At 51.4% G+C, this 71,302-nt stretch overlaps 3 protein-coding genes across 3 annotated transcripts in view; all 3 read left to right on the forward strand.

Annotated features, from left to right (window-relative positions):
- The window catches only part of LOC122927118 (protein NKG7-like), a 23,461-nt gene extending 22,139 nt beyond the window's left edge, over positions 1-1,322 (forward strand). The window contains exon 2 of the mRNA XM_044278699.1: positions 313-1,322. Within this exon, the coding sequence (XP_044134634.1) occupies positions 404-1,303 (900 nt within the window). The 5' untranslated portion in view covers positions 313-403 and the 3' untranslated portion in view covers positions 1,304-1,322. The remainder of the gene's footprint in view (positions 1-312) is intronic.
- A 3,564-nt stretch (positions 1,323-4,886) lies between these two features.
- Positions 4,887-35,919, forward strand: ETFB (electron transfer flavoprotein subunit beta). Its single transcript, XM_044282635.1, is given in 7 exon segments — positions 4,887-5,016; positions 21,339-21,497; positions 34,186-34,344; positions 34,647-34,709; positions 35,181-35,213; positions 35,215-35,340; positions 35,749-35,919. Coding segments are annotated over 7 exon segments (765 nt in total). The 5' UTR covers positions 4,887-4,962.
- Positions 35,920-52,165: 16,246 nt separating this feature from the next.
- LOC122927120 (carcinoembryonic antigen-related cell adhesion molecule 2-like) overlaps positions 52,166-71,302 on the forward strand; it is a 27,518-nt gene continuing 8,381 nt past the window's right edge. The window contains exons 1-4 of the mRNA XM_044278702.1: positions 52,166-52,256; positions 53,257-53,574; positions 69,671-69,946; positions 71,110-71,238. Coding sequence (XP_044134637.1) covers positions 52,208-52,256; positions 53,257-53,574; positions 69,671-69,946; positions 71,110-71,238 — 772 coding nt within the window. The 5' untranslated portion in view covers positions 52,166-52,207. The remainder of the gene's footprint in view (positions 52,257-53,256; positions 53,575-69,670; positions 69,947-71,109; positions 71,239-71,302) is intronic.

A 71,302-nucleotide genomic window follows, 5' to 3' on the forward strand; every position in this document is an offset into this window, starting at 1 on the left:
TAAAACTGTGAAGAAGGAAAACTGTCTTTGATGCCCACAGCAACCAATCAGAGCTCAGATTTCTGAAACGGCTCTGGTAAAATGAAAGCTGTGCTGTGATTGGTTGCTGTAGGTAACAGGTCTGCCCCATTGTTCTCCTCTATATGGACCCTACATTGTATGAGCTCTCGGTAGTGATGGCAAGATCTGCACAATATGTTGTACATGTTCCATGCGCCATATTTTCTCCATCACGCGCCGTTTTTGGTCGCAGATTATTAAATGATCCTCACTTACTAATAAATAATTATTCATCATTTGCTTAAATTTCAGATTTCCAAAACAGGATGTCCCTCAAAATAATGCCTCTCAATCAACACCACAGGGAGGGTCTCAAAACTCAGGAGCCACCGGTAACGCCCCAATGTCACTAGTGGATGTGCAACAGACGGCTCATCCCACCCCAGTGGTCACCACTAACACCTCAAGAGGACTCGAAAGTGTCCCTCAAAGAGCTTATACAACCTCCATGGTCGCCACCATTGTTTCGATGTCACCTATTACTTTGACACATACAGCCCGTCCAACCTCAGTGACCACCAATGCCCCAAGGTCACTTGAAAGGGTTCCACAGGGAGGACCTCCAACCACAGCGGCCCCAAACAATGCCCCAAGGGAGCTTGAAAATGCTCCAAAGACAGCTCAACTCTCCTCAGTGGCCGCCAACACTTTGTTAACACCTATGATTATTCCACGCAACATTTGTCCTTTAATGTCCACCATAGTCCCAAGTCCCCTTAAAAGAGTTCCATATACAGCTCGTCCAACCTCAGAGGCCACCAATGCCCAAAGCTCACTTGAAAGGGATCCACAGAGAGCACCTCCAACCCCAATGGCCACCACCAATGCTTCAGTACCACCTATGAAAGTTCCACGCGCCACTTATCCAACTTCAGTGGCCACCACAGACCCAAGACCTCTTGAAAGAGTTACACCTACAGCTCGTCCGACCTCAGTGGCCACCCATCGTGCCCTGATCCCGCAACTAGAAGAGGCTCTCAACAAGGAGGCCAAGACACCCAAGAAGGACACCCCAGGAATATCTATAAAGCCCATGCCTCCAGCAGCTTGTCCAAGTTCAGCGGTCACCATGAATGACCAGACGTGTTCTGTGAGGGTTCCTCCACGCGATGAGGCAAGTGACAGGGAAGTCAGACCAGCTAAAATACCAAAAACTCAGCTAAGGAAGCCAAAAAAGCTGGAAAAACAGGCGGGTCGCTATCCTGTGAGGGTGAGGCGTGCGCCGGAGCGGCTGTGCTACTAAAGTACTTACCTGAAGTCAATAAAAAGTGACAGAATCGGTGGCGTCTGAGTCGTTATATGTTATTAAAGGTTTACAAAATCAGCATTAACGGGGTATTCCGGTTATTTAAAGTTCATAGTATAGGGGCTAACTCTTAGACTGAACACGAGAAGTGGGGCCCTGTACTGCGTGGGGACCCCCAAAATGAAGGGTTCAGTATGTGCACTACCGCTCCATTCATCTCTGTGGGACTGTTGTACTCACCTATCTTCAGTAGAGATGAGCGAACTTCTGTTTTAAGTTCGGCGTCTAAAGTTCGGGTTTGGATTAGCGGAGAATCCCGATCTGGAACCGGATATGGATTCCGACTTCCGTTGTGGTCCGTGGTAGCGGAATCAATAATGGCCGATTATTGATTCCGCTACCACGGACCACAACGGAAGTCGGAATCCATATCCGGTTCCAGATCGGGATTCTCCGCTAATCCAAACCCGAACTTTAGACGCCGAACTTAAAACAGAAGTTCGCTCATCTCTAATCTTCAGCAATCCCATAGAGATGAATAGAGCAGGGCACATGCTTGACTGTTCATTTTGGGGGGTCTCCGCAGAGTATGGGCTCCCGTACTCGTGATTAATGGATCACTCTAATGTTATCTGCTATCCTTGTCACGCGGTATCACAATCTTGTTGCTGTTTGCCGTGACACATTTGCCGTGCATGCGGTTGCCAGGGGCTACGTGTCGTTTACTCTGCATGTGTGTGCACTTCCCCTTATATATTAGTTCCTTCCCTGTCTTGTTCTGGTGACTGAGTGTGGCCACCAGGTTTATTTAACCTGGGGCTTATAGGCTGGAGTTAGTTGTCCTCCAGCCTTTGTTGGTGCTGGAGCTTTGCTCATGTCTGGCTTTTTCCATCTGCCCAGTGCTTGAGGGCCACCTTGTGGAACATCAAGGTCTCAGCAATGTCTCACCTATGTCTTCCCGGTGTCTCATTCCCTTCTTTACACTACTTTATGTGTGGTGTCGTTTCTATGGGTAGGTGTTATGTCTGATTGTTGTTACATGTCTGGTGGTGTTTGTTGTCCAGCATGTTTGCTACACAACGTCCTGTCTATTGGTGTGTCCTCCGGAATGGGGTAACAGGGTTCCCCGGAGGGGGAACTACAAGTCTGCATGCAGCTCTGCCTGGGGCCACCATGCGTCTTGTTTGCATGGGGGTCCAGGCAGTAACTTGTGGGCTGGATACCTGGGGGTGGTGGTTTGTACTGTGTCCTGTATGGTGTGTGGGCACTAGTACTCATGCTCAGGTTCCAGTGGTTGTGGCTGCGGCAGGTAAGTGTGTTATTCTGTGTGCTTACCTGCCAATCCAGCAGCTGTATACGGTCTTTACTTTTTTCCTGGCATTTAGGCCGGTTGAGACTCCTGTGCTTCTGTGTATTTGAAGAACAGGTTGTCTCAGCCCTTTTCCTATTTTTTAGGGATTATCAGGGCGACTTAGGTTCCTAGGTATGAGCCATTCTACCATCCAGGTCCGTTCATATGGGTAGGAGTTAGGGCGAGGGTTAGGGAAGCAATAGGAGGTGACCTGCTCCCTTATCCCAGCCTCTGGCCTAGTTGCTTGTCCGTCTTCTCCACATTGTTTTCAGCCTTAGGGCCTCATGCACATGAACGTATTTTCTTTCCGTGTCTGTTCCGTCTTTTTGCGGACCATAGGCTTGAAAAAAAACGGAAGTTACTCCGTTTGCATTCTGTTTCCGTATGTCCGTTCAGCAAAAAAATAGAACATGTCCTATTATTGCCCGCATTACAGATAAGGATAGGACTGTTCTATTAGGAGCCAGCTGTTCCGTTCCGAGAAAATACGGAATGCACCTGGACGTCATCCGTATTTTTTGCGGATCCGTTTTTTGGGGACAGCAAAATACATACGGTCATGTGCATGAGGCCTTATATAGGATTATTCACGGCATGACAACTAATTCTGCCACTTTCTAATACACCTTGGACTTCATTAACACTGTCAAAATCTCTGCTTGCCGGCAGTGAATGAAATTTGGTTGTTTCCAGGCTAACCCCCTCTCCAGACCTACTCCCCTTCGTACAGCATGTGTTTGTTACAGTGTACAAGTCCCGATCCAGCTAGTAAGGACAATCCTCCCTGCAAAAACTGATGGCAGTGACCACGCACACAGGGGGACATTTACTAAGCACGTTGCACCAAAATTATGGCGTAAAATGCACCGAAGAGAAATTTCTACAGAATTTTCACCATAAAGAATGCATCACGCCAGAAATGAGTTATAAATGTCGAAGTGGGCGGGGCCATCACCTTTATCATCCTCTTATCGGTAGAAATGGCACAACAATAAGACCAGCTTATGTGATGTAAAAGTCGCAATTTGCCGGCGGAAATGTCACAAATACGTTTCAAAAGTCGCAAGTGCGGTCTGGTAGGGTTGTCTGAAATGGTGCATTTCTGCTTAAAAAAAGTTGCATTTTCGCGCTACTGGCCTTAATCAAGAGGAATAGGCGAATAATCAAGTTTATATTTAAAAAAGTAATGTTTTAATTAAAGGGGGTGAAACAAATCACCACTTTTTATTTGTAATGTTAGTATTTTTTGGCACAAATTACGCCGTTATTGATAAATGTCCCCCAATATCTTGCAATGACGGGCGTGGATCCGGTCGCCTGTACGGGCTTTAGACCGCACGACGCTCCTTCTTTTCTGTAGGTCTCAGTGACAGAAAGGTATAGAACAAAATGCACAGCACAGCGACATCTGGTGGACATTCAGTGCTATAGCGCACTGAGAGATTTTTTTTGTTGAAAAGTTGGGTGATTTTTTGCGACACCACAAAAGGTCAATTCTCGTTCTCTTCGCTCGTTTCTATTTTTGCTATCGTGCCTTAAAGCGGCCATATATGTGACCTGTCACTGCTGCTCTTCCGTGAAGTACAGCTGCACCGTCACGCAAATTCATATGAAAATCAGGCACCTATGTCTTACAGATGGGTGATATTTGGGCGATTGGGAAACAAAATGCTCAAGTGAGGTTTCTTAAAGTGACTCATTCTAATTAAAGGGAATGTCTACTTTTAGCAAATGCATCTGGAAATCCTGCTAGTGACTAATTTGAGGTCTATAGATGCAGAACACAAGACATTTTGAGCATCGCCTCATTGCAGCTTCTTTCCCTCACTAACAAACTTATGGAGAAGTTTTTTATAATTATTATTTTTTTGTCCACTGCAACCAATCAGGCAGCTGCTTACAATTTTCAAAAGGCCTCTGAAAAATGAGAGCTGGAATCTGATTGGTCGCTATCACTCATGCACTGTAATACGCTGGTGGTTCAGATTTCATTAGCAGACATTAATATTCTTCCTCCTCAGCCCTTCACACAGAGAAGGGGATCACCACAGGCCCGAATCAACCGAAAACACCTCGCTGCCCAAATCAAAGATGGCTGCCCCGCAGCAGTCCGCTTCGACCTCTAAGATACGTCAGGACGGGACGTCGTTGTCAGTGATTGGATGGCGCTGTAAGAGCACGTGGTGTCTTGTACAAGACTAGCCTCGTGATTGGCTGCAGCGTTTGACTCCGTGATTGGCGCTCGTGTCTGAGAGGGATTTGATTGGTTGGCTGCGCGGACCCTTCTATTCAGTCGGCAGGAAAGATGGCGCTGAGGGCTCTGGTCGGTGTCAAGCGGGTCATAGACTATGCAGTGAAGGTGAGACCTGCCGAGAGCTGCCTGTGAGGAGCTGGGCCGGGGTGTCAGGAGGAGGAGTGTTCCTGACATAGTATCAGGAGGAAGAGGAGGTAGTTTTGGTTGTCAGAAGGAGGAGAAGAGCTGTGTCTGGTTGTCAGAAGGAGGAGGAGAGCTGTGTCTGGTTGTCAGAAGGAGGGTAGCTGTGTCTGGTTGTCAGAAGGAGGAGGGGAGCAGTGTCTGGTTGTCAGAAGGAGGAGGGGAGCAGTGTCTGGTTGTCAGAAGGAGGAGGGGAGCAGTGTCTGGTTTTCAGAAGGAGGGTAGCTGTGTCTGGTTGTCAGAAGGAGGAGGGGAGCAGTGTCTGGTTGTCAGAAGGAGGAGGGGAGCAGTGTCTGGTTGTCAGAAGGAGGAGGGGAGCAGTGTCTGGTTGTCAGAAGGTGGAGGGGAGCTGTGTCTGGTTGTCAGAAGGAGGAGGAGAGCTGTGTCTGGTTGTCAGAAGGTGGAGGGGAGCAGTGTCTGGTTGTCAGAAGGAGGAGGGGAGCAGTGTCTGGTTGTCAGAAGGAGGAGGGGAGCAGTGTCTGGTTGTCAGAAGGAGGAGGGGAGCAGTGTCTGGTTGTCAGAAGGAGGAGGGGAGCAGTGTCTGGTTGTCAGAAGGAGGAGGGGAGCAGTGTCTGGTTGTCAGAAGGAGGAGGGGAGCAGTGTCTGGTTGTCAGAAGGTGGCGGGGAGCTGTGTCTGGTTGTCAGGAGGAGGAGGGGAGCTGTGTCTGGTTGTCGGAAGGAGGAGGAGAGCAGTGTCTGGTTGTCGGAAGGAGGAGGGGAGCAGTGTCTGGTTGTCGGAAGGAGGAGGGGAGCAGTGTCTGGTTGTCGGAAGGTGGCGGGGGGGGGCAGTGTCTGGTTGTCGGAAGGTGGCGGGGGGGGCCAGTGTCTGGTTGTCGGAAGGTGGCGGGGGGGGCCAGTGTCTGGTTGTCGGAAGGTGGCGGGGGGGCCAGTGTCTGGTTGTCGGAAGGTGGCGGGGGGGGAGCAGTGTCTGGTTGTCGGAAGGTGGCGGGGGGGGGGGCAGTGTCTGGTTGTCGGAAGGTGGCGGGGGGGGCAGTGTCTGGTTGTCGGAAGGTGGCGGGGGGGGGGCAGTGTCTGGTTGTCAGAAGGTGGCGGGGGGCAGTGTCTGGTTGTCAGAAGGTGGCGGGGGGCAGTGTCTGGTTGTCAGAAGGAGGCGGGGAGCAGTGTCTGGTTGTCAGGAGTGGTTAGGCATGTCTAGTAGTTGAGAGATAGTCGCGTCCCGCTGTCGGGAGAAGGAGTGGTCGCGTCCCGCTGATATTCGCTGTGCTTCTGCTGACCTGCTGTAGGATTGCGTCCCGCTGATATTCGCTGTGCTTCTGCTGACCTGCTGTAGGATTGCGTCCCGCTGATATTCGCTGTGCTTCTGCTGACCTGCTGTAGGATTGCGTCCAGTGACGTGCGGGGGAGGGGAGGGTGCCGGAGCAGTGATGGGTCCATGACCTTACTGAGTGGCTGCGGGGAGAGACGGTCCGGGTGCTGTGGAGACCTGGACCCTGCGGGGGAGATAGCGGAGGGCTGGCAGGGTGTGGCTGCAGGGTGCCACTGTGCGGGTGTCAGTGCCCGGTGTGTCCATGAGCCCCACAGGCAGACGTTCGGCATGTTTAGTGTGTGCTGGACACGGCCCCCCTCCGTCTGACCCTCTCCCCTGGGATTGTCCCCTAACTACCCGGAGGAGAGCCTGTTTTGGGGATCTGTGGGTAGTGGGGGGCTCGTTACCAGTCCGACCGTTTCCTCTTCTTCGTACGGATCTGAGATCTGATGCTGGTTTGTTCTGGGGGAGAACGGCAGCCCGGACCCTGGGGGTCCGCACCAGAGCTTTACCCCTCAGCCCAGCTTGTACCGCCCCCGCTGATCTGCACAGAGTGACAGACAGGTATTCCCTACCTGCAGGAAGTGAGATAAGCGTCTGCTGTGGCCCCGCTGATCACTAGAACGGGGGCCCTGTGTCCGGGTGATTGGAGCGGCAGTCTTGCATGTACACTGCTATTCTATGCAACTCTATGGCCCCCTGGAGCTAGCGGAGCCCCAGCAGTCGGGCACCCAGTCGCTTCTCCCCCATCCTGTGGATACGTGTTTGTCAAGGGTCGCCCCCGTGTACATGATCGCTGCGCGTGGTGCTGCTGCTGTGTTCCCTCCTGGAGAATTTGGTTCTAGTTGCCCCCCTTTCTTTACTGCCCTTGTCCCTCAGGTACTGATTTGAAGGGTGAGACCCGGGTGCAGGTGGCGACAGGACGGAGGGCGACCAGATAGGGGGGCATTGGGGTCGGTCAGGCTGATCATCCGCTCTTTGTGTTTTTCTGGGCAGCTCTTTCGGCTCTGTTCACATCTGTCATAAGCCGTCGCAGATTCTGTTATAAATCCAGGGCACCGCTGTGCGGCACGCTGCTCTGTACGGTGAAAGGCCAGGCTTTCTAACGAAAAACATTGACGGATCCCATTCTAGTCAGTGGGCTCCATCGGGCCGCTCCATTACTTTCGTTCCTGTGATGGATCTGAGCGGGGTCATGGCTTCCGTTACTCTGTCCCATCAGAGGAGCTGAAAAATGGGAAAAAGCGAAAAAAATGGATCCATTCCCCTTAAAGGGCATCTGTCAGCAGGTCCGTACCTGTGAAACTGAAGGCGTCTGTCAGCAGGTCCGTCCGTACCTGTGAAACTGAAGGCGTCTGTCAGCAGGTCCGTACCTGTGAAACTGAAGGCGTCTGTCAGCAGGTTCGTCCGTACCTGTGAAACTGAAGGCGTCTGTCAGCAGGTCCGTACCTGTGAAGCTGAAGGGCGCCTGTCAGCAGGTCCCTACCTGTGAAGCTGAAGGGCGCCTGTCAGCAGGCCCGTACCTGTGAAGCTGAAGGGCGCCTGTCAGCAGGCCCGTACCTGTGAAGCTGAAGGGCGCCTGTCAGCAGGCCCGTACCTGTGAAGCTGAAGGGCGCCTGTCAGCAGGCCCGTACCTGTGAAGCTGAAGGGCGCCTGTCAGCAGGCCCGTACCTGTGAAGCTGAAGGGCGCCTGTCAGCAGGCCCGTGCCTGTGAAGCTGAAGGGCGCCTGTCAGCAGGCCCGTGCCTGTGAAGCTGAAGGGCGCCTGTCAGCAGGCCCGTACCTGTGAAGCTGAAGGGCGCCTGTCAGCAGGCCCGTACCTGTGAAGCTGAAGGGCGCCTGTCAGCAGGCCCGTACCTGTGAAGCTGAAGGGCGCCTGTCAGCAGGCCCGTACCTGTGAAGCTGAAGGGCGCCTGTCAGCAGGCCCGTACCTGTGAAGCTGAAGGGCGCCTGTCAGCAGGCCCGTACCTGTGAAGCTGAAGGGCGCCTGTCAGCAGGCCCGTACCTGTGAAGCTGAAGGGCGCCTGTCAGCAGGCCCGTACCTGTGAAGCTGAAGGGCGCCTGTCAGCAGGCCCGTACCTGTGAAGCTGAAGGGCGCCTGTCAGCAGGCCCGTACCTGTTGAAGCTGAAGGGCGCCTGTCAGCAGGCCCGTACCTGTGAAGCTGAAGGGCGCCTGTCAGCAGGCCCGTACCTGTGAAGCTGAAGGGCGCCTGTCAGCAGGCCCGTACCTGTGAAGCTGAAGGGCGCCTGTCAGCAGGCCCGTACCTGTGAAGCTGAAGGGCGCCTGTCAGCAGGCCCGTACCTGTGAAGCTGAAGGGCGCCTGTCAGCAGGCCCGTACCTGTGAAGCTGAAGGGCGCCTGTCAGCAGGCCCGTACCTGTGAAGCTGAAGGGCGCCTGTCAGCAGGCCCGTACCTGTGAAGCTGAAGGGCGCCTGTCAGCAGGCCCGTACCTGTGAAGCTGAAGGGCGCCTGTCAGCAGGCCCGTACCTGTGAAGCTGAAGGGCGCCTGTCAGCAGGCCCGTACCTGTGAAGCTGAAGGGCGCCTGTCAGCAGGCCCGTACCTGTGAAGCTGAAGGGCGCCTGTCAGCAGGCCCGTACCTGTGAAGCTGAAGGGCGCCTGTCAGCAGGCCCGTACCTGTGAAGCTGAAGGCGTCTGTCAGCAGGCCCGTACCTGTGAAGCTGAAGGCCTCTGTCAGCAGGCCCGTACCTGTGAAGCTGAAGGCCTCTGTCAGCAGGCCCGTACCTGTGAAGCTGAAGGGCGCCTGTCAGCAGGCCCGTGCCTGTGAAGCTGAAGGGCGCCTGTCAGCAGGCCCGTGCCTGTGAAGCTGAAGGGCGCCTGTCAGCAGGCCCGTGCCTGTGAAGCTGAAGGGCGCCTGTCAGCAGGCCCGTGCCTGTGAAGCTGAAGGCGCCTGTCAGCAGGCCCGTGCCTGTGAAGCTGAAGGGCGCCTGTCAGCAGGCCCGTGCCTGTGAAGCTGAAGGGCGCCTGTCAGCAGGCCCGTGCCTGTGAAGCTGAAGGGCGCCTGTCAGCAGGCCCGTGCCTGTGAAGCTGAAGGGCGCCTGTCAGCAGGCCCGTGCCTGTGAAGCTGAAGGGCGCCTGTCAGCAGGCCCGTGCCTGTGAAGCTGAAGGGCGCCTGTCAGCAGGCCCGTGCCTGTGAAGCTGAAGGGCGCCTGTCAGCAGGCCCGTGCCTGTGAAGCTGAAGGGCGCCTGTCAGCAGGCCCGTGCCTGTGAAGCTGAAGGGCGCCTGTCAGCAGGCCCGTGCCTGTGAAGCTTGAAGGGCGCCTGTCAGCAGGCCCGTGCCTGTGAAGCTGAAGGGCGCCTGTCAGCAGGCCCGTGCCTGTGAAGCTGAAGGGCGCCTGTCAGCAGGCCCGTGCCTGTGAAGCTGAAGGGCGCCTGTCAGCAGGCCCGTGCCTGTGAAGCTGAAGGGCGCCTGTCAGCAGGCCCGTGCCTGTGAAGCTGAAGGGCGCCTGTCAGCAGGCCCGTGCCTGTGAAGCTGAAGGGCGCCTGTCAGCAGGCCCGTGCCTGTGAAGCTGAAGGGCGCCTGTCAGCAGGCCCGTGCCTGTGAAGCTGAAGGGCGCCTGTCAGCAGGCCCGTGCCTGTGAAGCTGAAGGGCGCCTGTCAGCAGGCCCGTGCCTGTGAAGCTGAAGGGCGCCTGTCAGCAGGCCCGTGCCTGTGAAGCTGAAGGGCGCCTGTCAGCAGGCCCGTGCCTGTGAAGCTGAAGGGCGCCTGTCAGCAGGCCCGTGCCTGTGAAGCTGAAGGGCGCCTGTCAGCAGGCCCGTGCCTGTGAAGCTGAAGGGCGCCTGTCAGCAGGCCCGTGCCTGTGAAGCTGAAGGGCGCCTGTCAGCAGGCCCGTGCCTGTGAAGCTGAAGGGCGCCTGTCAGCAGGCCCGTACCTGTGAACTGAAGGGCGCCTGTCAGCAGGCCCGTACCTGTGAAGCTGAAGGGCGCCTGTCAGCAGGCCCGTACCTGTGAAGCTGAAGGGCGCCTGTCAGCAGGCCCGTACCTGTGAAGCTGAAGGGCGCCTGTCAGCAGGCCCGTACCTGTGAAGCTGAAGGGCGCCTGTCAGCAGGCCCGTACCTGTGAAGCTGAAGGGCGCCTGTCAGCAGGCCCGTACCTGTGAAGCTGAAGGGCGCCTGTCAGCAGGCCCGTACCTGTGAAGCTGAAGGCGTCTGTCAGCAGGCCCGTACCTGTGAAGCTGAAGGCCTCTGTCAGCAGGCCCGTACCTGTGAAGCTGAAGGGCGCCTGTCAGCAGGCCCGTGCCTGTGAAGCTGAAGGGCGCCTGTCAGCAGGCCCGTGCCTGTGAAGCTGAAGGGCGCCTGTCAGCAGGCCCGTGCCTGTGAAGCTGAAGGGCGCCTGTCAGCAGGCCCGTACCTGTGAAGCTGAAGGGCGCCTGTCAGCAGGCCCGTACCTGTGAAGCTGAAGGGCGCCTGTCAGCAGGCCCGTACCTGTGAAGCTGAAGGGCGCCTGTCAGCAGGCCCGTACCTGTGAAGCTGAAGGGCGCCTGTCAGCAGGCCCGTACCTGTGAAGCTGAAGGGCGCCTGTCAGCAGGCCCGTACCTGTGAAGCTGAAGGGCGCCTGTCAGCAGGCCCGTACCTGTGAAGGCGTCTGTGTTGGTCCCATGTTCATATGTGCCGCATTGCTGAAGAAGTACAATGAGCCTCTAGGAGCAACGGGGGCGTAGCCCTTACTCCTAAGGCTCTGCTCTCTCTGCACTTTAATTGACAGGACCAGACCATGTAAATGTGATCACACCTGGTCCTGTCAATCAAAGTACAGAGGGCGCGGCATTGACATATAGAGAAGAGCCGCTAGGTGTAATGGCAACGCCCCTGTTGCTCCTAGAAGCTCATTTGCATATATTGAAACTTAATTTCTTGTGAATGGCATTGGGGGACACAGCACCACGGGTATATGCCCAGCTGCCACTAGAAACAAAAAGTGTTGGCTCTGCCCAGGTGGGCTATACCGTGGGCTATACCCTCTGCACAGGGACTAGACTAACCCGTTTTACTCTAGTGTCCGTAGGAGGCAGACTTGAGATGCTCTTTTTTCGCAGGTCTTGCTGCTTTTTATTGCTTTATTGCTGCAGGTTGGGGCTCCATCATGGGTTTCCACTGTAGTTGCACCCTCTGCGGGCGCATACTGAAGTGCCTCGCCGGTCACCCAGTCCCCATGACTGCATCCGCAGTGGCATGCCGGCATTCCCACGTAAGTGTTAAGTCTGCCAAAGGGGTGACCCTGCGGCGCCCGAAGACGTTGGACGGTGAGTATCTTCCCCTGCGTCCCTGCCCGTTCCCCCAGGTTGAGAGGAAATTCTCTTTTCTCTCCCCCTTAGGGTCCTTTCTCTTCTCTCTGGCCACTCCGTCCGCGGCCCTTATGCCCCCTCCCCCACTCACTCCCAATCCTTCCTCGCTACTCTAGTCCCCGGCTTTTTTGGGACTAGGCCGCATTTTCTCAGGTCCCTGGTGCTCTGTTTGGCCCGAGCCACCCCTCCCCGGGCACCACTTACCTCCCTCTACACTCCTCACCCAGCTCTTTCTTTCCGGAGGGCCCCCGGTCTCCCGCGGTCCGCCCCTGCTGATGGCGCTGTCTACGGCTATGCAGGACCTCATCAAGGCAGTCAGGGACGCGCTCCGCGTGCAGGAAGACCCTTCCTTCTCGGCTCAAGAATCCGTATCATTCCACTGCTCCAGGCGCCCCGCTTTGGTTTTCCCTAACTATGTGGATCTCTACGCACTCCTGGCTAAGGAGTGGTGTCACCCTGATAGGCGCCTTCAGCTTTCACAGGGTTCGGACATTCTTTCTTTTTTCCGAGGAGTCCCTAAATCTGTGGTGGGTCCCACCTCAAGTAGATCCCCAGGTGGCACGTCTGGCCAAGGCCACCACCCTTCCTCTGGCTGATGCGGCTTCCTTGTCACATCCGTCGGACAAGAGGATCAACTCTTTGGCCAAGTCTATCTTTGTGGCAGCAGGTTCCGCTATCCGTCCTGCATTCGCTGCGTCTTGAGTGGCTAAGGCCTGCCTGGTCTGGGCCAAACAGCTTATCCGGTCCTTGCCTCCCGATTCTGCCCAGGGGGAGCTCCATGCCCTTGCCTCTCAGATTCTCCAGGCATCCCGGTATCTTTGTAATGCCTCCCTGGAATTGGCCCGCCGCTCTAGCAGGGCAGCCGCTAACTCTGTGGCAATCCGGCGTACAGTCTGGCTCCGTGCCTGGGCGGCATATTCCGCCTCCAAGAAGGCCCTCATTTCTCTCCCCTTCCTAGGTGTAAGCTTTTTGGGAAGCGCTTGGAGGAGCTTATTTCCGAGGCCACGGGCGGAAAAAGTTCCCTCCTGCCCCAGAATTGCCCTCGCTGCCGCCGACTTATGCCAGCATCGCGGTCTCAGTGTTTTCGCTCCTTTCGAGATTCCTCCCATCAAGACAAAAAGACAGTCCGGCCTTTCTTTAAGGCCAAGCCCTCCTGGCACGCCCGCCCCAAGCCTTCCAAACCCGAGCCTGCAAAGACATCTTCTGCATGACGTTGTTCCCCCTCTTGTAGGGGGTCATTTGCTTGCCTTTCAAGATACCTGGCACGCAAGCGTGGACGACGCCTGGGTTCTGAAGGTCGTTTCCTTAGGATACAAAATAGAATTCCAGTCCTTCCAATCGTCGCCGGACCTGCGATATTATTTTTTTTTTTCAGGCCATTCGTTCCCTTCACACTCTTGGAGTGATAGTTTCGGTCCCAAACTCGGAACGCTTTCAAGGGTTTTACTCAAACCTCTTCACTGTTCCCAAGAAGGACGGTTCTCTTAACCCCATTTTGGATCTGAAGGCGCTTAACCATTTTGTCCGGACCCGGCACTTTCGTATGGAGTCCCTCAGATCTTTGATTGCCTCTCTGGAGCAGGGCGAGTTTCTGTCGTCCATCAACATACAGGATGCATTCGCGGTAGGTTCTCTGCATTTTCAATTTGTGGCTCTACCATTCGGCCTGGCGTCCGCCCAGAGGGTCTTTACAAAGGTATTGGCTCCCCTCATCGCCCTTCTCCGTGCCAGGGGAGTTGCAGTGATACCCTACCTGGACAATCTTTTGGTGAAGGCTCCGTCACGGGAGGACAACCTGTCCAGCCTACACATCATCCTTTTTGTACTGTCCAAGTTTGGGTGGCTGGTGAACACCCCAAGTCCTCTCTGGTTCCCTGCCAAAGAATGGATTTCCTGGGCATGGTCTTCGACACTCTCCTCGGGCGAGTGTTCCTTCCCCAGGACAAGGTAGCGTTTCTCCAGTCAGGGGTGGCTCGCCTTTGCTTACCGTCCCCTCTGCCCATCAGGACGTGCATGCACGTTTTGAGATGGATGGTTGCCACCTTCGAGGCAATCCCTATGCCCAATTCCACACCCGGCCCCTTCAGCTCTTAATCCTCGCCCGGTGGGACAAGTCTCCGTCAGGCCTCGATCGCCTGATCTGCCTTTTCCCCCCAGGTCCGCCTGAGCTTGCGTTGGTGGCTGATCCCTTGCACTGTCTCCCTCGGCAGATCCTTTCTTCCCCCACGTTGGCAGGTGATTTCCACCGATGCCAGCCTGGCGGGTTGGGGGGTGGTCTTCGGGTCTCTCACAGCCCAGGGTCAGCGGGGGAGTCTTCACTGCAGATCAAAGTCCTAGAGCTCAGCGCCAGTTCCTAGCTCTTTCCTGTTGGACTCCCCTCCTCAGCGGTCTCCTAATCCGGATCCAGACAGACAATTCCACTGCTGTGGCTTATCTGAACCACCAGGGGGCACCAGAAGCGCGGTGGTCCTGAAGGAAGCCTCCCGCATCCTGCGGGGCGGGCAGAGGAACATGTTCCCACCCTCCTCGCTGTCCACATCCCCGGAGTCGACAATTGGGCAGCAGACTTCCTCAGTCGCTAATGTCTCAACCCGGGCGAGTGGTCTCTCTACCCAGAGGTGTTTCTCCAACTCTGCCAGCGTTGGGGAACCCCAGATGTGGACCTCTTTGCCTCCCGTCTGAACCGCAAGCTTCCGCTTTACGTTGCCAGGTCTCGGGACCCTTAGGCTCTGGCAGTGGACGCCCTTGTCCTTCCATGGTCCCAGTTCAGCCTCCTGTACCTCTTCCCTCCCATTCCCCTTTATCCTCAGGTGCTCAAGCACCTTAAAATTGATCGGTTCCTGGCGATTCTGGTGGCCCCAGACTGGCCCCGCAGGGCGTGGTATGCAGAGCTTGTGTTTCTCATCGCCGACGTCCCATGGCAGCTCCCACTGCATTCCGACCTCCTTTCTCAAGGTCCGCTGTCCCACCCGAGTTTAGCTCGGCTTTATTTAACGGCGTGGCTGTTGAGGCCGCAGTCCTGAGGTTCCTCGGTTTCTGAGAGTCTGTCATTCAGACCGTGCTTCACTCACGTAAACCCCAGTCGGCCAGGTTTACCAACGTACCTTGAAGGCTTATTTTGCCTGGTGTGAATCTGGCAAGGTCCACCCTCTTCTTTTTTCCATCCCTAGGATCCTGGCTTTTCTTCAGACTGGCTTTGAGAAAGGTCTTCGTCTTGCCTCTCTCAAAGGTCAGAACTCGGCCTTGTCTGTTCTTTTCCAAAGGCCCCTGGCTTCCCGTTCCCAGGTGAAAACCTTCCTCCAGGGGGTTGCTCATTGCGTTCCCCCCTTCCGTTCTCCTGTGGAACCTTGGGATTTAAATCTTGTCTTAGACGCCCTTTAGTCCTTGTCTTAGACGCCCTTTAGTCCCACCCTTTTGAGCCCTTGAAGGAGATTTCTCTGTCTTACGTCTCCTTTAAAGTTGCCTTTCAGGTGGCGATTACCTCTATTCGCAGTCTCAGAATTAGCGGCGCTCTCTTGTCGATCCCCCTTTTTGGTGTTCCCTCTTTTCTTCCCAAGATGGTTTCTTCATTCCACATTAACAAGGAAATAGTTCTGCCCTCTTTCTGCCCCAACCCTTCTCATCTCAGAGAGCAGTCCCTCCACCGCCTGGATGTTGTTCAGGCACTTCAGCTGTATATTCAGTTGATAGAGTCCTTCCGTTGTTCTGACTCCCTCTTTGTGGTTCCCGAGGGCCCCTGTAAGGGTTTACAATCCTCCAAAGCCACCATCTCCCGCTGAAATCGGTCGGCTGTTAAGGAAGCCTATGTGGCGAAGGGTCGTGTTCCCCCTTTTCGATTGACCGCTCACTCCACTAGGGCGGTCGGGGCTTCTTGGGCGGTCCTGCATCAGACCTCGGCTTCCCTGGTCTGTAAAGCCGCCACCTGGGCCTCAGTTCACACGTTTTCAAAGTTTTACTACATCCATTCCCTGGCCTCTGCTGATGCCAGTCTGGGTCGCAAGGTTCTGCAAGCGGCTGTGCGTTAGGTGCTCCGCATGGCTGTATCTTCCCTTCCTCGGGGACTGCTTTGGGACGTCCCATGGTGCTGTGTCCCCCAATGCCGTTCACGAAAAAAATGGATTTTTGAAAATCCTTTTCTCGTTGGATGCATTGGGGGACACAGATTCCCCCTTGTTGTTTCGTTCTTTGTTCAGGTTTTCCCGGATTCTTTGTTGATGGTCATCTCTCTGATTTAGGACATGTTGTCTTCTCTGGTTGTTCTGGTTTTTGGTGCCCCTATTGCTTTAGTACCAACTGGTTAGTCTAGTGCCTGTGCAGAGGGTATAGCCCACCTGGGCCGAGCCAACACTTTTTTTTTTCTTTCTAGTGGCAGCTGGGCATATACCCATGGTACTGTGTCCCCCAATGCATCCAACGAGAAAAGGATTTTACGGTAAGTACAAAAATCCATTTTTTTCTCAGCAATGTGGGCACATATGAACATGAGACCAACACGTGCCTTCAGCTGCCGAGCGCACATGTAACAGGTCCAGCCGATGTCAGGCTGGTGCTCCGGCCATATATCTCCATCCGTTGCCCATAGAAAACATCTATACCTCCCTGGACTTGTTTGGCTGTGGTCCTAGGTCTAGCGCCTCCTGCTGCACCTCTCTTATGGAGAAGAATATACTGATGTACACCTGACGAAGGGTTAACGTTTGCCGTATACCCCGAGAGCTTTCCCAGCATGCATGCCGAATGCAGATGAACAGCGCCTTACAGTGTGGGACTTGCTGCTGCGCGGCTTCTGGTAAAGTTGTCCCTAAGGTTACTTTCACATCTGCGTTTTCAATTCCGCTGTTTAGATCCGTCATAGGGTCTCAATAGCGGAAGAAAACGCTTCAGTTTTGTCCCAATTCATTGTCAATAGAGACAAAACTGAACGGAACAGAGTCACCAGAATGTATTTGGTGCTGTTTGGTTGCGTCCCGATCGCGGACAGAATAATGCTGCAAGCAGCGTTTTTCTGTCCGCAATGTGGTGCGGAGCAAGACGGGTCCGTCCTGACACACAATGCAAGTCAATGGGGATGGATCCGTTTTCTCTGACGCTATAGAAAACTGATCCATCATGGCTGAGTAAGACATAATACAACCGGATCCGTTTATGACGGATGCAGGTCGTTGTATTATTGTAACGGAAGCGTTTTTGCAGATCCATGACTGATCCGCAAAAAACGCTAATGTGAAAGTAGCCTTACACATATGTATGCTCCATCTGTAGGGGCTTTAGAAGCTGAGATACGGGGCACTGTCTGCTGGGGTCTCGCACTGGGAAACTGCTCAAACTGGAATCTTCTTAACCCTTTATGGCTTCTTTCACACTGTCGGTAGGATTCTCCGGTAGGCTGTTCTGGCAGGGGGGTCCGTACTAACGTTTGCACACGTGTGCTGCCCGAAGTCCGCTCCGGCCCCGTTCACTATAGGCTGTTCATTCATGGAAATAATAATGCACTAACACAATAGATGCAAACATTATCTGCGGACTAAGCCCTCACTCTGAGACCCTTAGGGTCCATTCAGACGTCTGTAGAATCTCCAATTATCTGCAACGGGTGCGGACCAATTCATTCTCTGGGGCCGGAAGAGATGTGGAGAGCACACTATGTGCTCTCCGCATCTACATTTCCAGAGCGCGGCCCCGATCTTCCGGTCCGCGGCTCCTCAAGAAAATAGAGCACGTCCTATTCTTGTTCGCAATTGCGGACAAGAATAGGCATTTCTATGGGGGGTGCCGGCCGGGTGTATTGCGGATCCGCAATGCACTGCAGACGTCTAAATGGAGCCCTAGCCAATATATTTTGATCAAAACACATCTGTGCCCACCTACCAGCGCCGCGGTGATCTCGGGTCAGGCAGGTCCTACGCTAAACCTACCTATGCCGTTGGGCATCTATATTCAGGAGAGCAGACCCTGCACATATAGTGTGCTGCCCCGAGTCACCTCTATGTGCATCCAGCCACCAATGGGAGGAGGACCTTTATGTACCACCGAATCCAGGTCGCCTGTGGGATAGGGATAAACGTATGTGCTTTAAGGAGTGGCACCTTCAGGTGTGACTGCGCTCCCATTGTCTGGGGGGTAGCATTCTTGTGCCCCAACTATCTATTAGGTGACCTGGATTCGGTGGTGCATATAGGTGTGTCCTCCTTCTCTCGTTGGTGGCTGGATGCACATAGAGGTGACTCGGAGCAGCACACTACATGTGCAGGGTCTGCTCTCCTGAATATAGATGTACAGAGTAGGACCTGCCTGACCTGAGACCACCGCGGCGCTGGTAGGTGGGCACAGATGTGTTTTGATCAAAATATATTGGCTGAGAGTCTCAGATTTTATCCCCAGAGTGAGGGCCTAGTCCTGTGTTATGTTTGCATCTATTGTTTTAGTGCATTATTTTCCGTGATCTTATGTCGCCATGTACATCCGCACATTCAGTTATCATATCGTGCAGGATGTTTTGTATCTTTTTCTGTGATTATTTTATTTTTCACTATAGGCTGTTGCCGGACAATCCTAACGCCAGTGTGAAAGAGGCCTGCTTGTGGTGAGGGAATCGTGGGGCGAGACGACCCGATTCCCAGACGGCCACGCCGCTTCGGCTCCGCGCACATCACCGTTTAGCTTTCCGTTCTTCTGATCCATCAGAAGAAGAGAAAAAAAGAAAAAACGGATCCTGTTGCATCCGTTATTGGTTTGAGCCAACTGATCTCAGACGAATGACAACTGGTAAAACAGGATCCGTGTTTTTTTTTTTTTTTTACAGAATCCTGTTTTTCTGACTGATCATAAGAACGGAAAGCTAAACAGTGATGTGAACTCTTCCTGTGATATTGGGGGGCGCCCCCCTCGTCTTTCAGCCCTCGCTCTGTTAGTCTGTAATCGCCCCCGTAGAGACTTTCATGAAGAAGCGAGAAATGGACGCTCGGCGGTGGCGGCTCTGATGTGCTGTATTAGTAATTACTGATTGATGGGTTAATGCGCCCCCTAGTGTCGCACTGTGGAAGTCGTCGAGGACAGTTGTGCGAATGTGGAAACCTAAGAGGCCGGTAATGAGGAAAGTCTGTGATCTGTGTTAAAGGGGAAGTCCATGCCCCCCCCCATCACTGTGTTATCCATTTGTCCCGTGAGGAAGGAGTAAGCCATACGGTCTCCCCCGCTATATTAGCCAGAGCTGTTCAGCCACACCATGAGGCATGTTATTTCTGTGCAGGGAGGTGGGGGATAAGCGGCTGCCAGGGTCACGACTACGCTTCTCTTTGAGGAAACCAGTAGGACCGGGGCGACGTTAGATGACCGTAGGGGGTGCAGAGTAACAGTAATGGCAGCCATCTCTGCACCAACCCTTGTGTGCCACTGTCTCCTGACTGAACTAGGAAGCTCAGGATGAACAGTGCTGTAGGCCCTGTCCAGGTAAGGGACTGCTGCAGCCCCGAGGATAACCCTCCCTGGTTACCCAGCAGCCCAGTAATGACGCCGCTTCTTCATTCAGCATGTTAGGCAGTTGCGCCCCATTCTTTAGAGAGGCTGCCCCCCTGTTATAGGCCGAGGAGCCTTCTGGTCCTCTGTTGCTCTTCCCTCCAGTCTGCAGTGGCTGATAACAGAGGACACTAGTTACGGGGACTGGCGGCCGGTGCAGACGTCTTCCCGCCGAGATCCGTCAGTGACTTTAGGAACTAATGAGGCGTCTTGAGCGGCGGATCGGGGGCGGCGGATTATTTGTCGCTTCCCTTCTGATGGTGAAGTGTCGTCTGCTGATGATGGAGCGGCAGCTGTCGGTCGCCACAGATGATTTGTATGTAAATGGCGCCTTCGCCGCTGATCTCCATCCTTTTATTTTCAGCTTTTGTTGTTTGTAATGAAAGGATTCGCAGATTTTCTCAGCGAGGACGCCTCCACCGTCTGGGCGAGCGCGAGGCACCATCAGCCGGCTCCTTGAGGCACAATTTATTCCTTATTTGTCGTAATGCGGAGCAGATTCCCTCTCTAAGCCGCGTGTCTGTTATGGATGAGCAGAGCCGGCGGCGGCGGGGGGTTATTAGAGGGCTACATCAGAAGACCCCACAGAGGCAGACATCATGGATCCATCTAAGGGTTAAACTCCCATTAAGTCCCCAGTTCCCTGCACTGCATTGCTAAAATGTACCCCAATGATGTCCCCCCCCCCGATTCTGCTCTCCTAGGTCCTTCTGAGAGCACTGTTCATCCTGATCCACCTGCTACATGAATAGAATTCCTGACATTAATATGTTATGCTTAGCACTGATGGGGGGGCGGAGCATGACACGGATTCCAGAGAGAAGTTTCTTTTGTCAGGCCCCACCCCCTCAGGCCCTGCACTAGGCATTACACAATATCCATTTTCTTCAGGGTCCTGGCAGAGATCAGCGGTGGAGCCGATCGTTATTTTTCTTTTTTTCTTAGCATGCTGAGAGTTGTAGTTAAAGGGATCCAGTGTCTCTTTGTTCACCCCTTAATGATCAGTACTGTTGGGCCCCTGACATGACCCTCCAGGGCACAGTGCAGTCACCGCTGACTGTATTTTCATGATCTTTTTCAGGGCAGTATGAGTCGGGGCGCCCTCTGCAGGTCTCTTTCTGAAGCCACTGCCGCGTCCATTAATATTTAGTCGGTCACCTGACGATCGATGCGTGTGCACATACTGTGTGCGGTTCCATGTTGTATTTCCGCCTCGTGTCCACCAGGTGGAGCTCCAGCGCCTCAGAAGCGCCCGTCGGCTGCGGTCCTTTTTCCCTTCCCCTTGGCACAGATGAGATTTGCTTGAACATGCTCCTTATCTGGTTGCGGCCCTATCAGAGGAGGTTGTGATAGTAGAGGTGTTCTCCTGTCTGCAGCGCGCCCGTCCCCTCCTGGCGTCTGTCCACGGCTCGCCACCAGCACGTCCTTCACATGCACTTCAAGGTCCAGATTGAATGAATGTTTAACCTCTGCTGCAGGTGGGAGGCAGGGAAGCGCTCCGGCCTCTCAACACGCCGAATTCTGCTGACGCGGGAGAACCGTCTAGATGGCGTAAAACGCGTTTCTTGTGCATAATTGGAGAATGAATCATTAACGAGCAATAAAAATAACGTGCGCTCCTGAGAATTGAGTACCCCCAGCGCGTGGAATGAGGCACGGTGACGTACATGGTGTGACGTAGGTGATGAGCGGCAGGACACGTCCGGGGCTTTCGTCCAGCCAAGTAATATTGCTCTGTGTGTCAGTCTTTACAACAGTTTTGGTATTGTGTTCATGAACCAGGAGGTTTTGGATGAACATTGCTGTGCGTGGAATGGCAGAAGGGCAGTATACCTTTGGGGGTGTACAGAGGAAGGAGATCAGTTTCTATTCCACTCAGCAAGCGGAGATCCTGATGGATGGTGAGGAACTGAAACATGAACTCTATTAGAAAGTTGCAGGACAGTGGTGGCCCCTATGGCGCACTTGCTGTACATCCCCGGAGCTATAGACGGTGCGGGGTCCGGTGATGTTTTGGTGATCTTGGCGTCCATTCTGCCTTCTCCTGTTTTCTCTTTGCTCTCGGCAGCGCGTCTCCCACTCTGGTATGGTGCCGCCTAGATGGGCAGTATGGGGGGGTGTACCCACAGTACTAATAACCCACCGTTACCTCTCTGTTCCTCAGGTCCGAGTGAAGCCTGATAAGACCGGCGTGGTCACCGATGGTGTGAAACACTCCATGAACCCGTTCTGCGAGATCGCTGTGGAAGAAGCCGTCAGATTAAAGGAGAAGAAGATCGTCAGCGAGATCATCGCAGTCAGCTGTGGCCCCCAGCAATGCCAGGTATGGAACGTCTGTGCCAGCTGTGACCCCCAGCAATGCCAGGCATAGAACATCTGTGCAAGCTGTTGCCCTAAGCAGTATCGGTTATGGAACGTCTGTGGCCCCCCAGCAGTGTCAGGTATGGAATGTCTGTGCCAGCTGTTGCCCTAAGCAGTATCGGTTATGGAACGTCTGTGGCCCCCCAGCAGTGTCAGGTATGGAACGTCTGTGCCAGCTGTGGCCCCCCAGCAGTGTCAGGTATGGAACGTCTGTGCCAGCTGTGGCCCCCAGCAATGCCAGGTATAGAACATCTTTGCCATCTGTGGCCCCCAGCAGTGCCAGGTATGGAACGTCTGTGCCATCTGTGACCCCCAGCAATGCCAGGCATAGAACATCTGTGCAAGCTGTTGCCCTAAGCAGTATCGGTTATGGAACGTCTGTGGCCCCCCAGCAGTGTCAGGTATGGAATGTCTGTGCCAGCTGTGGCCCCTAGCAGTGTCAGGTATGGAATGTCTGTGCCAGCTGTGGCCCCTAGCAGTGTCAGGTATGGAATGTCTGTGCCAGCTGTGGCCCCCCAGCAGTGTCAGGTATGGAATGTCTGTGCCAGCTGTGGCCCCTAGCAGTGTCAGGTATGGAATGTCTGTGCCAGCTGTGGCCCCTAGCAGTGTCAGGTATGGAATGTCTGTGCCAGCTGTGGCCCCCCAGCAGCGTCAGGTATGGAATGTCTGTGCCAGCTGTGGCCCCCCAGCAGCGTCAGGTATGGAATGTCTGTGCCAGCTGTGGCCCCCCAGCAGCGTCAGGTATGGAATGTCTGTGCCAGCTGTGGCCCCCCAGCAGTGTCAGGTATGGAACGTCTGTGCCAGCTGTGGCCACCAGCAATGCCAGGTATGGAATGTCTGTGCCAGCTGTGGCCCCCCAGCAGCGTCAGGTATGGAATGTCTGTGCCAGCTGTGGCCCCCCAGCAGCGTCAGGTATGGAATGTCTGTGCCAGCTGTGGCCCCCCAGCAGCGTCAGGTATGGAATGTCTGTGCCAGCTGTGGCCCCCCAGCAGTGTCAGGTATGGAACGTCTGTGCCAGCTGTGGCCACCAGCAATGCCAGGTATGGAATGTCTGTGCCAGCTGTGGCCACCAGCAATGCCAGGTATGGAATGTCTGTGCCAGCTGTGGCCCCCAGCAATGCCAGGTATGGAATGTCTGTGCCAGCTGTGGCCCCCAGCAATGCCAGGTATGGAATGTCTGTGCCAGCTGTGGCCCCCAGCAATGCCAGGTATGGAATGTCTGTGCCAGCTGTGGCCCCCAGCAATGCCAGGTATGGAATGTCTGTGCCAGCTGTGGCCCCCAGCAATGCCAGGTATGGAATGTCTGTGCCAGCTGTGGCCCCCAGCAATGCCAGGTATGGAATGTCTGTGCCAGCTGTGGCCCCCAGCAATGCCAGGTATGGAACATCTGTGCCAGCTGTGGCCCCCAGCAATGCCAGGCATGGAACATCTGTGCAAGCTGTGGCCCCCAGCAGTATCAGGTATGGAACGTCTGTGCAAGCTGTGGCCCCTAGCAGTGTCAGGTATGGAACGTCTGTGCGAGCTGTGGCCCCTAGCAGCGTCAGGTATGGAATGTCTGTGCCAGCTGTGGCCCCCCAGCAGCGTCAGGTATGGAATGTCTGTGCCAGCTGTGGCCCCCCAGCAGCGTCAGGTATGGAATGTCTGTGCCAGCTGTGGCCCCCCAGCAGCGTCAGGTATGGAATGTCTGTGCCAGCTGTGGCCCCCCAGCAGTGTCAGGTATGGAACGTCTGTGCCAGCTGTGGCCACCAGCAATGCCAGGTATGGAATGTCTGTGCCAGCTGTGGCCCCCCAGCAGCGTCAGGTATGGAATGTCTGTGCCAGCTGTGGCCCCCCAGCAGCGTCAGGTATGGAATGTCTGTGCCAGCTGTGGCCCCCCAGCAGCGTCAGGTATGGAATGTCTGTGCCAGCTGTGGCCCCCCAGCAGTGTCAGGTATGGAACGTCTGTGCCAGCTGTGGCCACCAGCAATGCCAGGTATGGAATGTCTGTGCCAGCTGTGGCCACCAGCAATGCCAGGTATGGAATGTCTGTGCCAGCTGTGGCCCCCAGCAATGCCAGGTATGGAATGTCTGTGCCAGCTGTGGCCCCCAGCAATGCCAGGTATGGAATGTCTGTGCCAGCTGTGGCCCCCAGCAATGCCAGGTATGGAATGTCTGTGCCAGCTGTGGCCCCCAGCAATGCCAGGTATGGAATGTCTGTGCCAGCTGTGGCCCCCAGCAATGCCAGGTATGGAATGTCTGTGCCAGCTGTGGCCCCCAGCAATGCCAGGTATGGAATGTCTGTGCCAGCTGTGGCCCCCAGCAATGCCAGGTATGGAATGTTTGTGCCAGCTGTGGCCCCCCCCCCAGCAGTGTCAGGTATGGAACGTCTGTGCCAGCTGTGGCCCCCCCCCAGCAGTGTCAGGTATGGAACGTCTGTGGCCCTAAGCAGTATCAGGTATGGAACGTCTGTGCCAGCTGTGGCCCCCAGCAGTGTCAGGTATGGAACGTCTGTGGCAGTTGTGGCCCCTGGCAGTATCAGGTATGGAATTTCTGTGCCAGCTGTGGCCCCCAGCAATGCCAGGTATGGAATGTTTGTGACAGTTGTGGCCCCCAGCAGTGTCAGGTATGGAAAGGCTGTGCCAGCTGTGGCCCCTGGCAGTGTCGGGTATGGAATTTCTGTGCCAGCTGTGGCCCCCAGCAGTGTGGGGTATGGAACGTCTGTGCCAGCTGTGGCCCCCAGCAGTGTGGGGTATGGAACGTCTGTGCCAGCTGTGGCCCCCAGCAGTGTGGGGTATGGAACGTCTGTGCCAACTGTGGCCCCCAGCAGTGTCAGGTATGGAACGTCTGTGCCAGCTGTGGCCCCCAGCAGTGTCAGGTATGGAACGTCTGTGCCAGCTGTGGCCCCCAGTGATGTCCGTACAAAAGATGCAGCTCTTCACCGTCCAGCCATAACATTAATACCGGTGCAGTGGCTCCCGCTGATTACCTGGTGGCAGTTGCGGGGGAGGGGGGGATATATTGAGCAGCAAGTGAGCGGTCAGTTGTGATGTGTTAGAAGCAGGAAAATGAGCAAGCGGAAGGGTCTGAGGTCAAGGGCCAAACTGTGAGGTGTAGAGGACTGGTCGCTATGTGGTGGTTGTATCTGCCAAAGGAAGGACCAGCGGTGACCCAGCGACAGGGGCAAGATCGCTAACACTGAGTGGTGTGGGGATGAAGGCTAGCCGTCTGGGCAATCCCACACAAGAGCCGCTATAGGGCAGAGTGCTGACAACATTCCTGCATCCGATGACAGGTGTCAGGGCCGATAGGGACAGGGAGTATGGGGCGGTGTAGCTGCAGGCCGGTCAGAGGGCTCAGGGTCCCCTGAACTGGACCATGGAGCAGAGGAAGAAGCCTGGTCTGATGACTCGGGTTACATCATGTGGACAGCCGGGGGCGTCACTTACCTGCAGAGGAGATGGCACCAGGTGCAGTATGGGAAGAAGACGGCCGGGGGCGTCACTTACCTGCAGAGGAGATGGCACCAGGTGCAGTATGGGAAGAAGACGGCCGGGGGCGTGTGCGTCACTTACCTGGAGAGGAGATGGCACCAGGTGCAGTATGGGAAGAAGACGGCCGGGGGCATGTGTGTCACTTACCTGCAGAGGAGATGGCACCAGGTGCAGTATGGGAAGAAGACGGCCGGGGGCGTGTGCGTCACTTACCTGCAGAGGAGATGGCACCAGGTGCCGTATGGGAAGAAGACGGCCGGGGGCATGTGTGTCACTTACCTGCAGAGGAGATGGCACCAGGTGCCGTATGGGAAGAAGACGGCCGGGGGCATGTGTGTCACTTACCTGCAGAGGAGATGGCACCAGGTGCAGTATGGGAAGAAGACGGCCGGGGGCGTGTGCGTCACTTACCTGGAGAGGAGATGGCACCAGGTGCAGTATGGGAAGAAGACGGCCGGGGGCATGTGCGTCACTTACCTGGAGAGGAGATGGCACCAGGTGCAGTATGGAAAGAAGACGGCCGGGGGCGTGTGCGTCACTTACCTGGAGAGGAGATGGCACCAGGTGCAGTATGGGAAGAAGACGGCCGGGGGCGTGTGCGTCACTTACCTGGAGAGGAGATGGCACCAGGTGCAGTATGGGAAGAAGACGGCCGGGGGCGTGTGCGTCACTTACCTGCAGAGGAGATGGCACCAGGTGCAGTATGGGAAGAAGACGGCCGGGGGCGTGTGCGTCACTTACCTGCAGAGGAGATGGCACCAGGTGCCGTATGGGAAGAAGACGGCCGGGGGCGTGTGCGTCACTTACCTGCAGAGGAGATGGCACCAGGTGCAGTATGGGAAGAAGACGGCCGGGGGCATGTGCGTCACTTACCTGCAGAGGAGATGGCACCAGGTGCAGTATGGGAAGAAGACGGCCGGGGGCGTGTGCGTCACTTACCTGCAGAGGAGATGGCACCAGGTGCAGTATGGGAAGAAGACGGCCGGGGGCGTGTGCGTCACTTACCTGCAGAGGAGATGGCACCAGGTGCAGTATGGGAAGAAGACGGCCGGGGGCGTGTGCGTCACTTACCTGCAGAGGAGATGGCACCAGGTGCAGTATGGGAAGAAGACGGCCGGGGGCGTGTGCGTCACTTACCTGCAGAGGAGATGGCACCAGGTGCCGTATGGGAAGAAGACGGCCGGGGGCGTGTGCGTCACTTACCTGCAAAGGAGATGGCACCAGGTGCCGTATGGGAAGAAGACGGCCGGGGGCGTGTGCGTCACTTACCTGCAGAGGAGATGGCACCAGGTGCAGTATGGGAAGAAGACGGCCGGGGGCATGTGCGTCACTTACCTGCAGAGGAGATGGCACCAGGTGCCGTATGGGAAGAAGACGGCCGGGGGCGTGTGCGTCACTTACCTGCAGAGGAGATGGCACCAGGTGCAGTATGGGAAGAAGACGGCCGGGGCGTGTGCGTCACTTACCTGCAGAGGAGATGGCACCAGGTGCCGTATGGGAAGAAGACGGCCGGGGGCGTGTGCGTCACTTACCTGCAGAGGAGATGGAACCAGGTGCAGTATGGGAAGAAGACGGCCGGGGGCGTGTGCGTCACTTACCTGCAGAGGAGATGGCACCAGGTGCAGTATGGGAAGAAGACGGCCGGGGGCGTGTGCGTCACTTACCTGCAGAGGAGATGGCACCAGGTGCCGTATGGGAAGAAGACGGCCGGGGGCGTGTGCGTCACTTACCTGGAGAGGAGATGGCACCAGGTGCAGTATGGGAAGTAGACGGCCGGGGGCGTGTGCGTCACTTACCTGCAGAGGAGATGGAACCAGGTGCAGTATGGGAAGAAGACGGCCGGGGCGTGTGCGTCACTTACCTGCAGAGGAGATGGCACCAGGTGCAGTATGGGAAGAAGACGGCCGGGGGCGTGTGCGTCACTTACCTGGAGAGGAGATGGCACCAGGTGCAGTATGGGAAGAAGACGGCCGGGGGCGTGTGCGTCACTTACCTGCAGAGGAGATGGCACCAGGTGCAGTATGGGAAGAAGACGGCCGGGGGCGTGTGCGTCACTTACCTGGAGGGTGCAGTATGGGAAGAAGACGGACTGGTCTGATGAATCATGTGGACGGCCTGGCGCGTGTGTCACTTACCTGGGGAAGAGATGATTTGTTGGGGTAATGTGCTGCAGGAAACCTTGGATGTGTCACGTACCACCTACCTGAAATTGTACAGATAAGTGCCCGCTATCAGAAGGATGGTGTTCAGACTGCCTTCCCTACATTCATGCTCTCGGAGATGTGGCACACCGTCCTGTGGGCTCCCGATGCTGCAGCTTGGGCTGAGGGAATACAAATCATACAGGCTAGTCTTGGGGTCCATTCACACGTCCGTATCATGCGGACCGTACATCGCCGGCACTATTATAGTATGCCTATTCTTGTCCGCAATTGCACACAAGAATATGACATATTCAATTTTTTTTGGGAACGGAAATGCGGACCCGGAAGTGCAGGTCTGCATTTCCGGAGCCAGGCCGCACATCGTGTGGCCTCATAGAAATGAATGGGTCCGCAATTCCGTTCCGCAAAATGCGGAACGAAATTGCGGATGTGTGAATGGGGCCTTAGGGTGGCACTCCGCTATTATCCAGGTGTTCATATTGCACAGCATGGTGGTGTCACAGCCTGGAGTACAGCTGGAGCGAGCCTTAAGCCTCCATATTTATAAAGTGACCTGGTGGGGGAGTGGGGGGGGGGTAAATGCTGCAGTATAAAGCATCAGGGGAGACAGATGCACGAGCCGAGGTTCTGCAGCGTCTCCAGGAGCCAGCGGTACGGGGGATGGGCAGTGACGTCAGCCCCTGGGGTTTGTTAGAAGGGAAAGTTCATGGAGTATGGAAAACCATTAAAAGGGCCATAAATCTCCTCGATTGGGGGGGGGGGGTCAGTACAGCATCGGCCGTGTTAACACTAACATCACATGACAGAGAATGCCGGGACTCTGAGAATGTGCTTTGCTTTACTGTTCTCCAGTCACCTCCAAAGCTGCAGTCGGATTCCTTCTGGTTACCAAAGAGCGCAGTGCATTGTGGGAGCTCACAGCTTTGGGGTTCATTCGGTGTCTACGCATCTATTTTAGGCTCTGAAAGCAGCTTTGGATGTGATTGGAGTAATAATAACGTAACGGTAAATTAAAGCCCCTGGGTTTACGGTAGGCGGTTTTGGGTTGCACATGGTTTTTGGCAACGTGCCCTAAACACGGAGACAGAGGGCACCCGGGTGCAGTTTTGGCGCTACTTGTCCAGGAGGCAGTGAGACGGCCGCTTCCTTTTCCCTGTGGAGCTCTATGGTCGCACGAGGCGGTGGGAAAACTGTCTCAGGCAGCGCCGCAGACCGGCCATCGTGCGTTTCACCCTCCATCTATTCACTTTACTACAGGCTGTAAAGCGACCTGCTTTCTAACGCTGGTTTACATTGTAAGCAGCTGGGCTGACCTCTAGTGGCCATTGTGACAACTGCAAATGCTGCAGTGAAGATGAGGTTGGGGGGGTCCCTCCCGGGTCTGCCTTCATCCAGGACTGTGTTACAGAGTCACTCCTAAGACGCCTCCAGTCCTGACGTCTGGGCCGTGCGTCGGGCTGTTGACATCGCGCAGTGCCCCCCGCTGAGGGGAAGCAATTAGAATGCGCGTCTCCTAGCAGCGCTGTCTGCAGAACAGTGTGTACCAAGACCCGAGGGACTGCGCAGTGCAGGCGCAGAGGACTGTCCTGGGCTCAGCGGCTTCTAGACAATACATTGTAGCAGATTATCATCAATTAGCGCTGCGCACCTGTTGCATCAAGCCCCTGGTTCATTCACTGACAGCAAGCAGTGATTATGAAAATGGTGGCAGCCCAGAGTGCATGAGAACGTTCCAGAAGCGCCATGATTGGGTGTGCGGGGGAGGTGGTGGTTTTCGCACGTTGTTTGATGTGTATTTGGGGGCGATATTCTGCCGTGACCCGCGACGCACTTCCGACGCTCGGACCGCTAGTTTCCTCTCTAATTGGCCGATGGGATGAGGTGACGGTGACAGAGCGCGCGCCCGCTGCTGGTAAACAACCGCCCAGTAACGTTTCTGCTGCACACCCCCAGTTTGGGCCTTCCATCCGTAATTTAATCTTACCTCCGCTGTAATGGGCTTTTAAACCTGCTCCGGGGCCCGTCTCGCTGCCCGGCGCTCCGGAAAATGAAGCGACTGTCACCGCGCCGGAGAAATACTCCTGTCCCAGAAGCCAAAGTTAAAGGTGGGAGCGGGAGAGGGGGCCGCGCTGTCGCTTCTCATTACGGACAAGGGCTGAACAGGTTCCCTGGCGGCGGAGGGGCAGTAATTGGCGTTATTGATGGATTCGTCTGAGGGATCAGTCAGAGCCGAGTCCTGGGGGCCCCGAGGCCCTCATTGCTGCAAATGCAACACACAGCGGGCTCCCCGGGTGAGATTACACACCGGCCCGTAGACATAAATCATACAATTCACTCCTCACCCTGCGGGGCCACTAATCCCCCCCCCCCCCCCCACTAAAGGGTTCCACGTGACTGGAAGTCTAGATGTAGCAGAGCTGGATCGCTCCCTTAACTCATTGGGCTGCAGCTCTGGGATAGTAGATTCACCGTCCTCGGCTCTGCTACATCACGGTGAGGAGCGCAGTCCTGTGCAGCAGCAGAGCTCACAATCTGTGGCGGTACAGACTGGGTCATGGCTTGTGTTTTAACCCTCTCTGAGCCTGCCCATTTCCTCCGTTCCTGTTCAGCTTTCCTAGAGTCCTGCAAATGCAGCAGCAGTGAGGAGAGCGCGGGCCGTCTGCAGGCTCAGAGGACGCTCAGGAGTCGGGGAAGCCGCCAGTACGGCTCCTACCGGGGTCGTCACCCAGCTTTCCTAGAGTCCTGGATGCCGAATGTACTTAGTAACGGCGGAGTGAGGACGTATCCCTAGGGTCATAAAGCTGGGTCATGTCCCCTCAGTGAGTGGCTGCCATATTGGTTGTACGGCACCCTGTACAGTATCTGATAATCCGACACCCTGTACAATGTATAATGTCTGATTTGTTTCACCTCCTTACTCTTTATGGAAATGGTATCCCGTGCCGGGTGCTGTGCGGATGCCGTATAGTTGCCAGATTACAACTCCCAGCATGCTCTAAGGGCATACTGGGAGTTGACGTTTTGCAACAGCTGGAGAGTCACAGGTTGGAGAGCGCGGCTCCAGACCTTCTTTATATATTCTTAAAGGGGTAGTGCATTTATTTTAAAGGGATGCCCCTTTTTTAGTAATGTACTCATTGGCTGCAGTGCAGCTGCCGATCCCAAGACTGAGGGGTTCTTTTAAGAGCCTCCAAACGGGGGTTCTCTTTAAGAGCCTGCCCTTGGCTCACAAGGGTTAAATAAAATAAAATTTAAGTCTGATCCGGCCCAGGGGGCTATTGTGGAAATTACTCGGACGTGAGAAGACGTCTTGAAGACCATCTGCCCTATTGTTATAGCGACCCCACAGATCTGGAGGTGCCCAGCAGCGTCTTCTCATCCAGAGGCCACATGAGGGGCCCCATCTTCATTTACCAGATCCGTCCTCCACGGGCCCCCGATCCACCTGTGGGTTCAGCAGCCGGCACTGCTCATCAGATTACAGGACCGGAGACACTTCTGGCGCTTGCATCTCCTGAGCCCCACCCGGGGGGCCCCGCACTTACACAAGCAGCATATCACTGACCGGTCATGATCCCTTCCCATAGTGAACTTGAATCTGTAGTCTCGTGCATCCTGTTCTTTCTGGCATATAGAATGAGTATGGCAGTCCGGCAGTGGAGACTGACACAAACGCTTGCTTTAACCATTCAGGGTCTGTGGGAAAACTCCATTTAGTTCCTATTAGGCCGTGTTCACACGACGGAAGTGCCACACTGCCACGTGCAGCTTTATTTCCATGTGGCATCCGTGTCTGTATGGCACGTGCCTGTTCGTGAATCCGAGTTCGGTGTGTGATATAGAAAATCACCGCGCCATCATACCCTGCCACCGCGCGCATCCGCTCTGTGTGACCTGGTAATGGCGCAGCAGCAGATTAATGGGACGATGGGTTTTATTTTTCATTTATTTAACCTTTTACTTTAATTTTATTATAGATTATTTTATTTTTTTATTCTAAATTTTTACTGTTTATTTTTCCTGCGCAGCGCTTGTTCTTTTTCCTCTATCTGACAGGTGATCAGTATACCACTAGAGTCGCCCCCCCCCCCCCCCCATTGTCCTTTTCCTTTCACCCTTCCCCGTCTCGTGGCTCCATCTTCCTTTCTTCTCTCTCCTCTGGATCCGTCTCTTCTCCCTCCTCTGGTTAATGATTCAGAAAGCCTGATTCAGATGGTATCTGTTCTCTCCCTCCTCCGCCTTTTAAATGTCAGCGCGGCGAGCGCACATCTCTGTGAGCGTGCAATGCTCTCGGACAGGGCGCCGATTAGTAGATTTCGCATTCAGCATTGTCGTGGCTCAGGAGCGACAATCACGCTTCCCTGTTTCATTTCCCTGGCACTCGGTGCAGAGCCGACGAATCCAAGATGATTACTGCATCTGCCAGGCGCTTGTTTTTAGTTTTTTTTTATACATCTAGATTTTATCCTCTGTCTCTGAAATTTTGACCTTGAACAACATCAGGGCCTTTTTTATTTTTTTTTTATTTTTTTTTTGTATAAATTATTGCATTTTTATTTATTTTTTTCATTTTATTTCATTTCTATTTTACAAAAAAAAAATCTCTTTTATTCTTCAATGTAAAAAAAAATATTTAGATTTTATTTTTTTACATTAGTGGTCACTTAATTTTTACATTTAAATTTTTCAATTTAAATATTTTTTTATTTGCATTTTTATTTTATCATTTTATTTTAGATACATTTTTTTAATTTAACTTAAAATTCACTTATTTTAATTTTGAACATAATTCTTTTAAATTATTTTTATTTTGTTTACATCTCTATTTTCAATTATTTAACATTCGTTTATTTTTTGGATTCATTTTCAATTATTTTTTTTTTATTGAAATTTTTCTATTCTACCATTTTCTTTTTTAATCATTTTGTTTAGTATTCTTTTTTTGTTAGTATTTTTTTATATTTTATTTTTCTGTTTTTATCTTTGCCTGTTTTTCTTAAAATTTTCTTAAAATTTTTTTTTTTTTTTTCAGTTATTTTATATTTCTTTTAATACTAATTTTCATTCATTTATTTTTTTTTTCAATTCTATTTTTTGTTTCATTTACATTTTAATATTTTACATCAATTTTTTTTTTTTTTAAAGTTTTTCTTGCATCGCCTCTCTGCGTGCAAAAATAATACAGAGGGGACAAAAATGCATAAGTAGGCATAATATGGTAGAAGCAGTGTATGTATATATTACAAGGAGTGCACACCGGGGCCTCGCTCATTTTGCATGCGCTGACATAGCCTTTGGGCTCTTCTTTCCCGCGCGCAGTCGCCTCGTCTATCTAATCCTGTTACCTGACCCGTGGGAAATAGAGAAAATTGTCTGAGACTTGTGACGGAGCGGAGACCTAAGCACAAGGCCTTAATTACAGCCTACTTCTCCAGGCTTGTGAGACGTCTTACATCAGAGAGCGGATACTTAGCCCCCGCTGCTGCTTCTTCTGCATTTTAATCTGAATGCGGCTCTAGTGTCATTTACTCCCCGAGCCGCCGAAATTAGCTGTAAATCCACACTATTACATGCCGGCTCAGGTGGACTGTAATAAGGCTATATACTGCTCCTAAATATATGGAGCCTTTCAGATGTTACTATACAATCCCACGCTGACTACGTCCTAGGCTGATGCTGGTGACTATTAGAAGAGGCTGCAGTACCGGATGTGGCCTCTAGGTGCGGAGCTAATAGAAGCCGCTCCGCAGGAAGCTGACCGTTCCCCATCGGGCTTTTGGTTTTTACTATGCACCCCCTCCCCCCCCCCCATTTGGAGGCGCTGCTTAAGGAGTAATTCCTAATTCAGACAGTCGTATTTTGCGGAACGGGTGCGGACCTGTTAATTTTAATGGGGCCGCAAAATATGCGGACAGCCCACAGTGTGCTGTCCTGCATCCGCGGTTCCAGTTCCACGGCTCCGCCGAAGGGATAGAGCATGCCCTTTTCTTGCCCGCAATCACGAACATGAATAGGCCTTTTCTATTATGGTTGCGGCCATGTGCGGTCCGCGAATTGCCGGCCGGTATCCGGTTTTTGTGGATCCGCAAAAACACTACGGTCGTGTGAATGCGCCCCGACGCTATAAACGTAAGCTTCGGCAGTTCCTATTGTTCTGTAGAAAGGTGCAAGGTGGGAGACGTACGACTGCTTGGTTTTCTGGAGTCACTGACGATCCGGCTCTGCTTGCAGTCGGTGAATAGAAACTTTCTTGTTTGCAGCTCTAAGGCACTAAGACCACGCCGTCTCACAGCAGAGGGTTTGTTACAGGTGTATCCAGCGTAGACATAGGGCATATATTAAGACTGACATTTCACGCGCCGGTCACGGAAGTGCGAGGGGTACATTTTTTTTTTAAATAAATTGAACTGTTATGGACGGGCGTAGATATGTAGTTATGCTCCTGTTTTTTGGCTTTAGGCCCAACCTACTTTAAAAAATTGATAAGAGGCGAATAAAGTTGGTAATTGTTTCGGAAATATGACGTACTCTTCCTAATTAGTAGATGCTTCTCCAGTTACATGACCGGTCCTGATAGTTTGTTACAATGTATCAGCCTGGAGACTGGATACACTTGTACCTGGATTCCAGTTGTTACAGTGTGTCAGTGCAGTCACTATGTACGAATCAGAATTGGACTTTGTCTCTATGAGATCCGTTCACCAACAGCAAGCACAGATCTAGAAAATGGAGAGAATCCAAAGCACAGGGTCTGTTACAAAGTTCCAGATGTCTTCGTTATATAGTGATTGGCCTTCATTTACATAAACTGGTGAAAGCCCCTTTAAGGGTGAATTCACACATTGCAGGAATTTCTGGCCCCGAAGATCATTCACGTGAACGCGGCCGCGGATTTCTGGACTCCTCATTCAGATGAATGCAGCAAATCTGCCTTGTGTGAATTCACCCCGAGAGTAACGTTTGCTTATCCTTCATTTTTTTTCTTAAACCTCTGATGGTTTCTCTGTCTTTCCAGGAGACAATCCGAACGGCGTTGGCCATGGGAGCCGACCGCGGGATCCACGTTGACGTTTCTGCGAAGGATGCAGAGGCCCTCGGACCTTTCCAGGTCTCGAAGATCCTGGCAGCGCTGGCCAAGAAGGAGAACGTGAACCTGGTGCTCCTGGGAAAACAGGTGTGTGGTGTGCGCGCGCCTCCCTCATTACTGCCCCTGCGTCGCATACAGGTCTGGTGCGCTCCCAGTCACACACCGCTCGCTCGCAGCTAGCGCCCTGCCGGCAGCCGTAGTCCTCTGGGGGTTATATCCTATGACGAGGACAAGTAATATGTGACAGCAACACGATAACGAGTCCTCCTCCATCGCTGGCGCTGCCCCTGATATCCTGAAGCTCTCTGGGCTGATACCTCCTGATGCCCATCTTGCATGGTCACCCTCATCCTCTCCTCTTCAGCACTTTCTTCTGTCTTCTCTTGCAGGCCATAGATGATGACTGTAATCAGACCGGACAGATGACTGCAGCCCTGCTGGACTGGCCTCAGGTACCTCCATCCAGGGGTTTCATCTGTGGGGATGGGGGGACCCCCGACTCCCTCCTAACAAATAATGTCGGGGAAAATAACCATCGAGCAAGTTGAATTTCACTGCCTGGGAGCGGCTTTGTCCTCTCGGGATTGAAAACACATGCATGCTTGGCCACACCGAGCATGCACGTGTATAGGGGAGTCGGGAGGGTTATCTGTTCGGCCTACGGTGTATGGACTCTTTCTTTGATTGACGTTATATATTGGACCCATCATAGTGTGGGGTCCCCTGCACCAGACCCCCTCTAAACCATAGAACTGTTCTGCCTATGTGGAGTCTTCACCTCCAGCGAGAGAGGTCATGTGGTACCAGATTTCCTGGGGTGGGGGACGGACCTTCAACAACCCCCTTCAGCGAGTCAGGAACTAATAATGGACCTGTAGGGGCGATTCTCTCTGCCCATTGATATAGATGGTTGTTATTTCCAGGCCACTTTTGCATCCGAGGTTAAAGTGGAAGGCTGAGAAGCTGACAGTGACCCGGGAGATAGATGGAGGGCTGGAAACCATCAGCATGAAGCTTCCAGCCGTGGTGACCGCCGACCTGCGGCTAAATGAACCGCGTTATGCTACTCTACCCAACATCATGGTAAGAGGAGGCTGCAGTGCTTCTGGTGCTGAGTCTTACACTACTATATTAACCCTTTGTGTGGTGGCGGTCAGTATTTAAAGGGATACGTACATGCCGTGACGACAGACCATCAAGTGTTTTTGGGCCTTCAGAAAGAAATGGCCAAGCACTGGGTGATCCCCTGATTTTTGCTGATGACCCTGTGCAGGACTTTGGGAAGACAGTGTTAGAAAGCCAAGGTGTGGACATGGGGTGTAAGAGAAAAAACTTGTTATATGCCCCCCATGTGTGCCGTGCCCGTATGGAGGGGGGCATTGGCTGCAGGATCTTATAACGCCTATGTGGGGACCTGTCTGCCATGTAAGACCTGTGTCGGCAGCAGTAATGAGACTGCACCTGACGCGCGTCTGTCATTTCTTTCCCCAGAAAGCCAAAAAGAAGAAGATTGAAACTGTGAAGCCATCAGACCTGGGGGTGGAGACCACAAGCCGCGTACATATACTGAGCGTGGAGGACCCCCCGCAGAGACAGGCCGGGGTCAAAGTGGAAACCGTAGAGGATCTTGTGAACAAGCTGCGGGAGAGCGGCCACATCTAGTAAGTGCCGAGGGCGATGTGTCTGACAGCTCGTGGATCCCTAGAGTCACTGGCGCTCCTTCTTAAAGGGGTATCCTGTGGAGGCAAATGTCTCCCGTAGACTTCAGTGGAGACTGCCAGCAATCCCGTGACCTCGCCAGTCCGTTTTTCAGCTCCTGTGGTGTTCTCCCAATATCCGTAGCCAGCCGTCCACCATTTAACCCATTGTATGCCTTGGTACAATGAAAGGGAGAGACTGAAGTGGGGCTCCCCTTAATCATGTCTTAGGGGAGTCCCTCTGATGCGATGAAGGCCCATACTTTGTAAGGACAGACAGCGCAGAGTCCATTACAGCGGTCATCATATTACAACTATATTCCACAGGATAGGGGATAAGTATCTGAGCGTCGGATACTCTGCTGGTCACGAGTGGACGTGCACGAGAGCAGGCATGCATGTCCACTGCTTCATTCCGGACACTGGCCCCAAGACATGACGCCTACATGAAGTGCAGATCATCCCACCGGCCGCATCCAGAGGAAAAAAATAAAGTTATGGTTGGCAAAATGCTAAGAGAAAAAAAATAATATCCATATATGGGCCCGGTCTTCAATAGGGTTAAAAAATAAAAAAACACCTGCCGGCTCGGCACTTTAACCCCTGTTTCGCCGGGCAGGTTGGAGGTGGGTAGCGCCCTGCAGCTGCTCCGAGCCTCACCAATTAGACAATTAATTAATGTAAGTCGGTAATTGAAGTTGTCATCCTGCGATGTGAAGTGGCTGCTGTCAGGGGGGCGAGGAAATGGCATCAATATTTTGGTGCCTAATTTGATAAATGCTAATTTGATAAATATGTTTTTAATCATGTTTTGTTTACGGGGGTTTTTTAATGTGTCGCGCACAGACAGCGTGACAAACAGCGTGTCATCTCCAGCTCGCCGCCGTGCGCGTGTATGGAAAGTGCGCCAGCCGACCAGCAAGGGGGTTAATTTATCGCCCAGAAGATATTAAGAAGGTCCTTCACAGAACCCCCTCTAATTTACATCCTGTATTATGATCTCTGCTGGCTGTCAGTGAATGGGGGCAGGATGCAAACCCTTTCTGACCACAGATATCCTTGCATCCTGCATAGGTAACCCTCTGAACAGCACAGGACTCCAGACTGATTCCTGCCCTGACACATTGTAACAGACATGATGGCTATTAGCGCCACTGGTATCTTCCGTTCAAAAAGAACTGGATACATTGTGGTAACCCCTTAGCTGATAATAAAAACTCTAATGTTTTGCTTGCTGTCACTGAATGGAAGCGTGCTGTCGTGTTCTAGCAAGGGTCATACGGACCCCTAGAACATCTCTCAGGCTTAACACACCAAGGCAAGGACCAAAAACCAATACTTTATTCCCAGAGATCTAGACATGGCAGGAAACTGGACCAGCAGGTAAGGAACCAGTGGCAGGTAATACCGCTGGACCAAGTGCATCAGTTTGACTTGGGGCCAAAACCAAAGGTGGGGATGAGTTTAGCCGAGGGCTCACTGGTTGCACCTCCAGGATAATCCGGGTGCACTTGGCCACGTACCTGCCGAGACTGACGGTGCAAGCACCAGAGGTCCACACAAACATAAGACCTGGAACCCAAACATCCGCACAGGATACAGTACAGACGGGGCACACAAACCGATGCCTGGACCCCATGGCGGTCACAGGCAGAGCTGCACACATAGACTAGATGTCCTTCCTCTGCAGAACCCAGGAGCCCTCTCACCGAAGGCATAGACTCGGACTAAGTGACCTTGATGTCTCACTAGGTGACCACCTAGCGGACAGAACCAGTAACGTTAACCCCACATGCACCAGGAGTAACGAGAACCACAGCAGGGACCAGTTCACACACAGGTCACATATACTGCAGCCAGCACGCTGCAAACAACCGGCATACATGGAATCCACCATAGGGCGGCCATAAACCGTGACCATAGGGAACTGACCAGTGAAGGTACAGGGGGACCAATAAAAGCCACAGCTCACACTGGAAGCTGCAGCTACCGCAACCAACCTACACGGAGTCCCCCGCGGCCAGTGCGAGTACATACGGCAACCCGTGACACAATGAACTACGCTGTGACACAAGCTTGTTTACAGCCATCGGCTAGAAAGCCCTACAAATGGAGCAAACCCTCAACTGTGAGTAGTAGTAGAACTGTATCCAGGCTAGACAGTCCTCTCAGACCAGTCTGGCCAGTATAGTGCCGTATATGCAATTCATCTGCGCTTACACATTGTAACAAACCTAGTACGGGTAAAATATATCCAGGTTGTTTTTTGGATACCATTGTAGCAAACCCTCAGCTATGAGCAGGACTGGATTCAGGATTGTAGATGTAAACAGGAATGTTTTCGTTCACTGACAGGAAGGCCTCTTGGACACGACCGTATGGCTTTTTCAGTATTTTGCAGGCCGCAAAAAATACGGATGACATCCATATGCATTCCGTTTTTTGTGGAACGGAACAGGTGGCCCCTGATAGAACAGTCCTATCCTTGTCCGTTATGCGGACTATAATAGGACATGTTCTATCTTTGGAAAAACGGAAGGCATACGAAGTACCTTCCGCGTTTTTTTTGTGGATCCATTGAAATGAATGGTTCCGTATACAGAACGCAAAAAACGGAACGGAAACGGAAAAAAAAAGTTCATGTGCATGAGCCCCAAGCTGAAATATGGAGTTAGTCTATTAGAAGTTTCCAGAACTTTTTCTTTGGCCGTGATTGCAGAGACTAAGGCTGGATTCAGACCTGAGCGTTTTACAGCGCGTTCCTACGCGCTGTAAAACGCTCAACAAGGAGAAACCAATGCTTCCCTATGGGAATGGTTCTCACCTGGGCGTTTTACAGCGCGTACGATCGCGCTGTAAAACGCCCGACGCCCCAAGAAGTACAGGAGCTTCTTTGGGGCGTCTTGTCGCGTGTTCCCGGACATAGACTTCGGCGGGAACGCGCGACAATGGGCGTTCACTTGTCTCTGTATGCGCGATTGCAAACGCCCGTACAATCGCGCATACAGAGCGCTCCATTGCGAACGCTCAGGTCTAAACCCAGCGTAAAGCCTCCTCCGGGATGAGCGGGCAGCGCCCACCAGAGCGGGAGGGCAGATACCGGGCATGCAGACGAGGGCTGTTTTCATAGGTCATCCCCTTTAAGTGGTTCTGTATAAGGGGACACACAGCTCCGTGCTGCTGATCCATCTCTAGTCACTCATGACTCTGGGGGCTCCTGCAGTAACCCTTCCCCGATGGCCGCAGACCAGTGGCACAGATGGTGGCGCGGCGCCCGCGTCACATAATCACATTTATAACACTAATGAGCTGCTGGCGTGAGAGGGGTTAAGGAGCTGCCAGGTCTCGTCATCTCTCGGGTGTCTCGGTCTATGTGACAGCGCTCGGAGGAGCAGTCATGTCGGGTCACGCCGTGCGCTGGGGGAACAGCTGTGACAATCCTCCTGCGGATGTTATCACACACGGTACGCCGCCGCCGGATCTCCTATCTGTGCTGCCGCCTGACAGGTGACAAATCAGAGAGCCACGTGTCCCTTCAATCTGCACACCACGAGGGGGGCGCCGAAATGTCTGCTGGGTGTGAAGACTGGCTCCCAGGAAGGCAGAGGACGGGGACAGATACTGTCTATGGTCAGTCACTGGGGGCTCAGGGCCTATGGCAGGTGTCCAGATTCATCCAGACGGCTCAGATATAAGCTGCTGTTCGTAGAGTAGGTCACAGAGCACTGTATGTACCAACCTTCCCACATAGCCTGCCCCGTCTACACACCACCCTCATGGCTGCGCCAATGCTTTTCTTTTACAAAACTACCACTCACTGACCTCAACCTTCCCATGACCATCACGGGTTACGAGCTAATATGTCTCGCAGCTGAGGGTTTGCTACAATTGTATCCAGTCTAGACAATCCTCCGTCTGTCCTGAGGGTTTGTTACAGTGTATCAGTCTGCTGGAGTACAGGGTGTTCGTTTTACCTCTGCAAGCTCTCGTGCAGCTGTCATCAGGTGTGGAGAGACGCCAGTGCACGCTGGGTGGAGTAGTACCTGAGGCAAGGGTTCAGCAGTCACATAGTATCATGTGCGAGTGGTATTCTAATCAACAGAATCCCTGATGGACATGACGTGGCCCCACATGCCGTAGGGCCCCACCACGCCTGACGTACACGTTATGGCTGCTCCGTTCTCTGCTGCCGGGCTGATCAGAAGAAGCACAAAGCTTCTCAGACTGAAGACCGAATCGGTCCGCCAGGACTAGGGCTCACGTGGTCACCAGCATACACTTATACCCACTAGGGAGTCCTTGCCTGAGACTCCGAGGCTGTATGCAGCCCCCTGCGCCTCTCCCGTCCATCACACCTAATGGTGCAAGTGATCGAAAGTATACGTGAGATGATGGACGCCTGCTGTGCCCCCGACAAGGGGCACATGTCACCCGTGCCCAGCATCACCTGCAGGATATGCTGCTCTATATATTCTGGTATCAATTACTGCAGGAACGCTGCTGCCCGGCGGCTGATGTGTCCATGTTTCCATTTGATCGTTCGGATTGATCAGTTTTATTAAATCAATGTTTTACTTTCTTTTGCCAAAAAAAAACGCTTTCCTAGACAGCAGAATGGCGAATCGGACTGCTCTGCGGGGAGATTTCCCTTGTACTGTTAGCATTGGGTATCTAGACAAGGGTGCCCTTTTGGGTTAGATGGCCCCCCTCTATTTGGAGCGGTAACTACAGCTATATACAGTAACTGCCCCCCTAGAGTCACATAGTGACTGGTCTCTGGGATTTCCAGTTTAGCCCAGTTTTCCCACTAAGGCTTCGTAGCCAGTAAGCGGGTAGGGATCTGGGTGCTTCAATGTAGGACGATGCAGAACAGCGGCAAATATATTGCTGTATAATACCTAATAATTGTCATGATTAGCAGTGGTAGTTAATGGGTTTATGGAATAACCCTTTCTATGCCCTACACCCCAGGGATAATGCCAGTATACCCGGTGGCCCACAGCAGACAGAATGAATGTGTGCGACCGAAGGAAGGTTTATGTCGCAGTCCCCACAGATACGTACACGATCACCCAGCTCTCCCAGGATCTGACGCTTTGTAAGTAACCCTGCTGTTTTCCAGATTCCAGCTACTGCTGTGACTTCTGCTGCAGATGCCAGAGGAGCGGGACTCGTCACATCCGGCTGTACCGTCCCCATCACCCATCGATGCCTTGCCGGATCACTGCCGGCCGCCGGTTACGACTGTAGCAGCCTCTCGATAAGCGGGAGACGGGCAGAGGAGAAGCAAATGGAGATCAATGAGGGTTTTTTTGTTTTTTGTTCTCTCAGTTGTAATTAAGCTTTGTCTATAAATAAACGTTCCTCCTTTGTACGTCCGGAGCGCGGCTTCCTTGTGATTATTTAATAATGGCGCCCTGTGGGGGACGTGAACCGTGCGGAGAAGATAAAGGAGCTACAGTGCAAGTGCGGCCATGTGTGACCCTCTCCCTTGGATCCTGAGGAAGTCAGTGACTCGCACGGAATTATCAGTCTGTTAATATCCCAGCATCCGCAGGATCCATGTAATTATCTACGACTACGAGACCTGTATTACTGGAAAATCATAGATCCAAAATGTCTACACTGATTATTTTCTTAATGTATCTTTATAGCAATAATAGCCTATCGATTTCCTGATACAGAGCTCCAAATCTCCTACATAGACAGCTTACATCCTGACTACTAGCGGTCACCACTAGAGGGAGCTCACTGCATACTGTTAATGCGTTGGATTCTATAGTAAAACTGTACGCGCTGAGCTCCCCCTTGTGGTGGCTGCAGGACTACTAGACAAAATAGGAAAAAATAAAAAATTTAAATCTGTTGCGGTGGATTTTTAGTCAACATCTCATTTTCCGGGCTCTTAATTTTTGCAGATCTGGACAGCAGCATTTCTGCGACGTGTGGATGTAGTCCTACATGCGTTTCCAGTACTGAAAGGGCATCTGTCAGCAGTTTTGTCTCTGACACCGGCTGACCTGTTACATGTGCGCCTTGCAGCTGAAGGCATCTGTGTTGGTCCCATGTTCATATGTGCCTGTATGCCTGAGAAAAATGAAGTCTTAATATATGCAAATGAGCCTCTAGGAGCAATGTCTTCAGCTGCAAAGCGCACATGTAACAGGTCAGCCAGCGTCATAGGTACAAAACTGCTGACAGATGCCCTATAAGCCTTTTTTGCAAAAAGATAAAACTGTTCTAGTTGGTCCAGTAGTATAATGCCCCCTCCTATATTTTTATACATCACCAGCTCGTGTTGCGTCACTGGTATCCCCACTATTTTCTGCTATCTGCTGAAGGTCAATCTCATTAACAGCAGACTGAATAATACAGAAAATCTCACCTCAAATTATTATTTGCTGCTTTAGTAATTAAGATTTTTTTTCTTGCTTCAAAGCTGCTTATCAGCTCCCGGGCTTTAAGATTTCAGCCTAAATTATATATTTTTTTTCTGGTGCATATTTACCGTGGAGAGAACCTAGAAATTCCTATTTCAGAAATGTTACAATGTTTATTTATTTTAAATTAATTATTATGATCTTAGTTTATATCAGCAGAGAATGTTCCAAGTGTGGATATTCAGCGGTATACACTATATATATATATATATATATATATACCGTGTACGTGGAAGGTCTTCAGGCCCTTTCATTTGTTATGTTGCTCCTTGTGCTAAAATAAAGAAACGCTCCCGTTTTCCCCATCAGTCTGCACTCAGTACCCCATAATGAGAGAGAGAAAGCAGAATTTTAAAAACGTAAACATTTTTATTAAAAAGGAAAAACTTAAATTTTGCCTGGACGTGTTCAGCCCCTTTGCTGTGACATTGACTTTTAGCTCTGGTTCCTCCCATTTCTCTTGATCACCTCTGAGATGTTTCTACACCTTGATTGGAGTCACTTGTAGTAAATTCAGGATATTGGAGATGATTTGGAAAGACACGGCCCTGTCTATATAAGATGTCACAGCGGATAATGCATATCAGAGCAAAAACCAAGCCATGAGGAGGAGAGAACTGCCCGTAGAGCTCGGAGACAGGATTGTGTGGATTCACAGATCAGAGAAGGGGACAGCAATTTCTACTGCCCCGAAAGTTTGCATGAGCACAGTGACCTCCATAATTATTACATGTAAGAGGTTTGGAACAACCAGGACTCTTCCTATAGCTGGGCGCCCCACCAAACTAAGTAATTGGGGGAGAAAGGCCTTGGTGAGGAACGTGACAAGGAACCCAGTTGGCTGAGTTCCAAAGATCCTGTGTGCAGATGGTAGAAACTTCCTGATGGTCGACCATCACTTCAGCCTCCACCAATCTGGGCTTTATTGCCCAGTGGCCAAAATGAAGCCTCTCCTCAGTAGAATTCACATGGAAGCTTCTTTGAGTTTGTAAGAAAACACATAATGGACTGTGAGAAACAAGATTCTCTGCTTTGATGAAACCAAGATTTAACCTTTTTGGCCTCAATTCTAAGCGTCGCGTCTGAGGGACACCCGGCCCTGCTCATCTCTACAGTGAAGCATGGTGGGGGCAGCATCATACTGGGGGAGGAAGGGAGACTGGTCAGGGTGGAGGGAAAGCTGAATGGAGCAACGTACAGAGATATTCTTAATGAAAACCTGATCCAGAGCTCTGGACCTCAGACTGGGCCGAAGGTTCTCCTTCCAACAAGACAATGACCCTAATCACACGGCCAGGAGCGGCTCAGGGACCACTCTGTGAATGTCCTTGAGTGACTCAGCCAGAGCTTTGAACCCAATGGAACATCTCTGGAGGGACCTGAAAATGTCCACCGACGGCCTCCATCCAACCTGACAGAGCTGGAGAGGATCTGCAGAGAAGAAAGGCCGAAAATCTCCAAATCCAGGAGTCAAACCTTGTGGGATCATCTCCAAGAAGACTGGAGGCTGGAATCACTGCCAAAGGGGCTTCGACTAAGTCCTGAGTAAAGGGGCTGAAGACTAATGTCAGTCATATTTTAGTTTTTCCTTTTAAATAAATTACTAAAGATTTCTAACTTTCTCACTACGGGTTATTTAGGGCAGATTGATGGGAAAACTTTATTTTTTATATTTTTATTTTAGCACAAGGTCACTACCTAAAAAAGTGAAAGAGTCTGAAGACTTTCCGAATGCATTCTGTAGATCTATTGATATCTGCTGAATCTATCCCCCAGGTTATACCAGCATGCTCCATGTCACTATATACAAGAAGAGGTATAACTTATACCAGCTACAACTGCCTTGAAAAAGTATTCATACCCCTTGAACTTTTCACCATTATTATATTTTTTTTTTTTTACACTACACCCGCAAACGTAAATTTTATGCCATAGACCTGGGGTCAGCAACCTTGGGCACTCCAGCCGTTGTCAAACTACAGTTCCCAACATTTCACATACAAACAATAAAACTGGGAAATGGGGATTATACTAAATTAAACGTGTGTCGGGCCCATCTACCAGGCGTCAAGGTGGCTTCTGCAGAGTATAAATGTAGCCGGTTCCTACACGGCCCTGAACATTGTAGGCTTAGGTCAAGCCCAGGAGAGGCAGTTCTGTTAGTGTTAGGGACCCATCTGCAGAAGCCACCTTGACGCCTGGTAGATGGGCCCGACACACGTTTGATCAAAAATGTGCGCAAAGAGCTTCTATTTTTTCATTTATAGTAGGTATAATACCACTTTAATTTAGTATAATCCCCATTTCCCAGTTTTATAGTTTGTATGTGAAATGTTGTGCCGCCATACCTTGTTTGCTTCCTGCATGCTAGCTTTATGGATGTGTCCCTGCGACTATGAATGTGCTAGTCTAAATTTTCTTGTAGTAAACTACAGTTCCCAGCATGCTCCATTCACTTCTATGGTAGTTCTGAGAGGAGCAGAGCAAGTATGCATGCTGGGAGTTGTAGTTTTGCTACAGTGCTGGAGGTTGCCTACCTCTGCGAGAGACCAACACAAGGTTGCAAGTGAAGAGAAAAGAAAATGACACATGGAAAGTCTGAAAAGTGCGGTGTGCATTTGTATTCACCCCCCGAGTCAATACTTTGTAGGACCACCTTTCACTGAACTTACAGCTGCAGTCTTTTGGGGTCTGTCTCTACCAGTTTTGCACATCTAGAGGCTGAAATTTTTTCTTATTCTTCTTTGCAGAAGAGCTTGCGCTCAGTCAGATTGGATGGAGAACGTCTGTGAGCAGTAATTTCCAAGTCTTGCCACAGATTCTCAATGGGATTTAGTTCTGGACTATGACTGGGCCGTTCTAACACATGAAGATGCTTTGATCTAAACCCTTCCATTGTAGCTCTGGCTGGATGTTTAGGGTCATTGTCCTGCTGGAAGGTGAACCTCCGGCCCAGTCTCAGTCTTTTGCTGCCTCTACCAGGATTTCCCTGTATTTAGCTCCATCTTCTCATCACCTCTGACCAGCTTCCCTGTCCCCAGTGGCGACTCTAGGAACAATATATAGGGGGGGCACAAAGATACCACAGTCAAAAATGGGGGGGCACAAACAAAATAAGTATATATCAATAAGATTACAAAATACGAGTGAATTGCGATATGCAGGGATACAGTTATAATAAAGCAATTTACTTACAAAAGAAGCTACTCAGTCGTCTGCTGTGCCGTCCTCTGCTTGCATCCACGTATTCTTTCCCCTTCTTTCTGTCTCTCGTCAGTGCACAGGCACACTGTTATGGGGGATCTGTGGAAGACACACTGTTATGGGGGCATCTGTGGATGACACATTATGCCTCTCATTAGCCCTCATTATGCCTCTCATATCAGCCCCCATATCAGCCCTTATGCCTCATTAGCTCCCATATCAGCCCTTATGCCTCATTAGCTCCCATATCAGCCCTTATGCCTCATTAGCCCCCATATCAGCCCTTATGCCTCATTAGCCCCCATATCAGCCCTTATGCCTCATTAGCCCCCATTATGCCTCTTATTAGCCCCATTATGCCTCTTATTAGCCCCCATATGCCTCCAATTAGCCCCCATATGCCTCCTATTAGCCCCCATATGCCTCCTATTAGCCCCCATATGCCTCCTATTAGCCCCCATATGCCTATTAGCCCCCATATGCCTCCTATTAGCCCCCATATGCCCCCATATGCCTCCAATTAGCCCCCATATGCCTCCAATTAGCCCCCATATGCCTCCTATTAGCCCCCATATGCCTCCTATTAGCCCCTATATGCCTCCTATTAGCCCCCATATGCCTCCTATTAGCCCCCATATGCCTCCTATTAGCCCCCATATGCCTCCTATTAGCCCCATATGCCCCCATATGCCTCCAATTAGCCCCGATATGCCTCCAATTAGCCCCCATATGCCTCCTATTAGCCCCCATATGCCTCCTATTAGCCCCCATATGCCTCCTATTAGCCCCCATATGCCTCCTATCAGCCCCCATATGCCTCCTATTACCCCATATGCCTCCTATTAGCCCCATATGCCCCCATTTGCCTCCAATTAGCCCCCATATGCCTCCAATTAGCCCCCATATGCCTCCTATTAGCCCCCATATGCCTCCTATTAGCCCCCATATGCCTCCTATTAGCCCCCATATGCCTCCTATCAGCCCCCATATGCCTCCTATTACCCCATATGCCTCCTATTAGCCCCATATGCCCCCATTTGCCTCCAATTAGCCCCCATATGCCTCCAATTAGCCCCCATATGCCTCCTATTAGCCCCCATATGCCTCCTATTAGCCCCCATATGCCCCCATATGCCTCCAATTAGCCCCCATATGCCTCCAATTAGCCCCCATATGCCTCCAATTAGCCCCATATGCCTCCAATTAGCCCCCATATGCCTCCAATTAGCCCCCATATGCCTCCTATTAGCCCCATAGGCCCCCATATGCCTCCAATTAGCCCCCATATGCCTCCAATTAGCCCCCATATGCCTCCTATCAGCCCCATATGCCTCCTATTAGCCCCATATGCCTCCTATTAGCCCCAAATATGCCTCCAATTAGCCCCAAATATGCCTCCAATTAGCCCCAAATATGCCTCCAATTAGCCCCCATATATGCCTCCAATTAGCCCCCAAATAGCCCCCATATGCCTCCTATTAGCCCCCAAATATGCCTCCAAATGCCCCATATGGCTCCAATTAGCCCTTATATGCCTCCTATTAGCCCCCATAATGCCCCCAGCAGCCACATTTTTTATAAAATAAAAAATAAAAACACTTACCTCTCCTGCTCCTGGACGGACGCCGCCTGCCATTTTCTCCCTCCTCAGTCGACTGTGCTCTAAACTGGCGCGCACAGCGTGAGGTCACAGAGCGCCCTCACGCTGTGCGCAGCCCTGCACAGCCGACAGCCGAGGACCAGGAAGTGGTGAGTACAGAGCGTTCACCACTTCCTGGTCCTTCGGTACTAATGAGCGCTTCCTTAATGGAAGCGCTCATTAGTATTCACTCTGGGGAATCAGCGGGGGGGCACCTGGGGGGGCAAGGGACAACATAGGGGGGGCAATTGCCCCCCCTCGCCCCCCTCTAGCGACGCCACTACCTGTCCCTGCTGAAGAAAAGCCTCCCCCCAGCATGATGTTGCCACCACGTTTCACGGTGGGGATGGTGCGATCAGGGTGATGTGTAGGGTTCGTTTTCCACCACACATAGTGTTTTGCATTTAGGCCAAAATGTTTAACTGGTCTCGTCTGACCACAGCAGCTTCTTCCACATGTTTGCTGTGTCCCCTACATGGCTTGTGGTAAACTGCAAACATGATTTCTTATAGCCTGCTTTTTGTAAGTACACAACTTACCCTGTGGACAGATTCTCCCACTTGAGCTGTGGATCTCTGCAGCATCTCCAGAGTGACCATAGGCCTGCTCTAATTAGTGCTGTCCTTGTGGACGGCCATGTCTTGGTAGGTTTGCAGTTGTGCCACACTTCCTCCATTTTCAGATGATAGATTTGTGCTCAGTGAGATATTTAAAGCTCAGGATATTTTTATAATGTAACCCTTCTTTACAACTTTATCCCTGACCTGTCTGGTGTGTTCCTTGGTTTTCTTGATGCTGTTTGATCGCTAATGTTTTCTAACAAACCTCTGAGGTCTTCACCGAACAGCTGTAGTTACACTGAGAATACATTACACACAGACTCTATTTACTAATCAGGCGACTTCTGAAGGCAATTTGTCACACTGGATTTCATTTAGGGGTATGAGAGTACAGGGGGTTGAATACAAATGCGAGCTGCACTTTTCAGATTTTTTTTAATAAAAAATGTTTAATACATTTCGGTTCACACATACTTGCTACATTGTGTTGGTCTATCACATAAAATCCCAGGAAAATATATTTGTTTGTAGGTGTAATGTAAAAAAATGTGGAAAAGTTCAAGGGGTATAAATACTTTTTCATAAAATAAAAATATCCTAGCTCTGAACATCACACGGAGCACTGTTCAATCCATCATCCGAAAATGGAAGGAGTATGGCACAACTGCAAACCTACCAAGACGTGGCCACCTAAACTAACAGCCCAGGCCCATGGTCACTCTGGAGGAGCGGCAGAGATCCACAGCTCAAGTGGGAGAATCTGTCCACAGGACAACTACTAGTTGTGGACTCCACAAATCTTCCTTTTATGGAAGAGTGGCAAGAAGAAAGCCATTTTTGAAAGCAAGCCATACGAAGTCCTGTTTGCAGTTTATCACAAGCCATGTAGGGGTCACAGCAAACATGTGGAAGAAGGTGCACTGGTCAGGTGACACCAAAGTCAAACTTTTTAGCCTAAATGCAAAATGTTGTGTGGTGGAAAACTAACCCTGCACATCCCCCTGAACACATCATCCCCACCGTGAAACGTGGTGGCAACATCATGCTGGGGGAGGCTTGTCTTCAACAGGGACAGGGAAGCTGGTCCGAGGTGATGAGAAGATGGATGGAGCAAAATACAGGGAAAACCTGGTAGAGGCTGCAAAAGACTGGGCCGGAGGTTCACCTTCCAGCAGGACAACGACCCTAAACATCCAGCCAGAAGTACAATGGAAGGGTTTAGATCAAAGCATCTTCATGTCTTAGAACGGCCCAGTCATAGTCCAGACCTAAATCCCACTGACAATCTGTGGCAAGACTTGAAAATTGAACAGATATTCTCCATCCAATCTGACTGAGCGCGAGCTATTTCGCAAAGAAGAACGGGCAAAAATGTAAACCTCTAGGTGTGCAAAGCTAGTGGAGACCTAAACCAAAAGACTGCAGCTGTAAGTTCAGAGAAAGGTGGTCCTACAACGTACCGCCTCGGGGGGACTACAAATGCACGCCACACTTCACACATACTTGCAACTTTGTGTTGGTCGATCACATAAAATCCCAATAAAATACAGTTAAGTAAGTTCAAAAGGGGTGTGAATACTTTTTCAAGGCACGGTTTACAGTTATATACAGGAGATGTCCAGGTTGTTCCAGCATGATCCATATCACTGTGGCTGTGTCTATATTATATAAATACAGTGACGTGTATGATATAGGAGATTCCTGTCCATGAACCTGTGACCACGCCTGGATCCTGTGTACAGGCAGAATGTTACACCCACTGTCCAGCTACGGCGTGAATACTTTTGAAACAGGGCCTGTTTTTCTTGTTGGTTGTCCTGTTGCATAAAAAAATGCAGTATAACAGAGAGAGCCCGTCCTTTACTCGCCCGCATTCTTGGCAGTGTTTTGGTTTCTACACTTCACACTCTTACTGGAGGAATGTGCGGAGGAATGGCATACACTACTTTCAAAAAGTTCGCTATATTTGGCTTGTGGGTGAAATTTCAGGAAGAACCTAATATGCCCTCTAACCTTTACAGGAGAACTTAATGTGACCTTCTCTAACCTTCTGAATGCACGTGTCCAACTGTTCAATGTTTCACCACTTTTTGCACAACTTGCTGTTCTCTAACAAGGAGCTTAACTGCAAAATTCACAACAGGTGTTTGATCCATGAATCGCCTAATACATTTTTTGGTTCAATTAGAATTGGTATTTAACAGTCCTCCTCATCATGCTGTTCAAATTTTGACATCATGAGACCAAGACGACATCTAACAATTGACCAGCACAACCTCGCCATTGCGAAGCTTCAAGCAGGATGTTCTCAGACGGAAGTGGCCCCTGAGCTTAGAGTGTCATCAGCAGATTGTATCAGAGATACAGAGACTGGAAGAGTCAAAGAAAAGCAGAGAAGTGGACGTCCGTTGGCCACATCCCACACTGATGACCGCTTCTTTGTGAACAATGCCCTGTGGAACCGGATGATGAATGCCACACAACTCCAGGCACATTTAATGGAGGTGAGAGGCACCCAAGTGTCAGGTCAGACTATTCGAAGCCGTTTACATCAGCGTGGTCTGTGTGCTAGACGATCTGCACGGGTACCTGACCACAGGCGTCATCGTCTTGTATGGGCCAGGGAGCATCTTCTCTGGATGAGGAACCAGTGGTCCTCAGTGCTGTTCACTGATGAAAGTAAATTCACGCTGAGCACAAATGATGGCCGCCAACGATGTTGGAGATGTCATGGAAAGCGCTCTACATCAGCCACTGTGGTCACCAGACGAGCCTTTGGTGGTGGTGGTCTTACAGTATGGAGAACAATGCTCCAGCTCATCGAAGTCGCATCATTAGGGAACGGCTGATGGAGACTGTAGGACCTCAAATGGAGTGTCCTGCACTTTCTCCAGACTTAAATCTTATTGAAAACCTATGGGATCAGCTGAGTCGCCATGTAGCGGCTCGTAACTCTGTACCCCAGAACCTCAATGACCTGAGGGACACCCTTCAAGAAGAGAATAAGTCGCCTTGTGAAGAGCAGGAGATGTCGTTGGGAAGCTGGAATTGATGCTTTTGTTTAAAGGAGACCACCATTACTGCTTCTACTTAATGCCTGACTGTCATGATATAATACCACTGTAGCGGGAACTTTTTACGTTTTCCATAAATTTCACCCAAAAGCCAAATATCCCTAACTTTTTATGAGTAGTGTAATAACAGGACAAATGTAAATTTTTAGCTACGTTTCAGAGTTTTGAATCATGTCTTTATCCTCTAGTCACATCCAAAGCTGTATTCCGAATTCTGCCAGTAACTATAACACATATAGGAGTTATGCAGTTGGGTTATTAGGAGGCACCAGTGTCTGCAGCACACAAAAAAAATATAAATGCATTCTGAGTATCGATCAGTAGAAGCTTTGCTTTGGTTGTGACTGGAGTAAAATGCCTAAGGAAGCACTAAATCTGATAATAATGAACAGAATGCCTTGCCTTGAATGTGACTGGAGCAGAATGTACAGGGCATAGTTTTGCTTTGGATGTGACTCTAGTGTTTGTTATAATGATTTACATAACAGCACCATATGCCGCTTTAGGTGTGACTGGAGTAGATTTTTTTTCATTTGGATATAACTGGAGCAGGGCGTGTGAGAAATGACTTAATATAATTATCTAATTACAAAATGAGACGTTTCAGCTCGGCGTTGACTAGAGTAGAACGTGTAACGAGGCGCTGACAGTGCAGAACTAAGTTTTGCTTCACATGTGACTGGAGTAGAACATGCAATAAAGCACTTGAGAAAAGTATTTATGGATCATGCAATGGCACTTGACAGTATTGAAAGAAAAGGGCAAACTTTTGCTTTGGATGCGACTGGAGTAGATCATGTAACAAGGCACTTAATATAAATGTTTTGTTTTAGATGTTACTGGAGTAAAACACGACATGAAGAAGATTATAAAATTGCTTCCATAAAATGACATTTGGATGTGACGGGAGAAGAACATGTAATGAGATGCATGAAATGAATGTCTACAGTGCAGGACAATGCTTAGCTTTGCTTGTAACTAGAGTAGAACATGTGAAAAACGACTAAGCATTTGCAAAACAGTTTTGCTTTGGATGTGACTGGAGTACATAATGTAACGAGATACTAAATATAAATATTTATAGTACGGCTCAACCACAGAGAACCCCCTGTAAAGGTAATGTATATTAGACTCTCAGGAATGTGACCTCGCTGCCCTCGGTATCACACACCGGCTTAGATACCCACACACTGGGGCTGTGTAATGTGAAGCCGGCCATAGAGGTGTGTCCTCTACCTGTCGCCTCTCCCCTCCCCTCCTCCGCCTCCTACTTCTTCCAGGGGATAACAGGAAATACACCTGTAACTGGTGTCACCTGTCCACAGGTGTCTGGGCAATGGACGGTGGTGCCACCCTGCTCTGCGCCCTGCTGCTGGCACACACTGGTAAGTGACATTACACCAGGGATCTATAGGAATGGGAAGCAGAGGGGGGGGGGATCCTGGGGCGTTCCCTTCTGTCAGACATACAGGTGAGATGTTTCTTCAGTTGTATCTGAAAAAGCTGAGTAAATACAAGTAACCCCAGAGAGGAGCCCACAGTGTACCCTGACTGCAGGACAGACGGCACTGTACCAATGTGTCACCTGTCTGTCTGTCCAGTATCTGTCTGTCATCTATCTCATATCTATCTATCTATCTATCTACTATCTATCTATCTATCTCCTATCTATCTATCTATCTATTATATATCTATCTAATCTATCTATCTATCTATTATCTATTATCTATCTCATATCTATTATCTATCTATCTCTATCTCTCTCATATCTATCTCATATCCATCTATCCTTCCTCACTCACATTCTCCGGGCAGTGATTTAGGGCAGAGGTATATTTCGGGCTTGGTCTTCTCAGCTCGAGCCAAGAGGAAGGTGCGGACGGACACGTCTGACTCAGGATTTTATTGGCCGCTGTGGATCGGTTTCATTGCAGGGCGTCATTTTTGGGGTAAAGGGTGACATGGAAGCTATGAGCGGTAGATGAGGGCGTATTCCTTCCGGGGGCCCGGGCCCTGTGATGACGCCCTGCCATGTTTCTGTGTTACCTTCTAAAGCATAAAGTGAAATGGGGAGTCAGGATGTGCATCCTGTATACAAAGTATCCGCTGTCCCCCCAGTCACTGACCGAGCACACAAGCTCTGTAACAGCGCCCCCTGGTGGGGCCTCACACCCTAGGGCCTGTGTGCGACTCCTGCCTCCGCACCTCCCTATGGCTACCCACCTGTATATGCAGCCGATCAGGGGGGTCCGCACCATGGGCACCTTCCATTGCAGAGCCTTCTTGCTTACTGTCTCCCACTGACTATTGCACAGCTTTTACTATCACGGTGCCTATAACCCCCATCTATGGACTGACCCTCCTCCGCCATGTTACTCTCCACAGGCCGGGAAGCCGCGGCAATTACACTGACGAAAGATTCATCCAGCGATTTCCTGGTTGGGAGAAACATCATCTTGTCCATCTCGTATGAAACCGGTCAGAACCCGTCTATCACATGGAAAATAAATGACACGGTGCTGGTCTTGTGGTCCCAAGGGATCAGTCGCCCAGATCCTAAATACAGCGGAAGACTGAACGTCACTGACAACGGATCCCTGCTCATATCCAACAGCACCAAGAATGACAGCGGAAATTACACGGTATCGGCTTCGGTGCCCGGACAAGCCGAGAGCTCAGTGACATTTCCGGTGAAAATTTACGGTGAGTCCAAGAAAGAGTTAATTCTACATATTACAAAGGGCCGGCCAGATGGGGCCAGGGGTGCTCCAAGCCTCTCTAAAGCGAAGACGAAAACTGAAATGTTGGCCCTCATTCCCCCCCCCCCCCCATGCCAAATTCTCAATTCAACCCCCCAGCCCTACTGTGGATGGACATTACATACAGCGCTACAGAACATACCGGAGGATACAGGGCCACTTACCTCTTACATGTCTCCTCTGATGTAGATGTTCTCTCTCCTCATCAGACCATCATGACGACTTCTTCCAGCAGCGTCTCCTCTCTGCAGGGTTTATCAGACAGACATATTAGGTCCCTCACTTTTCCATCATACTCTTCACCCTGGTGCCCTAACATCGTCATCCTGCTGCTACCCTCAGTACTATGCCCACTGCGCTCCCCAGTGCCCCCAAATAGTATACTGCAGAAATAATACTGCTGTACGAGTAGACCCCCCCCATATTAATAGTGACCCCCAAAGTCCCATCAATAGAATTAATACTCTCAGAGTGCCCTCATTAGTAATAGTGCCCCCTATAGTACCGCCAATAGTGACGATGCTCCCCAAGGGCACCCCTCTTAAGCTGCGATGCCCTCCATATTGTGCTCAATAATAATGTCCCCACTATACTTCCAGTACTAACAATGCCACCATAGTGCCCCCCAGCAGTAACAAGGCCGCTGTATAAGGCACCTCCATAGGGCCCCCAAAAGCAATAAGATCCCCTATAGTGTCCCAGCATTTATCCCCGCCATAGTGCCCCTTGTATTATAATGCCCCCTGTAGTGCCCATAGGTATAATGACCCCTGTACTATAATTTCCCCTGTAGTGCCCCCTGTATTAAAAAGTCACCACCCCTGTAGTGCTCCAGCCTGTAATGTCCCCCTGTAGTGCTCCAGCCTGTAATGTCCCCCTTTAGTGCTCCGGCCTGTAATGTCCCCCTGTAGTGCTCCTGCCTGTAATGTCCCCCTGTAGTGCTCCAGCCTGTAATGTCCTCCTGTAGTGCCCCAGCCTGTAATGTCCCCCCTGTAGTGCTCCAGCCTGTAATGTCCCCCTGTAGTGCTCCAGCCTGTAATGTCCTCCTGTAATGTCCCCCTGTAGTGCTCCGGCCTGTAATGTCCCCCTGTAGTGCTCCAGCCTGTAATGTCCCCCTGTAGTGCTCCGGCCTGTAATGTCCTCCTGTAGTGCTCCGGCCTGTAATGTCCCCCTGTAGTGCTCCGGCCTGTAATGTCCCCCTGTAGGGCTCCGGCCTGTAATGTCCTCCTGTAGTGCTCCGGCCTGTAATGTCCCCCTGTAGTGCTCGGCCTGTAATGTCCCCCTGTAGTGCTCCGGCCTGTAATGTCCCCCTGTACTGTGCTCCAGCCTGTAATGTCCCCCTTGTAGTGCTCCGGCCGTAATGTCCCCCGTAGTGCTCCAGCCTGTAATGTCCCCCTGTAGTGCTCCGGCCTGTAATGTCCCCCCTGTAGTTGCTCCAGCCTGTAATGTCCCCCTGTAGTGCTCCAGCCTGTAATGTCCCCCATGTAGTGCTCCGGCCTGTAATGTCCCCCTGTAGTGCTCAGGCCTGTAATGTCCCCTGTAGTGCTCCGGCCTGTAATGTCCCCCTGTAGTGCTCCGGCCCTGTAATGTCCTCCTGTAGTGCTCCAGCCTGTAATGTCCCCCTGTAGTGCGCCAGGCCCTGTAATGTACCCTGTAGTGCTCCGCCTGTAATGTCCCCCTGTAGTGCTCCAGCCTGTAATGTCCCCCCTGTAGTGCTCCAGCCTGTAATGTCCCCCTCTAGTGCTCCAGCCTGTAATGTCCCCCTGTAGTGCTCCAGCCTGTAATGTCCCCCTGTAGTGCTCCAGCCTGTAATGTCCCCCTGTAGTGCTCCAGCCTGTAATGTCCCCCTGTAGTGCTCCAGCCTGTAATGTCCCCCTGTAGTGCTCCGGCCTGTAATGTCCCCCCTGTAGTGCTCCAGCCTGTAATGTCCCCCTGTAGTGCTCCAAGCCTGTAATGTCCCCCCTGTAGTGCTCCAGCCTGTAATGTCCCCCTGTAGTGCTCCGGCCTGTAATGTCCCCCTGTAGTGCTCCGGCCTGTAATGTCCCCCTGTAGTGCTCCGGCCTGTAATGTCCCCCCTTGTAGCCTGCTCCGGCCTGTAATGTCCCCCTGTAGTGCTCCGGCCTGTAATGTCCCCCTGTAGTGCTCCGGCCTGTAATGTCCCCCTGTAGTGCTCCGGCCTGTAATGTCCCCCTGTAGTGCTCCGGCCTGTAATGTCCCCCTGTAGTGCTCCGGCCTGTAATGTCCCCCTGTAGTGCTCCGGCCTGTAATGTCCCCCTGTAGTGCTCCGGCCTGTAATGTCCCCCTGTAGTGCTCCGGCCTGTAATGTCCCCCTGTAGTGCTCCGGCCTGTAATGTCCCCCTGTAGTGCTCCGGCCTGTAATGTCCCCCTGTAGTGCTCCAGGCCTGTAATGTCCCCCTGTAGTGCTCCGGCCTGTAATGTCCCCCTGTAGTGCTCCAGGCCTGTAATGTCCCCCTGTAGTGCTCCAGGCCTGTAATGTCCCCCTGTAGTGCTCCGGCCTGTAATGTCCCCCTGTAGTGCTCCGGCCTGTAATGTCCCCCTGTAGTGCTCCGGCCTGTAATGTCCCCCTGTAGTGCTCCGGCCTGTAATGTCCCCCTGTAGTGCTCCAGCCTGTAATGTCCCCCTGTAGTGCTCCGGCCTGTAATGTCCCCCTGTAGTGCTCCAGCCTGTAATGTCCCCCTGTAGTGCTCCGGCCTGTAATGTCCCCCTGTAGTGCTCCGGCCTGTAATGTCCCCCTGTAGTGCTCCGGCCTGTAATGTCCCCCTGTAGTGCTCCGGCCTGTAATGTCCCCCTGTAGTGCTCCGGCCTGTAATGTCCCCCTGTAGTGCTCCGGCCTGTAATGTCCCCCTGTAGTGCTCCGGCCTGTAATGTCCCCCTGTGTTCTCCGCCTCCGCTGGGCGCTGCAGGCAGCAGGCCTATTCCTGAGTTGGCAGTCACAATGACGTCACCCCACACCATGTTTCAGGCAGCGCGATGACATAATAATGGCAATGCGGCCCATGAGACTTAACGGCAGTGAATGGAGCCAGAGGCTCTCGTGCCCACAGTATAAACTGCCGCCCCCACCCATGGGCAGGTTGGCTGCCACCTGAGGCGAGATGCTCATCACGCTTCATGGCCGATGCGGCCCTGACTGCAGATTTTCAATCTTTTTTTTGTTTGTTCGTTTGAATTTCTCACTGTCTTCAAGATGTCTGCTTGCTGTCAGTGAATGAGAATATTTATTGTTGACATGCTGCTCCACATACTGAAAACCTGTCCCTACCTTATTCTTCTCACAGCTGAGTGTTTACTATGGCGGCTGGCCTGATACATTGTAACAAACTATCAGGGGAGACATTTGTGCAACTGACGTGTTTACTCAGAATAGACTGAATAGACTGTAACAATTGTAACAGACCTTCTGCTGTGAGAAGAAGTTTACACAGGTATTAGCCTCTGAATATAAACAACAATGTGTCAATATACTGACAGCAAGCAGAGGAGGAGGAACCGAAGCAGAAAGTCTATTTACTGTCTGTGTCCCCATGACAACAATCCCTGCGCTGTGACCTGACTGATCCATTCTATACAGTGATCCTATGTCCCCATGATAAAGCTCCATGCTCTTTATCTGACCGATCCATTCTATACAGTGATCCTATGTCCCCATGATAAAGCTCCATGCTCTTTATCTGACCGATCCATACCATATACACTGAACAAAAATAGAATCCCAACACTTTCGGTTTTGCTCCCATTTTGCATGAGCTGAACTCAAAGATCTGAAACATTTTCTACAGACACAAAAGACCCATTACTCTCAAATATTGCTCACAAATCTGTCTAAATCTGTGTTAGTGAGCGCTTCTCCTTTGCCGAGATAATCCATCCCACCTAACAGGTGTGGCATATCAAGGTGCTGATTAGACAGCATAAGTATTGCACAGGCATGCCTTAGACTGCCCACAATAAAAGGCCACTCTGAAATGTGCACAGTTTGATCCCACAGCACAATGCCACAGATGTCACAACGTTTTAGGGAGCGTGCAGTTGGCATGCTGACTGCAGGAATGTCTACCAGAGCTGTTCCTGTGCAATGAATGTTCATTTCTCTACCATAAACCGTCTCCAAAGGCGTTTCAGAGAATTTGGCAGTACATCCAACCGGCCTCACAACCGCAGACTACATGTAACCACACCAGCCCAGGACCTCCACATCCAGCATGTTCACCTCCATGATCGTCTGAGACCAGCCACCCGGACAGCTGCAGCAACAATCGGTTTGCATAACCAAAGAATTTCTGCACAAACTGTCAGAAACCGTCTCAGGAAGGCTCATCTGCAGCTCGTCGTCCTCATCGGGGTCTGGACCTGACTGCAGTTCGTCGTCATAACCGACTTGAGTGGGCAAATGCTCACATTCGATGGCGTCTGGCACGTTGGAGAGGCGTTCTGTTAACGGATGAGTCCCGGTTTTCACTGTTCAGGGCAGATGGTAGAGAGCGTGTGTGGCGTCGTGTTGGTGAGCGGTTTGGTGACGTCAACGTTGTGGATGGAGTTGCCCATGGTGGCGGTGGGGTTATGGTATGGGCAGGCGTATGTTATGGACAATGAACACAGGTGCAGTTTATTGATGGCATTTTGAATGCACAGAGATACCGTGACTAGGGATGAGCGAACTCGAACTGTATAGTTCGGGTTCGTACCGAATTTTGGGGTGTCCGTGACACGGACCCGAACCCGGACATTTTCGTAAAAGTTCGGGTTCGGTGTTCGTCGCTTTCTTCGCGCTTTTGTGACGCTTTCTTGGCGCTTTTTGAAAGGCTGCAAAGCAGCCAATCAACAAGCGTCATACTACTTGCCCCAAGAGGCCATCACAGCCATGCCTACTATTGGCATGGCTGTGATTGGCCAGAGCACCATATGACCCAGCCTCTATTTAAGCTGGAGTCACATAGCGCCGCCCGTCACTCTGCTCTGATTAGCGTAGGGAGAGGTTGCGGCTGCGACAGTAGGGCGAGATTAGGCAGATTAACTCCTCCAAAGGACTTGATTAACTGATCGATCTGCAGCTGTGGATCATTGAGCTGCTGATACTCAATTGCTCACTGTTTTTAGGCTGCCCAGACCGTTTGTCAGTCACATTTTTCTGGGGTGATCGGCGGCCATTTTGTGTCTTGTGGTGCGCCAGCACAAGCTGCGACCAAGTGCATTTAACCCTCAATGGTGTGGTTGTTTTTTGGCTAAAGCCTACATCAGGGTGAAGCTGTCACACCAAGTGCATTTAACCAGCAATAGTCTGTTTATTTTTTGGCCATATCCCAGTCTAATTCTGTCACTAAATCCATACCGGTCACCCAGCGCCTAAATACTAGGCCTCAAATTTATATCCCGCTAAATCTGTCCTTAGTGCTGTAGCTGGGCGAGTTATTTAGTGTCCGTTCAAGCACATTTCTTGTTCTGGGTTGAAATACAATTCCCAATTTAGCAATTTCATAATTTAGTGGTTTCTGCTATATCAGAGCTATTTGAAATCTATCCCTAAAAGGGTATATAATATTCAAGGTGCACATTGGGTCATTCAGAATAACTTCACACACACCCGCTACTGTGTATTTCCAAGTCTAATTCTGGCACTAAACCCATACCTGTCACCCAGCGCCTAAATACTAGGCCTCAAATTTATATCCCGCTAAATCTGTCCTTAGTGCTGTAGCTGGGCGAGTTATTTAGTGTCCGTTCAAGCACATTTCTTGTTCTGGGTTGAAATACAATTCCCAATTTAGCAATTTCATAATTTAGTGGTTTCTGCTATATCAGAGCTATTTGAAATCTATCCCTAAAAGGGTATATAATATTCAAGGTGCACATTGGGTCATTCAGAATAACTTCACACACACCCGCTACTGTGTATTTCCAAGTCTAATTCTGGCACTAAACCCATACCTGTCACCCAGCGCCTAAATACTAGGCCTCAAATTTATATCCCGCTAAATCTGTCCTTAGTGCTGTAGCTGGGCGAGTTATTTAGTGTCCGTTCAAGCACATTTCTTGTTCTGGGTTGAAATACAATTCCCAATTTAGCAATTTCATAATTTAGTGGTTTCTGCTATATCAGAGCTATTTGAAATCTATCCCTAAAAGGGTATATAATATTCAAGGTGCACATTGGGTCATTCAGAATAACTTCACACACACCCGCTACTGTGTATTTCCAAGTCTAATTCTGGCACTAAACCCATACCTGTCACCCAGCGCCTAAATACTAGGCCTCAAATTTATATCCCGCTAAATCTGTCCTTAGTGCTGTAGCTGGGCGAGTTATTTAGTGTCCGTTCAAGCACATTTCTTGTTCTGGGTTGAAATACAATTCCCAATTTAGCAATTTCATAATTTAGTGGTTTCTGCTATATCAGAGCTATTTGAAATCTATCCCTAAAAGGGTATATAATATTCAAGGTGCACATTGGGTCATTCAGAATAACTTCACACACACCCGCTACTGTGTATTTCCAAGTCTAATTCTGTCACTAAACCCATACCTGTCACCCAGCGCCTAAATACTAGGCCTCAAATTTATATCCCTGCTAAATCTCTCGTTACCGCTAGTCCTGTTGTGGCTGGGAAGTTATTTAGTGTCCGTTCAAGCACATTTTTTGTTCTGGGTTGAAATACAATTCCCAATTTAGCAATTTCATAATTTAGTCGGTTTCTGCTATATCAGAGCTATTTGAAATCTATCCCTAAAAGGGTAGATCATATTGAAGGTGCACATAGGGTCATTCAGAATAACTTCACACACACGCTTCTGTGCATTTCCAAGTCTAATTCTGTCACTAAATCCATACCGGTCACCCAGCGCCTAAATACTAGGCCTCAAATTTATATCCCGCTGAATTTGAATACAATACATTGGGCCAAATAATATATTTGTTGTTGTGGTGAACCATAACAATGAGAAAAACATCTAGTAAGGGACGCGGACGTGGACATGGTCGTGGTGGTGTTAGTGGACCCTCTGGTGCTGGGAGAGGACGTGGCCGTTCTGCCACATCCACACGTCCTAGTGTACCAACTACCTCAGGTCCCAGTAGCCGCCAGAATTTACAGCGATATATGGTGGGGCCCAATGCCGTTCTAAGGATGGTAAGGCCTGAGCAGGTACAGGCATTAGTCAATTGGGTGGCCGACAGTGGATCCAGCACGTTCACATTATCTCCCACCCAGTCTTCTGCAGAAAGCGCACAGATGGCGCCTGAAAACCAACCCCATCAGTCTGTCACATCACCCCCATGCATACCAGGGAAACTGTCTCAGCCTCAAGTTATGCAGCAGTCTCTTATGCTGTTTGAAGACTCCGCTGGCAGGGTTTCCCAAGGGCATCCACCTAGCCCTTCCCAGCGGTGGAAGACATAGAATGCACTGACGCAGAACCACTTATGTTTCCTGATGATGAGGACATGGGAATACCACCTCAGCATGTCTCTGATGATGACGAAACACAGGTGCCAACTGCTGCGTCTTTCTGCAGTGTGCAGACTGAACAGGAGGTCAGGGATCAAGACTGGGTGGAAGACGATGCAGGGGACGATGAGGTCCTAGACCCCACATGGAATGAAGGTCGTGCCACTGACTTTCACAGTTCGGAGGAAGAGGCAGTGGTGAGACCGAGCCAACAGCGTAGCAAAAGAGGGAGCAGTGGGCAAAAGCAGAACACCCGCCGCCAAGAGACTCCGCCTGCTACTGACCGCCGCCATCTGGGACCGAGCACCCCAAAGGCAGCTTCAAGGAGTTCCCTGGCATGGCACTTCTTCAAACAATGTGCTGACGACAAGACCCGAGTGGTTTGCACGCTGTGCCATCAGAGCCTGAAGCGAGGCATTAACGTTCTGAACCTGAGCACAACCTGCATGACCAGGCACCTGCATGCAAAGCATGAACTGCAGTGGAGTAAACACCTTAAAACCAAGGAAGTCGCTCAGGCTCCCCCTGCTACCTCTTCTGCTGCTGCCGCCTCGGCCTATTCTGCTGCTGCCGCCTCGGCCTCTTCCTCCGCCTCTGGAGGAACGTTGGCACCTGCCGCCCAGCAAACAGGGGATGTACCACCAACACCACCACCACCACCTCCGTCACCAAGCGTCTCAACCATGTCACACGCCAGCGTTCAGCTCTCCATCTCACAAACATTTGATAGAAAGCGTAAATTCCCACCTAGCCACCCTCGATCCCTGGCCCTGAATGCCAGCATTTCTAAACTACTGGCCTATGAAATGCTGTCATTTAGGCTGGTGGACACAGACAGCTTCAAACAGCTCATGTCGCTTGCTGTCCCACAGTATGTTGTTCCCAGCCGGCACTACTTCTCCAAGAGAGCCGTGCCTTCCCTGCACAACCAAGTATCCGATAAAATCAAGTGTGCACTGCGCAACGCCATCTGTGGCAAGGTCCACCTAACCACAGATACGTGGACCAGTAAGCACGGCCAGGGACGCTATATCTCCCTAACTGCACACTGGGTAAATGTAGTGGCAGCTGGGCCCCAGGCGGAGAGCTGTTTGGCGCACGTCCTTCCGCCGCCAAGGATCGCAGGGCAACATTCTTTGCCTCCTGTTGCCACCTCCTCCTTCTCGGCTTCCTCCTCCTCTCCTTCCACCTGCTCATCCAGTCAGCCACACACCTTCACCACCAACTTCAGCACAGCCCGGGGTAAACGTCAGCAGGCCATTCTGAAACTCATATGTTTGGGGGACAGGCCCCACACCGCACAGGAGTTGTGGCGGGGTATAGAACAACAGACCGACGAGTGGTTGCTGCCGGTGAGCCTCAAGCCCGGCCTGGTGGTGTGTGATAATGGGCGAAATCTCGTTGCAGCTCTGGGACTAGCCAATTTGACGCACATCCCTTGCTTGGCGCATGTGCTGAATTTGGTGGTGCAGAAGTTCATTCACAACTACCCCGACATGTCAGAGCTGCTGCATAAAGTGCGGGCCGTCTGTTCGCGCTTCCGGCGTTCACATCCTGCTGCTGCTCGCCTGTCTGCGCTACAGCGTAACTTCGGCCTTCCCGCTCACCGCCTCATATGCGACGTGCCCACCAGGTGGAACTCCACCTTGCACATGCTGGACAGACTGTGCGAGCAGCAGCAGGCCATAGTGGAGTTTCAGCTGCAGCACGCACGGGTCAGTCGCACTACAGAACAGCACCACTTCACCACCAATGACTGGGCCTCCATGCGAGACCTGTGTGCCCTGTTGCGCTGTTTCGAGTACTCCACCAACATGGCCAGTGGCGATGACACCGTTATCAGCGTTACAATACCACTTCTATGTCTCCTTGAGAAAATACTTAGGGCGATGATGGAAGAGGAGGTGGCCCAGGAGGAGGAGGAGGAGGAGGAGGAAGAGGGGTCATTTTTAGCACTTTCAGGCCAGTCTCTTCGAAGTGACTCAGAGGGAGGTTTTTGGCAACAGCAGAGGCCAGGTACAAATGTGGCCAGCCAGGGCCCACTACTGGAGGACGAGGAGGACGAGGATGAGGAGGAGGTGGAGGAGGATGAGGATGAAGCATGGTCACAGCGGGGTGGCACCCAACGCAGCTCGGGTCCATCACTGGTGCGTGGCTGGGGGGAAAGGCAGGACGATGACGATACGCCTCCCACAGAGGACAGCTTGTCCTTATCCCTGGGCAGCCTGGCACACATGAGCGACTACATGCTGCAGTGCCTGCGCAACGACAGCAGAGTTGCCCACATTTTAACCTGTGCGGACTACTGGGTTGCCACCCTGCTGGATCCACGCTACAAAGACAATGTGCCCACCTTACTTCCTGCACTGGAGCGTGATAGGAAGATGCGCGAGTACAAGCGCACGTTGGTAGACGCGCTACTGAGAGCATTCCCAAATGTCACAGGGGAACAAGTGGAAGCCCAAGGCCAAGGCAGAGGAGGAGCAAGAGGTCGCCAAGGCAGCTGTGTCACGGCCAGCTCCTCTGAGGGCAGGGTTAGCATGGCAGAGATGTGGAAAACTTTTGTCAACACGCCACAGCTAACTGCACCACCACCTGATACGCAACGTGTTAGCAGGAGGCAACATTTCACTAACATGGTGGAACAGTACGTGTGCACACCCCTCCACGTACTGACTGATGGTTCGGCCCCATTCAACTTCTGGGTCTCTAAATTGTCCACGTGGCCAGAGCTAGCCTTTTATGCCTTGGAGGTGCTGGCCTGCCCGGCAGGCCAGCGTTTTGTCTGAACGTGTATTCAGCACGGCAGGGGGCGTCATTACAGACAAACGCAGCCGCCTGTCTACAGCCAATGTGGACAAGCTGACGTTCATAAAAATGAACCAGGCATGGATCCCACAGGACCTGTCCGTCCCTTGTCCAGATTAGACATTAACTACCTCCCCATAACCATATATTATTGGACTCCAGGGCACTTCCTCATTCAATCCTATTTTTATTTTCATTTTACCATTATATTGCGAGGCTACCCAAAGTTGAATGAACCTCTCCTCTGCCTGTGTGCTAGGCCTAAATATATGCCAATGGACTGTTGCAGTGGTGGCTGACATGAAGCCTGATTCTCTGCTATGACATGCAGACTAATTCTCTGCTGACATGAAGCCAGATTGTCTGTTACGGGACCTCTCTCCTCTGCCTGGGTGCTGGGCCTAAATTTATGACAATGGACTGTTGCAGTGGTGGCTGACGTGAAGCCTGATTCTCTGCTATGACATGCAGACTGATTCTCTGCTGACATGAAGCCAGATTGTCTGTTACGGGACCTCTCTCCTCTGCCTGTGTGCTAGGCCTAAATTATGACAATGGACTGTTGCAGTGGTGGCTGACGTGAAGCCTGATTCTCTGCTATGACATGCAGACTGATTCTCTGCTGACATGAAGCCAGATTGTCTGTTACGGGACCTCTCTGCTCTGCCTGTGTGCTAGGCCTAAATATATGCCAATGGACTGTTGCAGTGGTGGGTGACGTGAAGCCTCATTCTCTGCTATGACATGCAGACTGATTCTCTGCTGACATGAAGCCAGATTGTCTGTTACGGGACCTCTCTCCTCTGCCTGTGTGCTAGGCCTAAATATATGCCAATGGACTGTTGCAGTGGTGGGTGACGTGAAGCCTCATTCTCTGCTATGACATGCAGACTGATTCTCTGCTGTCATGAAGCCAGATTGCTCTGTTACGGGACCTCTCTCCTCTGCCTGTGTGCTAGGCCTAAATATATGCCAATGGACTGTTGCAGTGGTGGGTGACGTGAAGCCTCATTCTCTGCTATGACATGCAGACTAATTCTCTGCTGACATGAAGACAGATTCTCTGTTACGGGACCTCTCTCCTCTGCCTGTGTGTGTGCTGGGCCTAAATATATGCCAATGGACTGTTGCAGTGGTGGCTGACGTGAAGCCTCATTCTCTGCTATGACATGCAGACTGATTCTCTGCTGACATGAAGCCAGATTCTCTGTTACGGGACCTCTCTCCTCTGCCTGTGTGTGTGCTGGGCCTAAATATATGCCAATGGACTGTTGCAGTGGTGGCTGACGTGAAGCCTCATTCTCTGCTATGACATGCAGACTGATTCTCTGCTGACATGAAGCCAGATTCTCTGTTACGGGACCTCTCTCCTCTGCCTGTGTGTGTGCTGGGCCTAAATATATGCCAATGGACTGTTGCAGTGGTGGCTGATGTGAAGCCTCATTCTCTGCTATGACATGCAGACTGATTCTCTGCTGACATGAAGCCAGATTCTCTGTTACGGGACCTCTCTCCTCTGCCTGTGTGTGTGCTGGGCCTAAATATATGCCAATGGACTGTTGCAGTGGTGGCTGACGTGAAGCCTCATTCTCTGCTATGACATGCAGACTGATTCTCTGCTGACATGAAGCCAGATTCTCTGTTACGGGACCTCTCTCCTCTGCCTGTGTGTGTGCTGGGCCTAAATATATGCCAATGGACTGTTGCAGTGGTGGCTGACGTGAAGCCTCATTCTCTGCTATGACATGCAGACTGATTCTCTGCTGACATGAAGCCAGATTCTCTGTTACGGGACCTCTCTCCTCTGCCTGTGTGTGTGCTGGGCCTAAATATATGCCAATGGACTCTTACAGTGGTGGCTGACGTGAAGCCTGATTCTCTGCTATGATATGAAGACTGATTCTCTGCTGACATGAAGCCAGATTGTCTGTTACGGGACCTCCCTCCTCTGCCTGGGTGCTGGGCCTAAATATATGCCAATGGACTGTTGCAGTGGTGGCTGACGTGAAGCCTCATTCTCTGCTATGACATGCAGACTGATTCTCTGCTGACATGAAGCCAGATTGTCTGTTACGGGACCTCTCTCCTCTGCCTGGGTGCTGGGTAGTGTTGAGCGCGAATATTCGAAAAGCAAATTTTTTTCGCGAATATCGCAACTTCGCGATTTCGCGAATATTTCGAATATAGTGCTATATATTCGTAAAAACGAATATTCGTTTTTTGTTTTTTCCCCCCCCCCCACAAAATTACAGTACACATATAATTGATTGTTTCCCAAAGGTCCAACAGCTCAGATCTTACTCACATTGCCTAGAAAGTGATTGAGGCGCGAATCTTCGTAAGGCGATTTTATTAGCGCACATGCGAATATCGGCACGTCCCAGAACAGAGGCAAAGGGCTTTGCATTCATACATTAGTGAATTGAGTTGCGAATCTTCGTAAGGCGATTTTATTAGCGCACATGCGAATATCTACACTTGTCCCAGAACAGAGGCAAAGGGCTTTGCATTCATACATTAGTGATTGAATTGAGCTGCGAATCTTCGTAAGGCGATTTTATTAACGCAAATGCAAATATCTACACTTGTCCCCAGAACAGAGAGGCAAAGGCCTGTGCATGTGCATTCATATAGTATAGCACCATATTCGCGAATACGTAGAACTTCGTAAAATTCGATTTACGAATATTCGTATTTTTTATTTTACTTTCCACCTTACAGATTACATTGATCTGTACTCTGTCAACTACTGTCATCACCCCCCACTGTATCTCGATTGATTCCCAAAAGTCTCACATTCCCTAGAAAGTGATTGAGGTGCGAATCTTCGTAAGGCGATTTTATTAGCGCACATGCGAATATCTACACTTGTCCCAGAACAGAGGCAAAGGGCATTGCATTCATACATTAGTGATTGAATTGAGTTGCGAATCTTCGTAAGGCGATTTCATTAGCGCACATGTGAATTTTGCATAGCATATGTATTATGCGATGCGAAAATTCGAATTATCGCATATGCGAAATAATAACGAATTTGAATAATCGCGAATATTTTACGAATATTCTTTCGAATATTCACAAAATTTCGCGAATTCGAATATGGGACATGCCGCTCAACACTAGTGCTGGGCCTAAATTTATGACAATGGACTGTTGCAGTGGTGGGTGACGTGAAGCCTGATTCTCTGCTATGACATGCAGACTGATTCTCTGCTATGACATGCAGACTGATTCTCTGCTGACATGAAGCCAGATTGTCTGTTACGGGACCTCTCTCCTCTGCCTGGGTGCTGGGCCTAAATATATGCCAATGGACTGTTGCAGTGGTGGCTGACGTGAAGCCTCATTCTCTGCTATGACATGCAGACTAATTCTCTGCTGACATGAAGACAGATTCTCTGTTACGGGACCTCTCTCCTCTGCCTGGGTGCCGGGGCCTAAATATCTGAGAATGGACTGTTCCAGTGGTGGGTGACGGGAAGCCAGATTCTCTGCTATGGAACCTCTCTCCAATTGATTTTGGTTAATTTTTATTTATTTAATTTTTATTTTAATTCATTTCCCTATCCACATTTGTTTGCAGGGGATTTACCTACATGTTGCTGCCTTTTGCAGCCCTCTAGCTCTTTCCTGGGCTGTTTTACAGCCTTTTTAGTGCCGAAAAGTTCGGGTCCCCATTGACTTCAATGGGGTTCGGGTTCGGGACGAAGTTCGGATCGGGTTCGGATCCCGAACCCGAACATTTCCGGGATGTTCGGCCGAACTTCTCGAACCCGAACATCCAGGTGTTCGCTCAACTCTAACCGTGACGAGATCCTGAGGGCGATTGTTGTGCCGTTCATCCATGACCGGCGTATTGTCAAATCGCTTAGCTCTTAAACTCCATTCTCCCCCCAATAATGACAGACTCAGCAAGAGGATTATATGGCCACAGCAGCCTTTTATTAATAACATAAATACAAATAAATATAATAGATACATAACTTAACCCTTGGCCTTCCCACCTGAAGGCCCCACCCTAAAACCTTACCAAGAACCCATGAATGCCAACACGGAGCCCCATAAATGACGGATAACTGGCCTCACCCTCAGTTAAATTACCTCTAGCCGATAAACGCCAGCTCAGAGGCAGGAACCGGTAACCAAGGGCAACCAACTTGGGTCGCTACCCGCCATATCACACCTTAAACCAGTACCTGGGGAGTCCAGAGCCACCATAACCACCAACTCCAAGGACCCACCACCGCCCCAGGCCGCTATGACAAAGCTTACCCTCCAATCACTGCCGGACCACCCGTAATCCACTCGCAACCCTTGGCCTAACACCAACACTAAGAAACACTCGAGAACCCCCACCTAACCCAGGCAAACAGCAGCCAAAATAAAACAAAGGGGTAGGTGGGCGGGGGCTGCTGCCACACTGCTGTCCTCACAAAATGGCCCCTTTTCCCGCCCTTGCTATCCCTTTTATGCCCTTAGCCACACCTCAATCCCTTCCATCACTATCCTTCCTCCTTAACCCTTCATAACCCCGAATCCTCTCCCTCCAAGCCCCAGTCATGCCAGGCCTCCATCCAGCCTTGCAGCCCTGATTCCGGCCTGCACTCGACCATCCCTCATGTTGCAGCAGGATAATGCACGGCCCCATATTGCAAGGGTCTGTACACAATTCCTGGAAGCTGAAAACATCCCAGTTCTTGCATGGCAGCATACTCACCGGACATGTCACCCATCTATGCGACGGAGATGTGTTGCACTGAGTGAGGCAAATGTTGGCCACACCAGATACTGACTGGTTTTCTGACTTTACCCCAGAAAGTGAAAACTGTGCACATTTCAGAGTGGACTTTTGTTGTGGGCAGTCTAAGGCACACCTGTGCAATATTCCTGCTGTCTAATCAGCACCTTGATATGCCACACCTGTGAGGTGGGATGGATTATCTCGGCAAAGGAGAAGCGCTCACTAACACAGATTTAGACAGATTTGTGAACAATATTTGAGAGTAATGGGTCTTTTGTGTATGTAGAAAATGTTTCAGATCTTTGAGTTCAGCTCATGCAAAATGGGAGCAAAACCAAAAGTGTTGCGTTTATATTTTTGTTCAGTGTAGATCCATAGTGACTCTGTATTTTGTGTCCCTATGACAACACTCCCTGTCCTGTGATCTGACTGATCAATTCTATATAGATCCATAGTGACACTGGATCCGGTGTCCCCCATGATAAAACTCCATGCTCTTTTATCTGACTGATCCATGCTGTATAGATCCAGAGTGACACTGGATTTTGTGTCCCTATGACAACACTCCCTGTCCTGTGATCTGACTGACTAATTCTATACAGATCCATAGTGACACTGGATCCGGTGTCCCCCATGATAAAACTCCATGCTCTTTTATCTGACTGATCCATGCTGTATAGATCCAGAGTGACACTGGATTTTGGGTCCCTATGACAACACTCCCTGCCCTGTCATCTGATGCATCCATTCTGTATGGTTCCATAGTGGATCCATGGCTTTCTTTGGTGTCCCTATGATAACACTGCACTGTCCTCACATGGTGACAGGAAATGTTATCATGGGGACATGAGTTTTTAGAACTAACAGGTCCGGTCCACATTTGGGATCATTTCACATCACATTGGGGTTTTTGCACGTGTATCATATCCCAGGACCCTGCTTGCCCCCCTATGGCGTCCCCCTCCCGGCCCCTTGTCCCGGTCCTGCATGTGATTTGCTATCAGTCCCTCTTTTGATGTCCCCGCAGACCCGGTGACTAATGCCTCGGTGTGGCAGTCTCCCGACGCAGTAGATGAGGGCACCCCCGCTGTGAACCTGACCTGCAGTGCAGCCAGCGGAGCGGTGACCTACACGTGGACGAGGGATGGACAGCCACTGCTGGCGAATGGCAGCTACGTCACATCAGATGGAGGCAAGACCCTGCAGATCAGCCGGCCGAACCGGAGCTACTCTGGGAGCTACTCCTGCAACGTGTCCAATCCCGTCGACTGGAAATCCGCCACCCGGATGCTGAACGTTTCATGTGAGTGGACGCCGCCTGGGGTACCACAGGGCCAAGGGGCCCCGTCGAACTCCCACTGCTGGGCAGAGCATTCATAGGAGCTAGGCCCAACTCACCGCTCCTCCCTACCAAGTTACATTCACATTCAGGTTTTGGCTGCTGTATGTAAAGGCCTTACACCAGGGAGATGTTAAAAAGAGACAAAAATAATAAAATGACATAAAAATGTGAAAAAACGCCTTTTAATATCTTATTTCAAGCCTATGATATGATTATATGAAGTTACAGGCCTAAAGCCTGAGGCTGCACTACAGAGACCCTAATGACAACATATCTCCAGGTGTAGTGTTATCATGGAAACCAAAACTGTGGCACTTCCTCACAGCAACCAATCAGCTTCCAATTTTCATTTTCAAAGACCCCTCGTGGTTGGTTGCTATGGGCGACGACTCCATAGCACCAGTTCGCACCAGTTTTGATCAGTTTCCCTCTATGTCCATCACTGCTTCCGTGTATTGTGCATGTGTGTCCATATAACAGAGGTGGATGAGGCCACAGCATCCAGGTCGCTATGACAACACTGCGCCTGACAGAAATGATTATGGGACGTGTAGTGCAGCCTGAGGCTTTGGGCCTGTATCTTTACCGGGTCGTATCCCAGCCTAGAAACAAGATGTTAAAGGGCGGTTTTCACATTTTTAATCTATATTAAAGGTGCCCTGGGTGCCTGTTTACAGGGGTTACAACACCCACAGTTCTGGTGGGGCCCCATAGTCCAGGGGGCCCGAAGGCCTCCTAACTCCTGCTGTGAGCAATTTGTGTTTAAATAAAGTTTTTGAAATGTCTGTCTCTCTGTCACTAGAGAGCGCGCTGCGCCCCCTGGTGGTTGGTGTGGCCTGTTGGGGCGTTACCCCACTATCTGCCCCATCCTGCCCCCACCATAGCACATGTGCCCAGTGTCAACATGGTGTCTGTGCCCCCTCCTCCCAGGTCACCCGGGGGGGAACCCCACATAGAGAAGGGCAGCAAGAAGCCATATGAAGAGACCCCAGACCCCAGCAGCTGCCAGACCAAGGGGACAGCAGAGGGAGGGGGTTGTGGTAAATGCTCAGGGGGCCCGTATAAGAGTGTGGTCAGTGTGGGGCCCAGTGACACTGTGTATGTGCCTCATATCTTCCCTGCAGACTCTGATGCTGCGCAGTCACTCAGCGGGGGAGCTATCGCCGGCATTGTAATCGGTTCAGTGTTCGGAGCGTTATTACTCATCACTCTCATCGTCCTTGTGATATTCTGTATACGGAAAAGGAGGAAAGGTGAGTCCACAATAAGACGTGCCCTAGATATGGGCCGCACCACTACTACTACTACACGCCTCAG

Source organism: Bufo gargarizans, chromosome 2, assembly GCF_014858855.1.
Source record: "Bufo gargarizans isolate SCDJY-AF-19 chromosome 2, ASM1485885v1, whole genome shotgun sequence".
NCBI classification, from domain to species: domain Eukaryota; kingdom Metazoa; phylum Chordata; class Amphibia; order Anura; family Bufonidae; genus Bufo; species Bufo gargarizans.